At 39.7% G+C, this 72,089-nt stretch overlaps 7 protein-coding genes across 14 annotated transcripts; all 7 read left to right on the top strand.

The window, feature by feature from the left end:
• The first annotated feature begins 2,550 nt into the window (after positions 1-2,550).
• LOC134017016 (olfactory receptor 2K2-like) lies at positions 2,551-3,492 on the top strand. The gene has a single exon (XM_062456262.1). The coding sequence runs from the start codon at positions 2,551-2,553 to the stop codon at positions 3,490-3,492; it is 942 nt and encodes a 313-aa protein (XP_062312246.1).
• Positions 3,493-6,989: 3,497 nt separating this feature from the next.
• LOC134017015 (olfactory receptor 10J4-like) lies at positions 6,990-7,922 on the top strand. Its single transcript, XM_062456261.1, has one exon. The coding sequence runs from the start codon at positions 6,990-6,992 to the stop codon at positions 7,920-7,922; it is 933 nt and encodes a 310-aa protein (XP_062312245.1).
• An 8,314-nt stretch (positions 7,923-16,236) lies between these two features.
• LOC134016918 (olfactory receptor 10J5-like) lies at positions 16,237-17,172 on the top strand. Its single transcript, XM_062456162.1, has one exon. It carries the CDS (start codon positions 16,237-16,239, stop codon positions 17,170-17,172), a length of 936 nt encoding a protein of 311 aa, XP_062312146.1.
• A 2,896-nt stretch (positions 17,173-20,068) lies between these two features.
• Positions 20,069-21,041, top strand: LOC134016917 (olfactory receptor 10H28-like). The gene is made up of 2 exons (XM_062456161.1): positions 20,069-20,636; positions 20,670-21,041. The coding sequence occupies exons 1-2, from the start codon at positions 20,069-20,071 to the stop codon at positions 21,005-21,007; spliced, it is 906 nt and encodes a 301-aa protein (XP_062312145.1). The 3' UTR covers positions 21,008-21,041.
• Positions 21,042-30,062: 9,021 nt separating this feature from the next.
• On the top strand, positions 30,063-30,998 carry LOC134016916 (olfactory receptor 10J5-like). The gene has a single exon (XM_062456160.1). The coding sequence runs from the start codon at positions 30,063-30,065 to the stop codon at positions 30,996-30,998; it is 936 nt and encodes a 311-aa protein (XP_062312144.1).
• A 2,728-nt stretch (positions 30,999-33,726) lies between these two features.
• Positions 33,727-34,699, top strand: LOC134016915 (olfactory receptor 10H28-like). The gene is made up of 2 exons (XM_062456159.1): positions 33,727-34,294; positions 34,328-34,699. The coding sequence occupies exons 1-2, from the start codon at positions 33,727-33,729 to the stop codon at positions 34,663-34,665; spliced, it is 906 nt and encodes a 301-aa protein (XP_062312143.1). The 3' UTR covers positions 34,666-34,699.
• Positions 34,700-36,890: 2,191 nt separating this feature from the next.
• On the top strand, positions 36,891-57,133 carry LOC134017749 (aerolysin-like protein). 8 transcript variants are annotated; one of them, XM_062457730.1, is made up of 13 exons: positions 36,899-37,045; positions 37,209-37,305; positions 37,451-37,583; positions 38,280-38,357; positions 38,603-38,716; positions 38,847-38,954; positions 39,095-39,395; positions 39,559-39,586; positions 39,742-40,005; positions 41,449-41,610; positions 51,620-51,892; positions 52,019-52,115; positions 54,681-57,133. In XM_062457730.1, the coding sequence occupies exons 3-13, from the start codon at positions 37,531-37,533 to the stop codon at positions 55,645-55,647; spliced, it is 2,445 nt and encodes an 814-aa protein (XP_062313714.1). In that variant the 5' UTR covers positions 36,899-37,045; positions 37,209-37,305; positions 37,451-37,530; the 3' UTR covers positions 55,648-57,133. The 8 variants fall into 8 exon arrangements, with proteins under 8 accessions (XP_062313713.1, XP_062313717.1, XP_062313714.1 ...); XM_062457731.1 differs by having other exon boundaries at positions 37,209-37,308; XM_062457729.1 differs by lacking the exon at positions 37,209-37,305 and having other exon boundaries at positions 36,891-37,045.
• The last annotated feature ends 14,956 nt before the right edge of the window (positions 57,134-72,089 follow it).

Below are 72,089 nucleotides of genomic sequence, written 5' to 3'. Positions count from 1 at the left end.
GAACGAGTACTTATGTCCTTTCGATTTCTTTCAGGGTGAGTCGTTGTTGCCCATAACACACTAGCATTCTGCTAATGAATGCTGATTGGTTAGCGAAGGACTGATTACGACCAGAGATCCCACTTGATGGCATTCGAAGTGTGTGTATGTGAACATTTCGGCGTGGTCTTTAAAACATTAGCAAACCAAAACTCTTTCTAGCATGTGTATTGACAAGGAGATCCTAACCTGTCAGCTGTGTTGTCGATGCCTCGAGAGAGAAAATGAAGTGACCAGAGCTTGCCGTAAAGCAGTATCTCTGGCCGTACGATGTGTATGACGTCATTGACATTTTAATAGGCTTTTTAGAACAAAAAAGCGACTTTAAAAAAATCTTACAGCCATCAGTGTGTATTTTCTTTGCCTCCCCTTTCGAATGCAACCTTCAAATTACTAGACAAAGTAAATCAAATTATATCCTGAGAAAAGTGGATTTTGAGGGGTATAGCTCCATAGACCTCTATTCATTATGCACTCGCCGGTGAGCGCCCTCATATGGAACCAGAGTGGAACTGCAACCAGTTCAGAAGCCGGAGGTTTCCCGAGAAACGTTCTCCCCTTATTTGCCATTCTCTGATCATACTTACAGCTTGCACTTGTCATGAGCATAAGGTTGAAACAACACATCTTCTCAGCAACAGCTTCTTAGCAAATCCTGCTTTAAATTGTCCAAGGTTTTCAAAACTGTCTTTGGTGAAATGGTTCGAGCAAATGAATAATTGAGTGTCGAACTTCACAGGGATCTTCTCATAGACAAACATCAGCCATGCCCGTCGAGTGTTTGGTTACTTGGGAAGACTATGAAAAGTGTCAGCATTCCCTGTACAGCCCTGCATTTACGACCGTAGTCCATTTTCAATTTCCTTGAAAAACTTACAAACTTTCGTCTTTGTAATTCCCGTGGAAGTACACAGAGCAGCGCGCAGCTAAACTATTGTCTGAGATCTATATCCCTTGCCCCTTGGTCTTGACCAAGCCCCCACCCCTCGCTCCTCGGCTAGAGGCAAAGGCCCCGGTACATGTTGGTGAATTTCCGATTAGGTACCCGGCTCCCACAATAACCCACAATATTGTTATGGCTATGCAACGTTATGTCAGTTAACACCACAATGATGGTATTAGCGATAACAGTAAGCTAGTAATAATATAGCAACACTCATCATCATCATAATAGAAACATATATATATATTTAACTTAGCTTGCTTTGGCGAGCTAGAGCAACAACAGAGCCAGGTATTAAACTTTACAGTTTATTTAGTCATACTAAAAACAGGAAGCAAAAATAACAATTTATGTTGTGAGTTCCATCCAGGGACAGACTGGGAGTAAAAAAAGGCCCTGGACTTTGATCCAGACCGGCCCACCAGAACCGGCCCCTGTATACACCACCACAGCTGCCCTGCTAATGCATGCACATTATGTGTTTGATGTGATGCTAGTTAGGGAGTTCCACACTTAATGAAAACATTTTTTTGAATGGGGTCACCATATTTAAAGTCAAGTTATATGTCTGGTCTTGACAGATATATAATATAGTCGTACAGTCTGACAACTGATATCCTACAGTGTGACATGGCCTACAATGGGGATCATGTTCGTACAGTCTGACAAACAACAGTTGCAAAGGATTATAAAAAATTGCACTATTAGTTGAGATGTTATTGTTGAACCATGCCAGTAAACTGACCAAACTCAAGGTTACATTAGCTCAGGTGCTTCGCTAGACCCCCTCTGGGGCAGTTTAACCGAAAACACAAACTGATGCGTGCCCGCAGAATTCAATATCCATGTGCTCTTCTGTGCTCGCCATAATAGCCACTGCAGCGCACACACAGAAGTCCAGATGTCGGCAAATCAGAATTGAGGTAGGCTAAGAAAACATTATGAAACTAAAGAAAGTTTAAATACAATAGGCCAACTGATCATCTTATTTTGACTCAAACATAATAATAACATGAGTCCAACGTATTATATGACATAAAAAAATTATGTTTGATGTCCCTACCAAAGCTGATATAAAACCTATGTCCCTGAACTGTACGTATAATGAGTAGGGGCCTGTTCCCCCGTAGAGCTTTCTGTCTAGCAACACGTCTGCATTAGCTCCATCCAACAGGAACAGCAGAGTACAAACACATCTTCTTCAGGCTATGTCATGCTAAACAGCTCATTGAATTTAATAATCTAAATGGAAATCACTGATTGGACACCTTCAATCCCAGAACAACCTGCTCATATGTTTATACGATGAGAAAGAGACACTGACCTTCACAAGGGGGAGAACATTTGATGAAACTACACAGCAGACTTAATATGCACTATACTGTATGGACACTATAGTGTATTTCTAGAAAACTGTTCAGTTTAATTTAGCTTGTAATATCTTATTTAGTCATATTATTCCGTGTAAATAAGAATATCAAGGTTTGTAATAGTGACAGAAACAAAAAGGTATATTTTATTTTACTTTTAGTAAAAACAAAAAAAATTCAGTTTGGTGTTCCCTTGGAATGGAAAATGTGACATCTCTAAAAGAATTTACTCTGTCTGGGTTCAATGAGATATTGGATTACAAACTAACGTTCTTCTGTCTCACTTTACTGTTTTACTGTGTTATTTGTATAGTAAATTTTGCTCTCATTGTGACCATTATCATGAATAGAAACCTCCATGAGCCAATGTATATATTCCTGTGTAGTTTGTGCGTAAATGGACTTTTTGGAACTGCAGGATTTTACCCCAAATTCCTTTTCGATCTATTGTCTCATCACCAGGTCATCTCTTATACAGGATGCATGATTCAAGTTTTTGTAATATACTCCGCTGTGTGCATTGATATTTGTATGTTAGCAGTGATGGCATATGACAGGTATGTAGCAATCTGTAGACCCCTGGAGTATCACTCTGTTATGACCAGGCAGAGGGTCGCTCAGTTACTCACCTTGTCCTGGCTTGTTCCTTTAGGTCTTGTATCTACTGTTATTATATTTAGTTCCCAGTTGAAGTTGTGTGGCTCAAACATACAGAAACTGTATTGTGCTACTTGGTTGGTTGTTAAGCTGTCCTGTTCTCCGACCAGTTGGATGACTTCAGCCATACCAACCAACGTAGCTGCATATGTGCTAATATTATTCTATATTTTTCTTGGTATTTTCATTGTTTGCACTTATGTACAGTTGATCAGATCATGTTTGGTGTCCTTGGAGAACAGAGGAAAGTTCATAAGAACTTGTGTTCCACATTTAATGGCATTATTCAACGTGGTCATTGCTGCTCTGTTTGATGTCATGTATATGCGATATGGCTCCTCAGATTTACCACAAAGTCTTCAGAATTTCTTGTCTACAGAAATGATTATAGTTCCTCCAATAGTAAACCCTGTCATGTATGGTATTACACTGACTCAAATTCGTAACAAAATACTTTTATCATGTTTGAAAAAGAAAAGATAGATTTGTTAATGGCATCAAAATATAAGGTTCGGTAAATATGAAGAAACTGGATTCAACACTCGGAAGCATGTCATAGAACAAACACTGCGAAGTTGTAGCATTGATGTTGGGGTTGACTTTTGTATGAAATCCATAATTTTGACATTCAAATGTGCTTTGCTTCACATTAAAAAACAGGACGCTTATCACAGGTAAGCACTGCTTACCGCATAAAGTAAAGTTAGCACTTATAAGATTATAAATATTCTTATAAGAAAACGAAGAGGTTTTAAGACAACAATGTTGAACGTTATTCTATCATGATTCATTACACAGCCTTGCTTGAGTTGAAATGTGCTTACATTATGGAGGTCTGTTCCCTTAATTATGTTGAAAACACGTGACAGAGGAAGATATGATGGATGGAAAAGAGAATTGTGTCATTTGTGTCATTGCATTTTAATGTAACCCTGCAAGTCTGAAACATGAAAATTCCCAAATTCATAGCCTTACTTTATATTTGTCATTACAATAGTACCTGTACTCAAAGGCAATTTTACTGCGGGTGCAGGGGGTGCATTTGCACTCCCGACTGTTGGGATGAAATGTTTTTCATTTTTAGAGTAATGTAAAAAAAAAAGTCATTAAGAGTAAGTCATCTCAGAGTTGTATTTTCTATCATGGTTTGTTGTACTCTAATGATTAATTTTAAATTTTAAGACCCAGTATTAATTTTGAGCATGTTTTTGTCAGCAAATACAATTTATTCACTACCCTTTGCACCCCCAGTTTTAAAACCTAGAATCACCTCTGCCTGTACTTACTCTTCTAAGTGGTCTGAATTTGCATGACTTCAAACAAAACAAAAAATTATTTACATGATGGTTTGTCTTTTGCCAACTCTTGTGCTTTTTGATAAACTTACAGATAGCAAAACAAACAAAAGAGTCCCCAAATCTTTTTGTTCTGTGGGTGGAAACTCAATACCTTCTTCCTGAAGGCAAGAGCGCAAACTCCCCCTTCAGGTGATGGTCAGTACAAGCCAATATGGCCTGGGTCTTCCTTACAACCTGCCTAACATAAAGCTCAGAGAGTTAAACTTGGTTTACCCCAATGACTTTACTGTCCACTCTGACAAGCCGATCAAGCCTGTTCAGATTCAGATTCCCAAACCACACCACAAAAGGTCAGCACCGACTCAATAAAAGTTCTATAAATCATTTTGGTGCACACCTTAAAAGAGTTAATTTTTCTCAGGAAATAGAGACGTTGCTGTACGTTTTTAGAGATGGCATCTGTGTTGGTCTTAAGTTACAGCCTGTTATCAAGCACAGTACCCACATATTTATAATTCTCAACAAAATCAATCTCAATCCCCTCAATAGTTTTGAATCTAGGAATGGGCACACAACCTTGTGGTGAGGCAATGAATGAATGGAGCTTGTCTGAGAGGATGCCAGTAACTCTCACACACTGTAATCTTTATGTCATAACGTCTAAGATCCATCCAATAATATTAATATCGAGATTGAAGTCAGAGAGAAGTTTCTCTACTAGCAAGTGTGGTTTAATAGTGTTAAAAGCAGAAGAAAAATCAATGAACAGAAGTCTGGCATGAGTTAGTGGGCCCTCAAGGTGATGATACAAGCTGTTCAGCAGCATCAGAGAGGCATCTTCAACACCCCTACCAGCTCTGTAAGCAAACTGCAGAGGATCCAGAGAACCCTGGGTCTGCTGCCTAACAGCCCGTCCCACCACTTTCTCTAAAACCTTCATAAGTAATGATGTAAGTGCTACCGGTCTAAAATCATTTAAGGACTTAGGGTTTTGTACACTTAGCGACAGGGACAATAATTTAATGTTTCCAGAATCTTTTGTAACTCCTGAGATTTCATAAAAATAACCTGAAAAACATTGCAGAGCTGATCAGCACAAGTCTTTAGTACTTTGCCACTTATCAGGGCCTGGACTCTTCCTACTGTTGGTGTGCCTAAACAGTTTCGCAACAAAGTCAACATCAATGGTCAATGTTTGACTCGACTTAGTATTGCACCTCATCTCGTCTATCTGTTTATTAAAATCTTGTTTATCAAACTTTAAATAAAAATCATTCAAACTATCAGCTAATTGACTGTCAGAATTAAAACCCTCCAGACTGACTGCCTTATTACCCCCTCATATGACATCCAGTCATCTTTTTCATGCCATTCCAAGCTTTTCTTAGATTATTACTTCTAAATTCTGTCTTTATGTTGTCTCTGTAGTTAAACTTGAAACTTGCTTTCTTAATTTCAGCCCGTAGCTCTTTTCTCAACTCTCTAACCTTGGCTATAACTCCTCTATTACTTAAATGCAGCTCTCCTTTGATTTAAAAGACTCTTCAAGTCTTTTGAAACCCAGGGTTTATTATTTGGGAATATTCTAACTTCCTTGGTAGGGATCACAGAGTCCGTACAGAATGTAATATAGCTACAGATCACACCAGTAAGTTAATTTATGTCATCAGAGGAGTCCAGGAACACTGACTAAAGACCACCAACGCGCCAAAGCCATAACATTAGCACTGCTCCAATTTGTCACATGCTTTCCAAAATCATAATAACTATTTCTTTCATACCTACGCAATTTACTAATTCAGCTAATGTTTTGTACTGTATATACTTGAACTTCCGTTCCGTTGAGAACAATACAGTGGACATTTCAACACTGTTTTGGCCTCATGTTCAATGTTGGATAACAGTACTGAAGGAGGAAGACCTATATGAAGCACTCTAGAATAAAACAATGAAACAGATTAACTACTTATTAACCATTTTCCCCTGCAAGTCTTTTATACAACCTGAGAGTGTCATATGTCTCTTTTGCACTTTCATCAATAAACATACATTGTGACAAATAAGAAGAGAATGAACAAAAAGGGATTTGTGAGCAATTTATAACCTTCCTACAATACATGTGTGTGCAATATGTGTGAATTGTTATGAAACCAGATTTTCTGCTATTTTCTTTATTTTCAAAGTATTTTCTGATCTAACTGTTATAACATTTACACTTTTACAAAGGAAGTGTATTGAGCAAGGCCTCCTAGATAATGAAGAATACAAATAAAACACAGCTTTAAAATAGACAATTGAAGGATCATTATCTGATGTGTTCTGTATTGGTATAGTAACTATCTGGATAAACATAGTATTTGACCGTTGGAAGGAGATACTAATTCAGATTCACAATAAAACCCCATAGTAATCCAACCATCTTCTATTGATGAGCACTATATTCCATCTGGGATATATTCCACCTCGCCCACTAGATGAACTACATAAAAAGACGTGCCAAGCGTGAGTACACTAGCACTAACACTAGTAGTAGTCATCTGAACGTGAATCATCTAAAGTGGTAAGCTCATTCATTCATTGTTCATTTTCCAAACACAATATTTTGTGGTCCTCACTTTTTTTTTTTACAGCATCATCACCAGTTTTTCTCACCAAGGTTTTCCTCTACTAAACATCAATGACATGGAGAATGGAACTTCTCCATTTTATTTCAACTTCATCATGTTTGAGGACCAAGGACTCTACAGATATCTTTACTTTTGTATGTGCTTGCCTTTGTACATTGCTATAATCACATCAAATATTATTATAATAATTGTAGTTTCTCTTGAGGAAACATTGCATAAACCCATGTATTTTTTAATTTCATGTCTCTCAATCAATTCTCTTTATGGTTCTGTTGCTTTCTTCCCAAGATTCATGATGGATCTTCTTTCTGACATTCATCTAATTTCCCGTCCTGCTTGTTTCACGCAAATATTTGTCATTTACACGTATGCATCATATGAATTTAGCATTCTGGGGATCATGGCTTATGACAGATATGTTGCAATATGTCAACCGTTACATTACCATAACAATGTCACTTTAAAGATCCGTCAGTTAATAGCCTTTGCCTGGATCTATCCTTTGTTCACTCTAGGATTAATTGTGTACCTTTCTGTCAAGCTACCATTGTGTGACAACAGAATAGCAAGAGTGTTTTGCTCTAATTGGGCTGTGGTTCGATTGTCATGTGTGGACACAAGACTGAACAATGCTATAGGAATGTTAGTGACTATTATTTCAATATTTCTACCATTGGTCTTTGTTTTGTATACTTACTTAAGAATTCTATTAGTTTGTCGGAAAAGTTCCACAGAGTATAGAGGAAAAGCATTACAAACCTGTTTACCTCACATTGTTACATTTGTTAACTATTCAATCACCACATTCTGTGAAATTACTCTGAGTCGTTATGAACCTAATGAACTGAATCCTTTCATAATTGTAATTTTGTCATTGGAGTTTGTAGTTATTCCTCCCATTTTGAATCCTCTTATTTATGGTTTGAAGTTGCCAGAAATTAGAAAACAAATTTTTCAATTGTTGTCATTTCAGAAAATGGTCTCTTAAATATAATATATAATAATATATATTAATATATATATATATAATATAATATGTTATACTTTATAACTGCATTTCCATTACTTTCAATTATTTAGTTACATGAAGTTCAATTATCTTTTCAAAATATGTTCCTTTAAATGAAAGATGTTTGTTGCATATCTTAACTGTCTGTTAAGACACAGACAAAGCAAAGCAGAACCTAAATTAGATTCCTGTCTCCTTCTTGTTTGGATGGCTTTCATTTCCAGATCTGATTATATAACTCAGGAAAGGATTCATTAAGGATACATTAAGTAAGATGGTGAAAGGAACAAGAGATGTAATTTTACAGCACAGGTTTAACGTGATAAATTATCTTTGCTATTACGTAAGATTAGGTTTAATCTTGGGTATTATTCTAGTATTAAGACCAAACCTAACATTTGTATAGCGAATAAAAGGGGCTGTTTTCCAGTACATTGCAGATAGCGTGGTCTTAAGTATCTTAATAGTAACAGGTTTACACAGTATGGATTGTGTGCTGGTTACTGTTACCGTCGTCATGACCATCTTCAACAAAAATACTCCATGACCATGTGCATCTTTCTTTGTAAATTGTGTATTACTGGACTTTGGGACTGTTAGTTCTACTGTCACATTCGCCTGCTATCTCTTCTGCACTTTCTGTGTCAGCCTGTCGTAATAAACTCTTCTGTGTGCACTGACAATTATTTGTTATCAGTGACGGCATATGACAGGCATGTGGCAATATGTAAACCACTCGTAAATCACTCTGTTATGACTAAACAGTGGATGGCACAGTAGGTCTGTTTTTCCTGGATTACTATTTTTAATGTTATATATCAGAATATATTTATTATTAGCGAAATGTACAATCTGCACAAAAATTGGCCTAGGTTATACAGCAAAAAATAGCAGAGTAAAGTCAAAGTAAAGACAATGTGGAATAAATAACAATTAAGTAACAACAATAAAATAGGAACGCATATGATAAGTTAACAAATCATGATTCACTGCTTGACATTGCACAGTCCTGGCATGACGACAGGTCCAAAGTAAGGGGTAATATTGTCATGGTCTTAAGGGGAAAAATAATTCAGAAGTGAGTCGCGTGTCAAGGGTTTGCCACTATCCTACTAGCCCACTTCCTGGTTCTAGCATCATGCAGAACACCATAGGCTCATGTTCTAGGCCTGTGAGCCGGATCGCTGTTGACACAATACATTCCAGTCTGTGTTTTGAGTGGGCAGAGGATGTAGAGGACATAACTCAGGCACTGAGTTATGTCTCAGCCCAGCCCCACAAAACAGGTACACTACCTACGGCATAACATGCTAACTCGGCATAGTGATATTGTCCTACAGCATAACATGCTAACTCAGTATTGTAATGCTGTAGTACATTTACATTTATGCATTTATCAGACGCTTTTATCCAAAGCGACTTCCAAGAAAGAGTTTTACAAAAGTGCATAGGTCACTGATCATAACAACGAGATAGCCCCAAACATTGCAGGTAGCCAAACATGAAGCATACATTGTGAAACCAAATAAGTCCCAAAGGGAAGAACAATAAGAGCATGTAGTTAGACAAGTTACAATTAAACAGCAAGAACCTCAAAAAGTGCAAGAGTGTACCTGTGAAAAAAAAGAAAAAGCAAGCAACAATAATATATTTCACAGCGAGTACAATAATTTTAAGACAGTTTCAACAACAAGAGCAACAAGTCTCTCAATAAGAGTCATTGTGAATGTGTTCCTGGAGGAAACTAACATACAGCATAACATGTTGCAGAACTGTTTGTGTAAATGTTTGGCGTTGTAACATCATGTTTTTTAAAACGTTTTTTTGTTATTCTACTTGTTTACCAGACAGTCCTGGGACTTCAGATGCAAAGCATCACACAAATCTCCCTGTTCTCCTTTTGTTGTTTATGCAAGGACATTACTTGAAATCTGAGAAGTAGACTTTCCGCCGTCTTGTACAAACAATATTGTATGAGACAAAACAATATTTGTTTCATAAGGTTGTATTACTTATTGCATTTCCATATCATATCACTATGTTGTCACATTTGGTATAAAACGTTTATGTATATTTTCCCTTGTAAATAAGGGAAAGCTAAAATAAAGTATCTCTAAATTTGTGTCCATATTACAATTTATGCGTTGGCCAATCCAACTGTATTACATCCTCTCCATCCATAAGGTACAGATGAATATGTTGTTAAATAAAGAACTTTCTTATGCCCAATTTACTTGCTATAATACCGTCTTAGGATACACAACCATCACCTTCTAAGCTCTTATAGAACGTACAGTACTGTGCAAAAGTCTTCCACACAAGATTTTTTACATTAAACATTTTTTTTAATATATATTTTGCCTTCTGTATTTGTGTGGCAGTATAAAAGTGCTTTATTGAGAAACTTTTGTTTAGTTTTTTCATTTAGTTATTTTCTTAGAGCATTTTCGCGTAACTTTTTGTTCCTTCATTTGTGCCTTAGGTTTGGTTGGGCTGAAAATGACCCGGGTGTTGTTCTATGCGCCCTTATGCACCCTGTGAAATAATCCTGGAATAAAGCGAGAGGTTTTCTCCCTTTTATGGTATACTCATGAATATATAGATGAGCTGATTTACATGATTTACATTTACAATAACACCGGTTATTTATTTGAATGAAACACAGTCAGGAAAATGAAATAACGTTAGCCCCATTGCCAATAAACTAAATCATCACACATTCTACCTATGCTAGATATCGGGGACTTTAGCATTGCTAATAACTGTTTGCGACAAAATCATACCAGAGCCCTTCTACGGAGAGCCTGTCCACTCCCTATTAAGCCCCATTGTACCGAATTTGGTTGCAGTTCCACCAGAGTTCCACTGTGGGTGATTGCAGGCAGGTGAAAAATGAATGGGAGTCTATGGAGCTAGACAGATAAATGTGTCTCTTTCGTCTGATTGTCTATGACTATGAAAAGTGTCAGCATTCCCTGTACAGCCCTGCATTTACGACCGTAGTCCATTTTCAATTTCCTTGAAAAACTTACAAACTTTCGTCTTTGTAATTCCTGTGGAAGTACACAGAGCAGCGCGCAGCTAAACTATTGTCTGAGATCTATATCCCTTGCCCCTTGGTCTTGACCAAGCCCCCACCCCTCGCTCCTCGGCTAGAGGCAAAGGCCCCGGTACATGTTGGTGAATTTCCAATTAGGTACCCGGCTCCCACAATAACCCACAATATTGTTATGGCTATGCAACGTTATGTCAGTTAACACCACAATGATGGTATTAGCGATAACAGTAAGCTAGTAATAATATAGCAACACTCATCATCATCATAATAGAAACATATATATATATATTTAACTTAGCTTGCTTTGGCGAGCTAGAGCAACAACAGAGCCAGGTATTAAACTTTACAGTTTATTTAATTTGACACGATAGGCCTACTAGGCAGTCATACTAAAAACAGGAAGCAAAAATAACAATTTATGTTGTGAATTCCATCCAGGGACAGACTGGGAGAAAAAAAAGGCCCTGGACTTTGATCCAGACCGGCCCACCAGAACCGGCCCCTGTATACACCACCACAGCTGCCCTGCTAATGCATGCACATTATGTGTTTGATGTGATGCTAGTTAGGGAGTTCCACACTTAATGAAATTTTTTTTTTGAATGGGGTCACCATCTTTAAAGAGCTCATTGGCTTGGTCAAGTTATATGTCTGGTCTTGACAGATATATAATATAGTCGTACAGTCTGACAACTGATATCCTACAGTGTGACATGGCCTACAATGGGGATCATGTTCGTACAGTCTGACAAACAACAGTTGCAAAGGATTATAAAAAATTGCACAATGTGCACCCAACATATTATGTTAATGTCGTACACTAATTATGATTCATGACTATGCACTATTAGTTGAGATGTTATTGTTGAACCATGCCAGTAAACTGACCAAACTCAAGGTTACATTAGCTCAGGTGCTTCGCTAGACCCCCTACTGGGGCAGTTTAACCGAAAACACAAACTGATGCGTGCCCGCAGACAGTGGCGGCGCCAGATAATTTTTCATGCAGGTGCTGAGGGGGTGCTAGATCATTGACAGGGGGAGCTGCGCAATTATATATATATTATATATTATATAAATACTATCAGGGCCAGAGTGGGACCCATTTTCAGCCCGCGAGTGTAATGGCCAAAACCAGCCCATCCCCACCAGGGGCCGAGGCATACGTTTAACATTCGGGGCATAACCCAAATTTAGGACCTAGTCAAGGTTTTGATGTGAGCTGAAATCGGAACTTCACATTAATGCGAGCACGCAAAAGATATTTTGCATTAATTTCAGTGCAAAATAGGTTTTTGAGCTTTATGTAATATAAACATTAAGTTGGACTCTTTGTTATATTTTCTCGAAATTACAACCCAAATTTTTACCTGAAAGATTTGGGGCTTTTGAGAAAACATATTTTTCCCACACTTGCAGGAACCTAGATTTCTGAAGTGACAGATCTTTCTTTTTTTACCTGTCTTTTTCAGTTCCTCCTGGCATCTTTTTCCCATCCATTTTATTATTTTGACATCATCTTAATCTTGCAAACTCCCTCCACAACAATAAATGAAGGTTTAGGGTCTTGGTACACGCACCTGTGTTTGAGAAAGAGAGCATGCGCGACAACTGAAAACGGCACTTTTTAATGCACGGTCTGATCATGCGTTTATTTAGATTAAAACCTAGTGTAGCCTATTAGCTTACTTATCAGTCACACAGTAACAAACTTAACACAAATAGTTTTATTCGGTGTGTGAAAAAACAAAGACAAAGCAGGCGATCTGCTGGCACAATTTATGAGCGGCAGAGCGGGCAGACCGGGAATTCTCCCGATTTTCCCGATGGCCACTCCTGGTCTGAATACTATTACTAAATGAGCAATATTTTAGGGGGTGCTATCGGGGTGCTTTTGTCTTTCTTGGGGTGCTGAAGCACCTGCTAGCCCCTCCCTAGCGCCGCCCATGCATACACCTCAAACTAGCTGACGTTATTGCTAATGTTAGCACACTCAAATATGTTTTAACTTAGGTGCAAGCTAAATTGAGATGTTACTGTTAAACATTATCTATGCATTTTACAAGTAACTGACGCCAGCTAGCTGTTACTTTACATTCTATGATGCTTTTATATTCGATTTATCGAATAGTTTTTAAATGAGTGATAAAGGTGGAGAGCTCCTTGGCTAAACCAGGCTAAGAAACGCAAGGTAGCTACGTGGGGCTGAAAAATTAAGAGACAAAAAGACATCACCTTCTCTAGACAAGATTTTACCAATTGAAAAACGGCTTGTAAAATGGGGGGGGGGGGGGGGGGGGGGCCTTGAGCCTTGTTGCCCAGGGCACAGAAAATTGTTAATCCGGCCCTGCGCGGCACAGACCCGCAGTAGCGGACTGGCCATCGGGAGCACCGGGAGAAAAATAACGATGGAAAACCAGGCTAAGAAACGTAAGGGTGGGGCTGACAAAAATACATCACCTTCACTGGACAAGGTTTTACCAACTGAAAAACAGCTATGTTTTTTTACACAAAGCTCCAAAAATATTTTGCGCTCAAATAAAGGCCAAAACATTTGCGCGCTCGCATTAACTATTGAACTCCCGAACTAGCATCACATCAAACTCAGAATGTGCATGCATTAGTAGGTTAGCTGTGGTGGCGTATACGGGGGCCGGTTCTGGCGGGCCGGTCTGGATCAGAAAAGTTTGAGAACCCCTGATGTAGCTAGAACACTTGTATTAGAGACAGTTGTACTACCAACGCACACCTAATTGATAGCCAATGAGAAAGGGAGTTGCCGCACTCACAGACAAACAAAGAATAGACAAGGTCAGCGGTAGTAAATGAAACCTGCGTTTTTAGCTGCATGATTCATTTGTCACAATGCCAGCAACGAAGTTGTCTATGGCTGCACTGCAGCTACAATTCACGAAATCTCTCTTACTAATTAAACGCCGCCCTCGAATAAACGCTGCACCAAAAATTAACCTTATTTAATAAATGCTGCGGCGTTTAATCGAAGAAATACGGTATATATTTAACTTAACTTGCTCTGGCGAGGATGCACCAGGACAGAGCCAAGTATTAAAGTTTACAGTTTATTTAATCTGACACAATACTAGGTAGTCATACTAAAAACAGGAAGCAAAAAGAACAACATATGTTGTGAGTGCCATCTACAATAGGCCTATATAAATAAAATAAAAACAAGTCAAAGGAATACTTTACAGTAGGCATACTGCTAGTATTGCTTGTCATAAAGTTCACATCATGTATCTGCTTCTTGATCGGACTTGCCAGTTCTGCCATTCTGCCAGTTTTCTGATTCCACTGCAATGCCTTAGCTCACAACTGGTTGTGGCAAAGTATGACGTGTATAGCTGGTTGCAAGTAGTGATGGGTCGTTCGCGAACGATCCGGCTCTAAGAGCCGGCTCTTGAAGGTGAACGTCGGGAGCTGGCTCGCATATCTGAAGAGCCGACTCTATTTTTAATAGATTAATACAGCCTATAAAAACTAAATGATTATGAAATAATGAATTTTAATTGTATTTAAAATAATTGACTAATTCGAAGAACAACAAAAAAATACTTGTAGGCTTAAAGGCGCACACGATCATCCTCACATTCTGTTCCTGTCAATCCTGCATGAGGGAGGGCCGAGCCAACTCACACACAGTCAGAGAGTAGTCAAAACTCGGAGGAGAGCCATGACAAATCAATGCATTTTTAAAGATATGTGTTTACGGTCGAGTATGATTTCATTTAATAATTTAATTCAAATTGTTTTCACACCTATCATAGTCAAATTCATAGTTAAAACATGTATTTTTTAAAGAGCCGTTCGGGAGCCAAAAGAGCCGGCTCTTTTTAGTGAGCTGAGCCATACGAGCCGGCTCATGAAAAAGAGCCGGAATGCCCATCACTACTTGCAAGCGTGCACGAGCCTCAATGCTCGGAGCATGGCGAGCCACTGTTCTGCGCATGATCGGACAACTTTGTCTCACTGCGCCACTGAGCACTTTCCATAGAAATAAATGGGGCCACCAAGAGCTCATTGGCTTGGTCAAGTTATACGTTTATGGTCTTGACTGTCGTACAGTCTGACAACTGAGATCCTACAGTGTGACATGGCTTACAGCCGGGATCATGTTCCTACAGTCTGACAAGCAACAGTTGCAAAGGACTGTTACAAATTGCACAGTGTGCACCCAACATACTTTTATGTTGTAGTTTAATTATGACTTATGACGCATTATTGTAGTTGAGATGTTATTGTTGAACCATGCCTGCCATAAAAAACGGTTGACTTGAGTGTTCTAGATCCATCCACCTTGTGCTTCTGTGGCAGGGAGTAAACTTTCTAATTTGACTGACCGAACTCAAAGTTACATTAGCTCAGGTGTGTCGCTAGACCCTTTTTAATGGTGCAGATTAACCCAAAACAACACACGCAAAATTCCATTTCCGTGCGCTCTTCTGTGCTTGCCATAATAGCCACTGCAGCGCGCACACAAAAGTCCAGGTGTCGGCACGCAAGTCAGAATCGAGGTAGGCTAAGAAAACCTAAGAAGGTTTCTAAACAATAGTGATTATATTATTAATAGCCATTAATAGTTATTACTATTAATGATTATTAATAGTAATAATCATCTTATTTTGACTCAAACATAAAAATGACATGAGTATTAACATGAGCATCCAATGTATTATGTTACATTAAAAAAAAAATCTTTTTGATGTCCCTACCAAAGCTGATATAAAACATATGTCCCTGAACTGTAAGTATAATGAGTAGGGGCCTGTTCCCCCGTAGAGCTTTCTGTCTAGCAACGCGTCTGCATTAACTCCATCCAACAGGGACAGCAGAGTACAAACACATCTTATTCAGGCTATGTCATGCTAAACAGCTCATTGAACTTAATAATCTAAATGGAAATCACTGATTGGACACCTTCAATCCCAGAACAACCCGCTCATATGTTTATACGATGAGAAAGAGACACTGGCCTTCACAAGGGGGAGAACATTTGATGAAACTACACAGCAGACTTAATATGCACTATACTGTATGGACACTATAGTGTATTTCTAGAAAACTGTTCAGTTTAATTTAGCTTGGGATATCTTATTTAGTCATATTATTTAGTGTAAATAAGACTATCAAGGTTTGTAACAGTGACAGAGATGCCAAGGTATATTTTATTTTACTTTTAGTAAAAACTAAAAACATTCAGTTTGGTGCTCCCTTGTAATGGAAAATGTGACATCTGTAATAGAGTTTACTCTATCTGGGTTCAGTGAGATATTGGATTACAAACTAACGTTCTTCTGTCTCACTTTACTGTTTTACTGTGTTATTATTATGGTAAATGTTGTTGTCATTGTTATTATTACCATGGATAGAAACCTCCATGAGCCAATGTATATTTTCCTGTGTAGTTTGTGTGTAAATGGACTTTTTGGAACTGCAGGATTTTACCCCAAATTTCTTTTGGATCTATTGTCTCATCACCAGGTCATCTCTTATACAGGATGCATAATTCAAATTTTTGTAATATACTCTTCTCTGTGCATTGACATTTGTCTGTTATCAGTGATGGCATATGACAGGTATGTAGCGATCTGTAGACCACTGGAGTATCACTCTGTTATGACCAGGCAGAGGGTCGCTCAGTTAGTCTCCTTCTCTTGGCTTGCTCCTTTAGGTCTTATATCTGCTGGTTTAATATCTTCTTTCAGATTGAGGTTGTGTGGCTCACACATACAGAAACTGTATTGTGCTACTTGGTTGGTTGTTAAGCTGTCCTGTGCTCCGACCAGTTGGATGACTTCAGCCATACCAACCAACGTAGTTGCATATGTGACCATATTATTCTATATTTTTCTTGGTATTTTCATTGTTTGCACTTATGTACAGTTGATCAGATCATGTTTGGTGTCCTTGGAGAACAGAGGAAAGTTCATAAGAACTTGTATTCCACATTTAATGGCATTATTCAATGTCGTCATTGCTGCTCTATTTGATGTCATGTTTATGCGATATGGCTCCTCAGATTTACCACAAAGTCTTCAGAATTTCTTGTCTACAGAAATGATTATAGTTCCTCCAATAGTAAACCCTGTCATGTATGGTATTACACTGACTAAAATTCGTAACAAAATACTTCCATCATGTTTGAAAAGGTAAAGACAGATTTGTTAATGGCATCAAAATATAAGGTTAGGTAAATATGAAGAAACTGGATTCAACACTCGGAAGTATGTCATAGAACAAACATTGCAAAGTTGTAGCATTGATGTTGGGGTTGACTGTTGTATGAAATCCATAATTTTGACGTTCAATTGTGCTTTGCCTCACATAAAAAAACAGGACGCTAAACACAGTTAAGCACTGCTTACCGCATAAAGTAAAGTCAGCACTTATAAGATTATAAATATTCTTATAAGAAAACGAAGAGGTTTTAAGACAACAACGTTGAATGTTATTCTATCATGATTTATTACACAGCCTTGCTCGAGTTGAAATGTGCTTACATCATGGAGGTCTGTTCCCTTAATTATGTTGAAAACACGTGACAGAGGAAGATATGATGGATGGAAAAGAGAATTGTGTCATTTGTCATTGCATTTTAATGTAACCCTGCAAGTCTGAAACATGAACATTCCCAAATTCATAGCCTTACTTTATATTTGTCATTAATATCAATGTCATAGTACCTGTACTCATAGGCGATTTTACCACGGGTGCAGGCCAGGGGATGAATTTGCATCCTCTACTGTTGGGATGAAAAAAATTACTTTTTCAAATTAATGTTAAAAAACGTGTTTTTAGAACATTTTAAAGTCATGTCAGAGTTGTATGTTCTATCATGGTTTGTTGTACTCTAATGATTATTTAAATTTTTAAGATCTAGTATTAATTTTGAGCATGTTTTTGTAAGCAAAAAAATGTATTCACTACCTTTTGCACACCCAATTTTAAAACCTAGAATCGCCTGTCTGTACTTACTCCACGAAGTGGTCTGAGTTTGCAGGATTTAATCCAACAACATTTTCTTTACATGATGGTTTGTCTTTTTCCAACTCTTTTTGATAAACTGACTATTTCTCCTTGTTTGCCAGATGTTCCTGAGACTTCAGATGCAAAGTATCCCACAAATATAAGTAAGGGATTATGCCCAACAAGGTGTTCATTATCAGGAAAGGACAACGGGGAGGCCAGAATGGTTGCCTCCTGGAGTTCAGTATTTCCTGATAATCGACACCTTGAAGGGCAGTATCCCTCTTATACCATGATCACTTGACAAAGAAAGAAAAAAGTACTAACATTCATTTGTATTTTCATGTGTTGTGCAATAGACATCTAAAGCTTTTCACAAGCCATAAAGCCAGCGTACATTTTTCTAGTCCGCTCTGCTAATGTAACCTTTTGGCTCAGCTATGAGCCAGAAAGCTAACATTATGCTAGCAAGATTGAAAAGCAAAAACATTACGTATGGTTGACAAACGGTAAATATAATTTGACAGTCGGTTTATCAATACTAGCTAGCAATCCTCTATACTTGGTATGAATGTGTGACCTTTGGGAGATTGTGTCTGAATATGTACTTGCGGTGGGAAATGAGGGACGCAACACTGTGGCTGAACACAAAGGCCTCAAGAGAGGCAGGTTTATTGGAAGAGCTCAGGCGGTCAGGCGTTGCGCTGCAGGGGGACAAGGGTTTACCAACGGTCCTTGGCAGTCGAGTCTCATCGGTAGAATACTATGAAAACAATAAATTAGTTAAAAATGAATGTGTGTAATGGTTCGCTTCTTATGCTCTAGGGATCTGGAATGGGACTTCAGTGACAACCGGTAGACTTCACAATATTAAGTACCATGAATTTATTACGTACAGCTAAAAAACAGCAGCAGATCGTAGGTCTAGTGTCCCAATACAGCATATGCTCCGTAAGCCAGTTCACATACACCACGGTGAAATAAGCACTGCAAAACACCCGTTTTACGTGTTAACACGACACTAGGTTAACACACGCACACAACACAGGCACACGCACTGCAAACGGTAGTGAGGTTACACGGCAAGCAAAGATAAGTATAGCTAACAACAGGTACAACACTGCTTAAGACACTGACCATATATCTACGATTAAAACAAGGCGATTCTAGGTTTAGGTCACACATTCAAAGTTTAAAAGGTACAAATAAGACAAGGATCACAACTTCACCAGTCCACATTAATCGCTCCCCTGTTCGCTCAACTCTACGATACCACAAGCAACCCCCGTCTGCTCTGCCAACATGCCCCTTTTGAGGGGTGTCTTGGCATTTATTGTCTTATGAGAAGCAGCTGGGGGCACGGCCGCAAAGTCCCGAAAGCTGGCGCCCCCTACTGGAGAAACTGGAGGCTCGGCAGCATGCATTACATGTGTCCTTATTGCATTATGAACAACCTTAAAGGACAAACTACTGGGGTGTTGATCAGTAGGCAGCTCTGTACAGGACAGAGTCAAGGTATTCTAGAATCTAGATAAATCACCTGGCTCTTCTGTTCCAGGGATTAAACAATTACTTCTATTTCTTTCTGTTACTTTTCAGTATTCAAAAAGGGACATCTAAACATGTTGTCGAATACAGAAGTAGTCAATATGTCCAGCAGTTACATGCTTAGAAAATGTGTAACATACATGACCATTTAGCATCAGTGTCATATTCTACTCTTTCGTCACATATTGTCTTTAGTCCACATTGATGATCTACAATATCAACTATTCTTTACCTCATGCTACAAGCTCACTGAGTTTAGGAGATGACGTCAGGTCAGATCACTGATTGGACACCTTGAATCCCAGAACAACATGTTCATGTGTGTATATGATTATAAATAAACAGGCTGTCAGCAAGGAGGGAGAGCAAGGGCTGGTCTTCCAAAGTACAGACTTCACATTAACAGCACAGTTATTGTGTTATTTCACAGTTATTGTGTTAGGTTCAAGTTGCTTGTAATGAGTCTTGTTATTTAATTTATATGTACGTATATCAAGCAGAGAAAATGGTAGGTTTGGTTTAGTCTTCCCTTAGAATGGAAAATGTGTCATCTGTCACAGAGTTTACTCTATCTGGGTTAAATGAGATATTGTACTACAAGGTAACATTGTTCTGTCTCACTTTACTGTTTTACTGTGTTATTATTATCGTAAATATGACTCTTATTGTTACCATTATCATGTATAAAAACCTCCATGAGCCAATGTACATCTTTATATGTAATTTGTGCATCAATGGACTGTTTGGTACTGCAGGCTTCTATCCCAAATTCCTTGTGGATCTATTGTCTCATCATCATGGTATCTCTTACATAGGATGCGTGTTTCAAGGTTTTGTAATGTATTCTTTTGTGTTCATTGACATTTGTCTGTTATCAGTGATGGCATATGACAGGTATGTGGCCATCTGCAGACCACTGAAGTATCACTCTGTTATGACCAGGCAGAGGGTCGCTCAGTTAGTCTCCTTCTCCTGGCTTGCTCCTTTAGGTCTTATGTCTACTTATATAATATTCACTTTCCAGCTGAAGTTGTGTGGGTCCCACATACAGAAACTTTACTGTGCTGGTTGGCTTATTCTTAAACTCTCTTGTGCTGCAACCAGTTGGGTGACATCAACCACGCCGATCAATGTAGTTGCTAATGTGACAATAATGTTTTATGTTATTCTCGGTATTTTCATTGTTTGTTCTTATGTGCAGTTAATCCGATCATGTTTAAAGTCCTTAGACAACAGAGGAAAGTTCCTGAGGACCTGTGTTCCACATTTACTGGCGTTATGTAATATCACAATTGCAGTTTTATTTGATGTTATGTATATGCGCTTTGGCTTATTGAGTTTTCCACAAAGTCTTCAGAACTTCATGTCTATAGACATGGTTATTGTTCCTCCATTATTCAACCCCCTCATTTATGGTCTCACACTCACTCAAATCCGTAACAGAGTACTGTATCCATTCCGGAAAAGGAAATGACATCGGAAGTTTATTGTAATCGCGCAGGGGGTAGAAAAAGGGTCAAATGTATTACAAAAAACGAAATCATACTGTAGTCCACTTTATTCTGAGCAAACACAGAAAAATTGCGGCACTGACTCTTGGGTTGAACGTATACTGTCTGTAAGGCTTCTTTTCACTCTTAGATGTTATTTGCCTCACATGAAAAGCATGACACTTGGAATAAAAGATTGGGTTTTAGCAGTCAGGATATCTTCACAACAATATAGAAGTATCATGCAAATAACCCAATTGTGAATGCTCTGGCATCAAGCTTTGCAAGTTAACTGAAATGTGAATGCTGTAAGACTTAGTCCTCCTATGAATGCTGAAAAGTAGGGGTATGATTTGTAGCTTTTACATGGTGTTTTTCATGTTGCTTTGCAAAAATCCAACAATGTAATTCCTCAGTTCATTGCCTTTAACTTGGTCCATCATATGTTGTTTACTGGAAAAAGATTTGTATCAAGCTCTGTGTTTACATGTGTGACTAAGTTACAGTAGAACCTGACCCTATCCTGCCACCTAGTGGGTGGCTGCAGGATTGGATCCTACAATTACACATGTTGGAGGACAGTTTGTGTCTAGCCTTTTTACCCTTGTGATTTATTTATTTTTTTGAAAATATTCTATTTGTTTGCACAACTTTCTTGAGAAGTGAGGCAAACCGTGGCATGTAAATTTGTTTATCATGTTGTTCATAACCTGAAATAAAATTAGAAGTAAATACTTCATTTGTTTTCTCAACATTCTTAAACATTATGATATAAATATTTATTTGTGTAATAGGAGTACTAGTGTAAGGTGCATTAAGGACATTAGTGGAACTGAAGTCAGTGTCAGTCACACATTACCTAGTCCATATAATTCCTAGTCCATATAGTACTGACGATATGACTATAAGAGTCACTCTGGGAACAGGAAGGTCATTCATTCCTTAATGAAACATTTCCACGATCCTTGTGGAGATGTGGTCCTGTTTGTGGGTGGGAGTGTCATCACCCAGGCCCGTTTGCCTACCAGCTTGTGGGCTTGTGTTTTGGTTCATCGTTATCCATGTCTAAGGCCAAACATTAAGCAGACCCTGAAAACAAGCTGCACCAAAGATAAACGCAAAACATGCTGCTTACTAAACCTTTCCTTAAGACAAGTACAATAGGTTGTAAATAAATACATCAATGCACATTTATTACATGTAACGTTTATGTAAACATAGCAAGCACCTCTTAGGCAGAACTGTACATGCAAGCGCTGTATGGTGAATCAGACCTACAATCATGACAACTGACTAAATGCCTAGATGTTTGTGGTGGTAAGACAATTTAACAGAGAACAAATATAATACATTTTAATTGTTTGAAGGTAGGAAACAACAGACATGCATTAATGTACTTGAGCATTGGCAATTAGTTTAAAATAATGAGAAATTGCTTATTTTTTAAGTGACTAGAATAGATGATGATGATGTGGATGAGTACTTCAGAGATGACAGAGAATTTCAATTGTGACCTGAGAAATATAGGTCCTGAGAAGAACTGTCATCACCAGCTGTATCACGGGCACTATCTATAATTCCAGAGATCTGTGTCACCGACATCATTGCGGGCACTGTGCCCTATCTTTAATTCCAGGAATCTTTGTGTGTGTGTGTGTGTTTGTATGTGCCACCAATTTTTTCACGGGCACTGTGCACTCTCTATAGTTCAAGTCATCTGTATTTGTGTGTTTCTCTGACATCTTAGGCACCAACTGCATCACGGGCACTGTGCACTAGTGAGTTTAAACAATAGGTTTGGAGGTGATAATAATGGTCCAGCTGCAACCGACACAAGCACACCTCACAATTTCCCCAGAAATTGTACCCTCTCTAGTTTATATTTGGTTTGCAACAGTGACGTTAAGAAGTCAAGCCTGCCACTGGTGTCTTGATGAAAAAAAAGAAAAAAAACTATTTCTCAATACAAATGTCTCTGGTGGCAGTTATTTTTTTAATAAGGAAAATATTACACTGAAATAGCCTAAAATAATATATGTGTAAAATGTTTTCTACGGTGACACTGACATTAACTGGACGAACACGTTCCATGGCCAGCATTTTAATTCTTCCATTTTATAATGATTTTGAATCCTTCCATGCTTATGTTATCGTAGGCTACTAGGGGCGTTCCTGAGGACGTGTTGGCCCAAAAACGAAAGTAAAACCACATTTAATCAAGTAGTGCGTGTAGGACGAGGTTAGAAACGTAAACAAAGAAACTTACTAAACCTAATTTTAATATACTAATCCAACGAATCAAAGTATTTGAGACCCCTTTTGATAAAGCAATTTGAATTAAGGACGATTCCGTTCATCAAGCAGGTAAAAGTTGTGTTTTAGGCCTATTGAAAGCCGATCCCTTAGATTTTTCTTCAACGTGCGTACGCATTACAATTACGAAATTGAATTGTGCCTTAAGTGTTTAGTCATATGTTAAATGTAATGTAATTTGACATTAAGTGTGGTTATATTGCATGTCGTGGAGGTTGTGATGAAACAGTTTACATCTGCTACTGCTGCTAGTCGTTATTGTATCAACCAAATACTTTTCGAGACGATGCAGGCCAAGATGGAGAAAGACAACAAGGTGGTGAGACATGAGATTAATTTAGTGTACATATACAATTTGACATTGTCTGTTAATGAGAATAAGGATCTTTTTTTGTTGCAGTTTATAACCCGGTTTAAGAAATGTAATATATTTGCATTATTTATTATAATCTCCAATGTAGGACCATGTAGGTCGTGCTGGTGTCTGAGGGTGAAAGGAGTTTCCAGGAGTACAGGAGGGGGAAGAAACCCCCAGAGCAGCATGGAGGAAGCAACAGGTTCTCCTCAGGAGGAGGTGATCTCTCAGTTAAAGAGGTGAGACTGAGTGGATGTACTGGAGGGGACAATTACATAAAGCCTGTCACCTGACCAAAACACGGTCAAGGTATAACGACATCGACTTGTGGAGCAAGTAAAATCAACATGGATTTATTACATTTTGAGTGTTGGAACGATTTTAGTTTACTTCAAAATTATGTAAAACTAATGACATGGTAAATTTGTCACATAAATAAAATGTTCAGATACATTTACATTTAGCAGACGCTCTTATCCAGAGCGACTTACAGTAAGTGCAGGGACATTCTCCCCGAGGCAAGTAGGGTGAAGTGCCTTTCCCAAGGACACAACGTCATTTTGCACGGCCGGGAATCGAACCAACAACCTTCTGATTAATTGCCCGACTCCCTAACCGCTCAGCCATCTGACCCCCCAGATGATAATGTTTTTGTGTGTTTGTGTTCTAGAAAGCCAACCAAGCTGTACATTATTTGCTGTATGTTTAATTACAGACAAAAGATCTACACAAAAAGGGAGATTGTTCAAAGAGTTTACAGTACCATCAACCCAGAACGTTAACAACTTTGATTTAGAACCTCATTTGCACCTGAGTTAGTGTCTTGTGATTCTCATTATTTGTTAATGTTGTCATTATAATGCCAAGTCACCAGAGCCTGATAATGGTCCTCTGAAGACTCACCTTTGTGTACTTTTTATCTTCAAACATGATAGTGTGTCTGTTGAGGATTCAGAGTCACCATCAGCCAGCGACAAGCCTACAAATAAGGAACATCAACTTATGACACACAGGTGAAGTCTACCATCTTTATTAGGCAGTTTGTTGTACAACTGTACAACTTTATATTAATGTTGTTGTGTAGTAGTAAGCCCTTAAGGGTTTGTGTTAAGATGAAATCTTTTCACAGTTTTTCTATTTTGTCTTAAAATGTTGACATGAGTTGAAAGTTCTTGTTGCTTTTTTTGTAGTCACCCCTTTAGGATGGATAAGCAAAACATTAATTATTTTGTAAAGTTGTTTTGCTGAATTGTTGTAGGGTGAATGAGGAGAGATCAGTATCGCCAACCCCCAGTTATCTGTCTATGGAGAGTGAACAGTCAATGTCTGTCCTTATGAATCGCAAAGAGCAGGACATGCCTGATGAGAAGGAGTAAGTTGTTTTAATTATGGCAATAGTATTGATTTTGACATCAACATAAATAAAACCAAAAAAAACATTTAACCTCACTATTAATTCATGCATTCATTTATGTCACTGAATATATGACTATTCCCTACAGGGTTCAGACTGACAGAGCAGGATCACCAACCCCCAGTCATGTATCCATGAAGAGTGACCGTTCTATGGATATACCCATCAGCTTCAGGGTTGGAGGTTCAACAATCATGTGAGATCATACTACTTAAGCAATGTCACACATGAGGGAGTGCATTATAACTGAATATCAACACGGCTGATCTAAAACAATACACTGGCTTTCACATGTGTAGGTGATTGTTTTGTTTGCTTTCTTAATGTTCAATCCAGAGAGGGTCTTTGTGATCCTTGTTTTGATGATGAAAAAAAGCTTAGAGCCGTGAAGACCTGTCTCACCTGCAGCAGCTCCTACTGTGACAAGCACGTCAGGGAGGCACTACACAGACGCAAAGTTTCAGACACACACTCTGGTAGATGTGGACCCAGCCAAACAGCAGAGACTCTGCCAGGATCATCACAAGCCTCTGGAGGTGTTCTGCTGGACTGATAACATGCTGATCTGCAGTCAGTGTTCTGTAACACAGCACAGAGGACATTACATCTTTGTAAAGGCTGAACAAGCTGCAGGAAAGGTAGTTACTTAAGTTGATACTGTGATTAATAACTTGTGAAATGTTGAATATGTTTTATGGATATTTCATTTCACACCATAAAACAACATTTATGTTCATAAATTGAACAACAATTTTTGTTTTAAATTGAATTACTTAATAAAAAACTGTACTTTATTAACAGGAACGTCAAAGGCTAGATACAGTTAATCGTAAGTGTGTGTTATGAATATCCAAAATTAGATTATTTTTCAACTATATTGGCAATATAGTTCCTTTGATAAACTGAGCCTTTATCTTTTGCATTATTTAAGAAAGCTTGTGTTCATGTTAGTTTATTCATCTTTTTCATTCTGCACTTCATCAGTGTTCCCTCCTGGAGAGATCAGCTTCCTGTCAGTGAAGCCAGACTCTGTGACTCTGACCTGGGGACCTCCTGAGGGTCTGGAAGGACCCAGGAAGTTTATAGTGACCTGGGAGGGTGATGGAGAACCAGATAACCTGATCATAAAAGACATGTACAGAGTACAAATCACTGGGCTTCAACCTGGTCAACATTATGATTTCAAGGTGGCAACAATGGGAGCCGAAGGAAGCCAAAGCAGTTCTATTTCAAAAACTGTAATAACAGGTAAAATTATTTTATTACGGCTAGAATCAGCTAGATCCATGAATAATGTATAATCTGGACTCAACTGTGAACAGAATGGCAGACTACTAGTAGGTTAGCTACAGTAAACAAAGTCTCAGGACACATACATATTTTTAATGTGTTTATTACATTGTGCTCTATAATCTGGCAAGGAGTATTAAATCCCACTTGCATCATCAACCTATTGCAATACCGTATTTTTCGGAAAACAAGCTTCATTTTCTATAAACCGCACCCCACCAGAATGGGAGCTTTGTGTTTTTAAATCGGATTATAACCCGCCCTGGAATATATGTCGCATTTGAGGGAACAATGATACCAAGCACTGCACTATAGGGGATTTTACAGCATGCCGTAACACACTTCGGTTGTGGATAGTATGTCCATGCGTTGCAAAATCCATTGTTATGTCTACAAAATTATTTTAGATATACAGTAATCCCTCGTTTATCGCGGGGGTTACGTTCCGAAAATGACCCGCGATAAGTGAAATCCGCGAAATAGAAAACTTTTTTTTTTTACAATTAGCAACTATTACATGTATACAAATACAGTGACTCACGTGTAGGCCGTTTCGTCGACATTATGGGTTTAGGAGATGTTCGAAATTACAAGATAATTTGGCCAACTTAATGTAAATTTGCCAAGCTGTTTTATGTACGTACACATAACTGCACGAGACGATGATATGATATGATACGATGATAGCACAATTCGTAGCATGTTTTGATACAAGAAGCGGGAGTGAGTTTTTAGCGAATCAGAATGCAGAGCACAATGCACCAAAAAAAAAAAAAAATGCATTATGAAAATCCGCGAAATAGCGAATCCGCGATAAGTGAACCGCGAAGTGGCGAGGGATCACTGTAGTATAAGTTTAGCTAGCTTGCAAATCCTGAGGATAGCCTACCGAAGTTGAATTAGCCAATGTCGTTAGCGATGCTAGCTAACGTTGGTTTGCTAGCTGTACAGTATATAACATTTCACTGGGTCTTGCAGCTGTTTGATTTACTGAAATTATTGTAAAATGTTATGTTTTACTAGCCTTTTGCCTACTTTAGCAAGTTATTGTATTTCCAAGCCCTGATAGTGTAACTGAGACGACACAGTAAATAATTCCTCTTTCAAGTAATAAGCCCCCGTTCAAGTGTTGAGCATTAAATTAGCTGCACGGTCTGTAGAGATCTTAGGACAAAGCCACTTTTTTGTTCTAAAACCGGGCTATACGCCGCTTCGAAATATAAGCCGTAGAACCACAAGAAAACTGTAAAATCGGGGTACAAGCCGCGGTTTTATTTCCGAAAAATACGATAGTTTGATGGTTTCCCTCTCTTAAGAAAAAAGTTTAAAGAAAGGAAATCCTACAGAGAAAAATATATCATCATCCCATAATTATTTAATGTTGTCATTTTTCTCAAAGCGGTCCCAAGGCCCAGCTACCTGGAAGTATTAGAGAGCCTGGACAGGTCTCTGTCTGTAGAATGGGGCAGAACAAATGGACTGCAGCTCTCTCATCGCTACTTAATAACCTACAGGAGCCCTGGATCAGAACCGCTGGCAGTACACACTGAACACACAACAGGTCCACTCCACTTCTCCAGAACCCTGACTGACCTGCAGCCTTGTACTCAGTACAAGCACATTTCTTTGTAGCACCAGAGTTACATACACCTTACATGTATTTGGGTGTGCTTTGCCTTCGGCAAGGGCACAACCTTTGTTCTCTCACATATATATTATTCTCACAATGGCTCTTTATTCGTTTTGTTTCAACGATGAGGCTGCCTCTTGCAGGGGAAATGAGAAGACATCTATTTCATTCTACACTTCACTCGTATTTTCAGTTGTAAATGAGCAGCAAAAAAAAATGCTTTTAAATCTATGTCATCTTTATAAATAATAAGTATGCATTTTTATATAAAATATACAGAAATATCAGTTGTAAAAATGTCATTCAAAAACGGACCCCTGTGCAACCGACGCAAGCAAGCACACCCTACAATTTCCCCAGAAATTGTACCCTCTCTAGTTTACATCTGAGATACCAAAATTCTACATGAATTGTAAATTAGGGTTTTTGAAACAGGTCAATTGTAGATATAACCTTATAGTTCTAAAAACTAACAGCCGCCTTGGAATTATAAGGTTCTATCTTAAAAAACTGAAAAAGGAACAATGATTATCAAATAAGTTTAACAATTTTATATTTATACATACTGTTGGGATGTTCAATTTATATAATAAAAAGTGTATTTTTATTGGTTAATATGTTAAATCTTCATGCATTCATGCACTTACAGCTATAACACTATTTTTCCAGTGCGTCATTTTTCCTTTCATCTTTCTTATTCAAGATAATAGTAATTTAATAATGTTAAATGTAAATGAATGATTTAAAAAATACATAGTCTGATGAAGGTCAGGTCCTTCAGTTTATCAAAGTATTTTCAGTAGAAAACCAAAATGAGTTGAAAGAATATTTAAAATCAGTCTTTATTTTTTTAGTTTATCAAATCATTTTCAAACAATTTAAATGTAAAATTCATCATACATCACACATGGCAATACTGACACTCATTCAGATAAAACTAATCAGAAATGTTTTGCTTATGAACAAGGTATTTCAAACTCAAGACTGGTTACTTAAAATCGAACTTATTTGAGATGCTGCTCCTAGCAATGAAAATAATTTAATGCAATAACAATATACATAGTATCTCTTACTATACACATACATCACATACTTACATCACATACTATTCACTTTATAATCAACACACAGCTCATGTTGGCAACATTAAGGCCTATTGAACAAATATTTCTTCAACATATCAATGAATTTCCAACCCATGACATCCATACATCTATACATACAAACATCCGTACATCTATACATACATCCATACATACATCTATACATACATACATACATTTAGCTAATTTCTTCATTATTGTATGGTAATACTCTTTATCTGCAAGTGGCATGAAGTGGAATGTCTGTTGCCCCCAACTCCTCATCCACAGTCCCACCCAGAATGTCTGTTGCCCCCAACTCCTCATCCACAGTCCCACCCAGAATGTCTGTTGCCCCCAACTCCTCATCCACAGTCCCACCCAGAATGTCTGTTTCTGGCAACTCCTCCTCCTCCACAGTCCCAGGCTCAGCATCTTGGTCAACATCACCAGTCTGTGGGAAAATTACTGATATTATACCATTGCTGTAATCATATAGCACAATAGAAAATAGATGAGAATCAAGGATAAAATTAAAATAAAAAAATAATTTTTTTTAATCAAAATTAAAAATTAAATGTATTCTTATTTTATTGTATTATATTTGTACTTGTATTGAACTTAATAATCTAAATGGAAATCACTGATTGGACACCTTCAATCCCAGAACAACCTGCTCATGTGTTTATACGATGAGAAAGAGACACTGGCCTTCACAAGGGGGAGAACATTTGATGGAACTACACAGCAGACTTAATATGCACTATACTGTATGGACACTATAGTGTATTTCTAGAAAACTGTTCAGTTTAATTTAGCTTGTAATATCTTATTTAGTAATATTATTTAGTGTAAATAAGACTATCAAGGTTTGTAACAGTGACAGAGATGCCAAGGTATATTTTATTTTACTTTTAGTAAAAACTAAAAAAATTCAGTTTGGTGTTCCCTTGTAATGGAAAATGTGACATCTCTAATAGAGTTTACTCTATCTGGGTTCAGTGAGATATTGGATTACAAACTAACGTTTTTCTGTCTCACTTTACTGTTTTACTGTGTTATTATTATGGTAAATGTTGTTGTCATTGTTATTATTACCATGGATAGAAACCTCCATGAGCCAATGTATATTTTCCTGTGTAGTTTGTGTGTAAATGGACTTTTTGGAACTGCAGGATTTTACCCCAAATTTCTTTTGGATTTATTGTCTCATCACCAGGTCATCTCTTATACAGGATGCATAATTCAAATTTTTGTAATATACTCTTCTCTGTGCATTGACATTTGTCTGTTATTAGTGATGGCATATGACAGGTATGTAGCGATCTGTAGACCACTGGAGTATCACTCTGTTATGACCAGGCAGAGGGTCGCTCAGTTAGTCTCCTTCTCTTGGCTTGCTCCTTTAGGTCTTATATCTGCTGGTTTAATATCTTCTTTCAGATTGAGGTTGTGTGGCTCACACATACAGAAACTATATTGTGCTACTTGGTTGGTTGTTAAGTTGTCCTGTGCTCCGACCAGTCGGATGACTTCAGCCATACCAACCAACGTAGTTGCATATGTGACCATATTATTCTATATTTTTCTTGGTATTTTCATTGTTTGCACTTATGTACAGTTGATCAGATCATGTTTGGTGTCCTTGGAGAACAGAGGAAAGTTCATAAGAACTTGTATTCCACATTTAATGGCATTATTCAATGTTGTCATTGCTGCTCTATTTGATGTCATGTTTATGCGATATGGCTCCTCAGATTTACCACAAAGTCTTCAGAATTTCTTGTCTACAGAAATGATTATAGTTCCTCCAATAGCAAACCCTGTCATGTATGGTATTACACTGACTAAAATTCGTAACAAAATACTTCCATCATGTTTGAAAAGGTAAAGACAGATTTGTTAATGGCATCAAAATATAAGGTTAGGTAAATATGAAGAAACTGGATTCAACACTCGGAAGTATGTCATAGAACAAACACTGCAAAGTTGTAGCATTGATGTTGGGGTTGACTGTTGTATGAAATCCATAATTTTGACGTTCAATTGTGCTTTGCCTCACATAAAAAAAACAGGACGCTAAACACAGTTAAGCACTGCTTACCGCATAAAGTAAAGTCAGCACTTATAAGATTATACATATTCTTATAAGAAAACGAAGAGGTTTTAAGACAACAATGTTGAATGTTATTCTATCATGATTTATTACACAGCCTTGCTCGAGTTGAAATGTGCTTACATCATGGAGGTCTGTTCCCTTAATTATATTGAAAACACGTGACAGAGGAAGATATGATGGATGGAAAAGAGAATTGTGTCATTTGTGTCATTGCATTTTAATGTAACCCTGCAAGTCTGAAACATGAACATTCCCAAATTCATAGCCTTTATATTTGTCATTAATATCAATGTCATAGTACCTGTACTCATACTGTACTTAAATTTTTAAGATCTAGTATTAATTTTGAGCATGTTTTTGTAAGCAAAAAAATGTATTCACTACCTTTTGCACCCCCAATTTTAAAACCTAGAATCGCCTGTCTGTACTTACTCCACGAAGTGGTCTGAGTTTGCAGGATTTAATCCAACAACATTTTCTTTACATGATGGTTTGTCTTTTTCCAACTCTTTTTGATAAACTGACTTTATTTCTCCTTGCTTGCCAGATGTTCCTGAGACTTCAGATGCAAAGTATCCCACAAATATAAGTAAGGGATTATGCCCAACAAGGTGTTCATTATCAGGAAAGGACAACGGGGAGGCCAGAATGGTTGCCTCCTGGAGTTCATTATTTCCTGATAATCGACACCTTGAAGGGCAGTATCCCTCTTATACCATGATCACTTGACAAAGAAAGAAAAAAGTACTAACATTCATTTATATTTTCATGTGTTGTGCAATAGACATCTAAAGCTTTTCACAAGCCATAAAGCCAGCGTAGATTTTTCTAGTCCGCTCTGCTAATGTAACCTTTTGGCTCAGCTATGAGCCAGAAAGCTAACATTATGCTAGCAAGATTGAAAAGCAAAAACATTACGTATGGTTGACAAACGGCAAAATATAATTTGACAGTCGGTTTATCAATACTAGCTAGCAATCTATACTTAGTATGAATGTGTGACCTTTGGGAGATTGTGTCTGAATATGTACTTGCGGTGGGAAATGAGGGACGCAACACTGTGGCTGAACACAACGGCCTCAAGAGAGGCAGGTTTATTGGAAGAGCTCAGGCGGTCAGGCGTTGCGCTGCAGGGGGACAAGGGTTTACCAACGGTCCTTGGCAGTCGAGTCTCATCGGTAGAATACTATGAAAACAATAAATTAGTTAAAAATGAATGTGTGTAATGGTTCGCTTCTTATGCTCTAGGGATCTGGAATGGGACTTCAGTGACAACCGGTAGACTTCACAATATTAAGTACCATGAATTTATTACGTACAGCTAAAAAACAGCAGCAGATCGTAGGTCTAGTGTCCCAATACAGCATATGCTCCGTAAGCCAGTTCACATACACCACGGTGAAATAAGCACTGCAAAACACCCGTTTTAAGTGTTAACACGACACTAGGTTAACACACGCACACAACACAGGCACACGCACTGCAAACGGTAGTGAGGTTACACGGCAAGCAAAGATAAGTATAGATAACAGGTACAACACTGCTTAAGACACTGACCATATATCTACGATTAAAACAAGGCGATTCTAGGTTTAGGTCACACATTCAAAGTTTAAAAGGTACAAATAAGACAAGGATCACAACTTCACCAGTCCACATTAATCGCTCCCCTGTTCGCTCAACTCTACGATACCACAAGCAACCCCCGTCTGCTCTGCCAACATGTCCCTTTTGAGGGGTGTCTCCTTAATTGGCATTTATTGTCTTATGAGAAGCAGCTGGGGGCACGGCCGCAAATGTCCCGAAAGCTGGCGCCCCCTACTGGAGAAACTGGAGGCTCGGCAGCATGCATTACATGTGTCCTTATTGCATTATGAACAAGCTTAAAGGACAAACTACTGGGGTGTTGATCAGTAGGCAGCTCTGTACAGGACAGAGTCAAGGTATTCTAGAATCTAGATAAATCACCTGGCTCTTCTGTTCCAGGGATTAAACAATTACTTCTATTTCTTTCTGTTACTTTTCAGTATTCAAAAAGGGACATCTAAACATGTTGTCGAATACAGAAGTAGTCAATATGTCCAGCAGTTACATGCTTAGAAAATGTGTAACATACATGACCATTTAGCATCAGTGTCATATTCTACTCTTTCATCACATATTGTCTTTAGTCCACATTGATGATCTACAATATCAACTATTCTTTACCTCATGCTACAAGCTCACTGAGTTTAGGAGATGACGTCAGGTCAGATCACTGATTGGATACATTGAATCCCAGAACAACATGTTCATGTGTGTATATGATTATAAATAAACAGGCTGTCAGCAAGGAGGGAAAGCAAGGGCTGTACAGACTTCACATTAACAGCACAGTTATTGTGTTATTTCACAGTTATTGTGTTAGGTTCAAGTTGCTTGTAATGAGTCTTGTTATTTAATTTATATGTACGTATATCAAGCAGAGAAAATGGTAGGTTTGGTTTAGTCTTCCCTTAGAATGGAAAATGTGTCATCTGTCACAGAGTTTACTCTATCTGGGTTAAATGAGATATTGTACTACAAGGTAACATTGTTCTGTCTCACTTTACTGTTTTACTGTGTTATTATTATCGTAAATATGACTCTTATTGTTACCATTATCATGTATAAAAACCTCCATGAGCCAATGTACATCTTTATATGTAATTTGTGCATCAATGGACTGTTTGGTACTGCAGGCTTCTATCCCAAATTCCTTGTGGATCTATTGTCTCATCATCATGGTATCTCTTACATAGGATGCGTGTTTCAAGGTTTTGTAATGTATTCTTTTGTGTTCATTGACATTTGTCTGTTATCAGTGATGGCATATGACAGGTATGTGGCCATCTGCAGACCACTGAAGTATCACTCTGTTATGACCAGGCAGAGGGTCGCTCAGTTAGTCTCCTTCTCCTGGCTTGCTCCTTTAGGTCTTATGTCTACTTATATAATATTCACTTTCCAGCTGAAGTTGTGTGGGTCCCACATACAGAAACTTTACTGTGCTGGTTGGCTTATTCTTAAACTCTCTTGTGCTGCAACCAGTTGGGTGACATCAACCACGCCGATCAATGTAGTTGCTAATGTGACAATAATGTTTTATGTTATTCTCGGTATTTTCATTGTTTGTTCTTATGTGCAGTTAATCCGATCATGTTTAAAGTCCTTAGACAACAGAGGAAAGTTCCTGAGGACCTGTGTTCCACATTTACTGGCGTTATGTAATATCACAATTGCAGTTTTATTTGATGTTATGTATATGCGCTTTGGCTTATTGAGTTTTCCACAAAGTCTTCAGAACTTCATGTCTATAGACATGGTTATTGTTCCTCCATTATTCAACCCCCTCATTTATGGTCTCACACTCACTCAAATCCGTAACAGAGTACTGTATCCATTCCGGAAAAGGAAATGACATCGGAAGTTTATTGTAATCGCGCAGGGGGTAGAAAAAGGGTCAAATGTATTACAAAAAACGAAATCATACTGTAGTCCACTTTATTCTGAGCAAACACAGAAAAATTGCGGCACTGACTCTTGGGTTGAACGTATACTGTCTGTAAGGCTTCTTTTCACTCTTAGATGTTATTTGCCTCACATGAAAAGCATGACACTTGGAATAAAAGATTGGGTTTTAGCAGTCAGGATATCTTCACAACAATATAGAAGTATCATGCAAATAACCCAATTGTGAATGCTCTGGCATCAAGCTTTGCAAGTTAACTGAAATGTGAATGCTGTAAGACTTAGTCCTCCTATGAATGCTGAAAAGTAGGGGTATGATTTGTAGCTTTTACATGGTGTTTTTCATGTTGCTTTGCAAAAATCCAACAATGTAATTCCTCAGTTCATTGCCTTTAACTTGGTCCATCATATGTTGTTTACTGGAAAAAGATTTGTATCAAGCTCTGTGTTTACATGTGTGACTAAGTTACAGTAGAACCTGACCCTATCCTGCCACCTAGTGGGTGGCTGCAGGATTGGATCCTACAATTACACATGTTGGAGGACAGTTTGTGTCTAGCCTTTTTACCCTTGTGATTTATTTATTTTTTTGAAAATATTCTATTTGTTTGCACAACTTTCTTGAGAAGTGAGGCAAACCGTGGCATGTAAATTTGTTTATCATGTTGTTCATAACCTGAAATAAAATTAGAAGTAAATACTTCATTTGTTTTCTCAACATTCTTAAACATTATGATATAAATATTTATTTGTGTAATAGGAGTACTAGTGTAAGGTGCATTAAGGACATTAGTGGAACTGAAGTCAGTGTCAGTCACACATTACCTAGTCCATATAATTCCTAGTCCATATAGTACTGACGATATGACTATAAGAGTCACTCTGGGAACAGGAAGGTCATTCATTCCTTAATGAAACATTTCCACGATCCTTGTGGAGATGTGGTCCTGTTTGTGGGTGGGAGTGTCATCACCCAGGCCCGTTTGCCTACCAGCTTGTGGGCTTGTGTTTTGGTTCATCGTTATCCATGTCTAAGGCCAAACATTAAGCAGACCCTGAAAACAAGCTGCACCAAAGATAAACGCAAAACATGCTGCTTACTAAACCTTTCCTTAAGACAAGTACAATAGGTTGTAAATAAATACATCAATGCACATTTATTACATGTAACGTTTATGTAAACATAGCAAGCACCTCTTAGGCAGAACTGTACATGCAAGCGCTGTATGGTGAATCAGACCTACAATCATGACAACTGACTAAATGTCTAGATGTTTGTGGTGGTAAGACAATTTAACAGAGAACAAATATAATACATTTTAATTGTTTGAAGGTAGGAAACAACAGACATGCATTAATGTACTTGAGCATTGGCAATTAGTTTAAAATAATGAGAAATTGCTTATTTTTTAAGTGACTAGAATAGATGATGATGATGTGGATGAGTACTTCAGAGATGACAGAGAATTTCAATTGTGACCTGAGAAATATAGGTCCTGAGAAGAACTGTCATCACCAGCTGTATCACGGGCACTATCTATAATTCCAGAGATCTGTGTCACCGACATCATTGCGGGCACTGTGCCCTATCTTTAATTCCAGGAATCTTTGTGTGTGTGTGTGTGTTTGTATGTGCCACCAATTTTTTCACGGGCACTGTGCACTCTCTATAGTTCAAGTCATCTGTATTTGTGTGTTTCTCTGACATCTTAGGCACCAACTGCATCACGGGCACTGTGCACTAGTGAGTTTAAACAATAGGTTTGGAGGTGATAATAATGGTCCAGCTGCAACCGACACAAGCACACCTCACAATTTCCCCAGAAATTGTACCCTCTCTAGTTTATATTTGGTTTGCAACAGTGACGTTAAGAAGTCAAGCCTGCCACTGGTGTCTTGATGAAAAAAAAGAAAAAAAACTATTTCTCAATACAAATGTCTCTGGTGGCAGTTATTTTTTTAATAAGGAAAATATTACACTGAAATAGCCTAAAATAATATATGTGTAAAATGTTTTCTACGGTGACACTGACACTAACTGGACGAACACGTTCCATGGCCAGCATTTTCATTCTTCCATTTTATAATGATTTTGAATCCTTCCATGCTTATGTTATCGTAGGCTACTAGGGGCGTTCCTGAGGACTTGTTGGCCCAAAAACGAAAGTAAAACCACATTTAATCAAGTAGTGCGTGTAGGACGAGGTTAGAAACGTAAACAAAGAAACTTACTAAACCTAATTTTAATATACTAATCCAACGAATCAAAGTATTTGAGACCCCTTTTGATAAAGCAATTTGAATGAAGGACGATTCCGTTCATCAAGCAGGTAAAAGTTGTGTTTTAGGCCTATTGAAAGCGGATCCCTTAGATTTTTCTTCAACGTGCGTACGCATTACAATTACGAAATTGAATTGTGCCTTAAGTGTTTAGTCATATGTTAAATGTAATGTAATTTGACATTAAGTGTGGTTATATTGCATGTCGTGGAGGTTGTGATGAAACAGTTTACATCCTGCTGCTAGTCGTTATTGTATCAACCAAATACTTTTCGAGACGATGCAGGCCAAGATGGAGAAAGACAACAAGGTGGTGAGACATGAGATTAATTTAGTGTACATATACAATTTGACATTGTCTGTTAATGAGAATAAGAATCTTTTTTTGTTGCAGTTTATAACCCGGTTTAAGAAATGTAATATATTTGCATTATTTATTATAATCTCCAATGTAGGACCATGTAGGTCGTGCTGGTGTCTGAGGGTGAAAGGAGTTTCCAGGAGTACAGGAGGGGGGAGAAACCCCCAGAGCAGCATGGAGGAAGCAACAGGTTCTCCTCAGGAGGAGGTGATCTCTCAGTTAAAGAGGTGAGACTGAGTGGATGTACTGGAGGGGACAATTACATAAAGCCTGTCACCTGACCAAAACACGGTCAAGGTATAACGACATCGACTTGTGGAGCAAGTAAAATCAACATGGATTTATTACATTTTGAGTGTTGGAACGATTTTAGTTTACTTCAAAATTATGTAAAACTAATGACATGGTAAATTTGTCACATAAATAAAATGTTCAGATACATTTACATTTAGCAGACGCTCTTATCCAGAGCGACTTACAGTAAGTGCAGGGACATTCTCCCCGAGGCAAGTAGGGTGAAGTGCCTTTCCCAAGGACACAACGTCATTTTGCACGGCCGGGAATCGAACCAACAACCTTCTGATTAATTGCCCGACTCCCTAACCGCTCAGCCATCTGACCCCCCAGATGATAATGTTTTTGTGTGTTTGTGTTCTAGAAAGCCAACCAAGCTGTACATTATTTGTTGTATGTTTAATTACAGACAAAAGATCTACACAAAAAGGGAGATTGTTCAAAGAGTTTACAGTACCATCAACCCAGAACGTTAACAACTTTGATTTAGAACCTCATTTGCACCTGAGTTAGTGTCTTTTGATTCTCATTATTTGTTAATGTTGTCATTATAATGCCAAGTCACCAGAGCCTGATAATGGTCCTCTGAAGACTCACCTTTGTGTACTTTTTATCTTCAAACATGATAGTGTGTCTGTTGAGGATTCAGAGTCACCATCAGCCAGCGACAAGCCTACAAATAAGGAACATCAACTTATGACACACAGGTGAAGTCTACCATCTTTACTAGGCAGTTTGTTGTACAACTGTACAACTTTATATTAATGTTGTTGTATAGTAGTAAGCCCTTAAGGGTTTGTGTTAAGATGAAATCTTCTCACAGTTTTTCTATTTTGTCTTAAAATGTTGACATGAGTTGAAAGTTCTTGTTGCTTTTTTTGTAGTCACCCCTTTAGGATGGATAAGCAAAACATTAATTATTTTGTAAAGTTGTTTTGCTGAATTGTTGTAGGGTGAATGAGGAGAGATCAGTATCGCCAACCCCCAGTTATCTGTCTATGGAGAGTGAACAGTCAATGTCTGTCCTTATGAATCGCAAAGAGCAGGACATGCCTGATGAGAAGGAGTAAGTTGTTTTAATTATGGCAATAGTATTGATTTTGACATCAACATAAATAAAACCAAAAAAAACATTTAACCTCACTATTAATTCATGCATTCATTTATGTCACTGAATATATGACTATTCCCTACAGGGTTCAGACTGACAGAGCAGGATCACCAACCCCCAGTCATGTATCCATGAAGAGTGACCGTTCTATGGATATACCCATCAGCTTCAGGGTTGGAGGTTCAACAATCATGTGAGATCATACTACTTAAGCAATGTCACACATGAGGGAGTGCATTATTACTGAATATCAACACGGCTGATCTAAAACAATACACTGGCTTTCACATGTGTAGGTGATTGTTTTGTTTGCTTTCTTAATGTTCAATCCAGAGAGGGTCTTTGTGATCCTTGTTTTGATGATGAAAAAAAGCTTAGAGCCGTGAAGACCTGTCTCACCTGCAGCAGCTCCTACTGTGACAAGCACGTCAGGAGGCACTACACAGACGCAAAGTTTCAGACACACACTCTGGTGGATGTGGACCCAGCCAAACAGCAGAGACTCTGCCAGGATCATCACAAGCCTCTGGAGGTGTTCTGCTGGACTGATAACATGCTGATCTGCAGTCAGTGTTCTGTAACACAGCACAGAGGACATTACATCTTTGTAAAGGCTGAACAAGCTGCAGGAAAGGTAGTTACTTAAGTTGATACTGTGATTAATAACTTGTGAAATGTTGAATATGTTTTATGGATATTTCATTTCACACCATAAAACAACATTTATGTTCATAAATTGAACAACAATTTTTGTTTTAAATTGAATTACTTAATAAAAAACTGTACTTTATTAACAGGAACGTCAAAGGCTAGATACAGTTAATCGTAAGTGTGTGTTATGAATATCCAAAATTAGATTATTTTTCAACTATATTGGCAATATAGTTCCTTTGATAAACTGAGCCTTTATCTTTTGCATTATTTAAGAAAGCTTGTGTTCATGTTAGTTTATTCATCTTTTTCATTCTGCACTTCATCAGTGTTCCCTCCTGGAGAGATCAGCTTCCTGTCAGTGAAGCCAGACTCTGTGACTCTGACCTGGGGACCTCCTGAGGGTCTGGAAGGACCCAGGAAGTTTATAGTGACCTGGGAGGGTGATGGAGAACCAGATAACCTGATCATAAAAGACATGTACAGAGTACAAATCATTGGGCTTCAACCTGGTCAACATTATGATTTCAAGGTGGCAACAATGGGAGCCGAAGGAAGCCAAAGCAGTTCTATTTCAAAAACTGTAATAACAGGTAAAATTATTTTATTACGGCTAGAATCAGCTAGATCCATGAATAATGTATAATCTGGACTCAACTGTGAACAGAATGGCAGACTACTAGTAGGTTAGCTACAGTAAACAAAGTCTCAGGACACATACATATTTTTTATGTGTTTATTACATTGTGCTCTATAATCTGGCAAGGAGTATTAAATCCCACTTGCATCATCAACCTATTGCAATACCGTATTTTTTCGGAAAACAAGCTTCATTTTCTATAAACCGCACCCCACCAGAATGGGAGCTTTGTGTTTTTAAATCGGATTATAACCCGCCCTGGAATATATGTCGCATTTGAGGGAACAATGATACCAAGCACTGCACTATAGGGGATTTTACAGCATGCCGTAACACACTTCGGTTGTGGATAGTATGTCCATGCGTTGCAAAATCCATTGTTATGTCTACAAAATTATTTTAGATATACAGTAATCCCTCGTTTATCGCGGGGGTTACGTTCCGAAAATGACCCGCGATAAGTGAAATCCGCGAAATAGAAAACTTTTTTATTTTTACAATTAGCAACTATTACATGTATACAAATACAGTGACTCACGTGTAGGCCGTTTCGTCGACATTATGGGTTTAGGAGATGTTCGAAATTACAAGATAATTTGGCCAACTTAATGTAAATTTGCCAAGCTGTTTTATGTACGTACACATAACTGCACGAGACGATGATATGATATGATACGATGATAGCACAATTCGTAGCATGTTTTGATACAAGAAGCGGGAGTGAGTTTTCAGCGAATCAGAATGCAGAGCACAATGCACCAAAAAAAAAAAAAAATGCATTATGAAAATCCGCGAAATAGCGAATCCGCGATAAGTGAACCGCGAAGTGGCGAGGGATCACTGTAGTATAAGTTTAGCTAGCTTGCAAATCCTGAGGATAGCCTACCGAAGTTGAATTAGCCAATGTCGTTAGCGATGCTAGCTAACGTTGGTTTGCTAGCTGTACAGTATATAACATTTCACTGGGTCTTGCAGCTGTTTGATTTACTGAAATTATTGTAAAATGTTATGTTTTACTAGCCTTTTGCCTACTTTAGCAAGTTATTGTATTTCCAAGCCCTGATAGTGTAACTGAGACGACACAGTAAATAATTCCTCTTTCAAGTAATAAGCCCCCGTTCAAGTGTTGAGCATTAAATTAGCTGCACGGTCTGTAGAGATCTTAGGACAAAGCCACTTTTTTGTTCTAAAACCGGGCTATACGCCGCTTCGAAATATAAGCCGTAGAACCACAAGAAAACTGTAAAATCGGGGTACAAGCCGCGGTTTTATTTCCGAAAAATACGATAGTTTGATGGTTTCCCTCTCTTAAGAAAAAAGTTTAAAGAAAGGAAATCCTACAGAGAAAAATATATCATCATCCCATAATTATTTAATGTTGTCATTTTTCTCAAAGCGGTCCCAAGGCCCAGCTACCTGGAAGTATTAGAGAGCCTGGACAGGTCTCTGTCTGTAGAATGGGGCAGAACAAATGGACTGCAGCTCTCTCATCGCTACTTAATAACCTACAGGAGCCCTGGATCAGAACCGCTGGCAGTACACACTGAACACACAACAGGTCCACTCCACTTCTCCAGAACCCTGACTGACCTGCAGCCTTGTACTCAGTACAAGCACATTTCTTTGTAGCACCAGAGTTACATACACCTTACATGTATTTGGGTGTGCTTTGCCTTCGGCAAGGGCACAACCTTTGTTCTCTCACATATATATTATTCTCACAATGGCTCTTTATTCGTTTTGTTTCAACGATGAGGCTGCCTCTTGCAGGGGAAATGAGAAGACATCTATTTCATTCTACACTTCACTCGTATTTTCAGTTGTAAATGAGCAGCAAAAAAAAATGCTTTTAAATCTATGTCATCTTTATAAATAATAAGTATGCATTTTTATATAAAATATACAGAAATATCAGTTGTAAAAATGTCATTCAAAAACGGACCCCTGTGCAACCGACGCAAGCAAGCACACCCTACAATTTCCCCAGAAATTGTACCCTCTCTAGTTTACATCTGAGATACCAAAATTCTACATGAATTGTAAATTAGGGTTTTTGAAACAGGTCAATTGTAGATATAACCTTATAGTTCTAAAAACTAACAGCCGCCTTGGAATTATAAGGTTCTATCTTAAAAAACTGAAAAAGGAACAATGATTATCAAATAAGTTTAACAATTTTATATTTATACATACTGTTGGGATGTTCAATTTATATAATAAAAAGTGTATTTTTATTGGTTAATATGTTAAATCTTCATGCATTCATGCACTTACAGCTATAACACTATTTTTCCAGTGCGTCATTTTTCCTTTCATCTTTCTTATTCAAGATAATAGTAATTTAATAATGTTAAATGTAAATGAATGATTTAAAAAATACATAGTCTGATGAAGGTCAGGTCCTTCAGTTTATCAAAGTATTTTCAGTAGAAAACCAAAATGAGTTGAAAGAATATTTAAAATCAGTCTTTATTTTTTTAGTTTATCAAATCATTTTCAAACAATTTAAATGTAAAATTCATCATACATCACACATGGCAATACTGACACTCATTCAGATAAAACTAATCAGAAATGTTTTGCTTATGAACAAGGTATTTCAAACTCAAGACTGGTTACTTAAAATCGAACTTATTTGAGATGCTGCTCCTAGCAATGAAAATAATTTAATGCAATAACAATATACATAGTATCTCTTACTATACACATACATCACATACTTACATCACATACTATTCACTTTATAATCAACACACAGCTCATGTTGGCAACATTAAGGCCTATTGAACAAATATTTCTTCAACATATCAATGAATTTCCAACCCATGACATCCATACATCTATACATACAAACATCCGTACATCTATACATACATCCATACATACATCTATACATACATACATACATTTAGCTAATTTCTTCATTATTGTATGGTAATACTCTTTATCTGCAAGTGGCATGAAGTGGAATGTCTGTTGCCCCCAACTCCTCATCCACAGTCCCACCCAGAATGTCTGTTGCCCCCAACTCCTCATCCACAGTCCCACCCAGAATGTCTGTTTCTGGCAACTCCTCCTCCACAGTCCCAGGCTCAGCATCTTGGTCAACATCACCAGTCTGTGGGAAAATTACTGATATTATACCATTGCTGTAATCATATAGCACAATAGAAAATAGATGAGAATCAAGGATAAAATTAAAATCAAAAAATCAAAAATTTTAATCAAAATTAAAAATTAAATGTATTCTTATTTTATTGTATTGTATTTGTACTTGTATTATTTACAGTGCTGTACAGTATTTCCTGTATACTAAAACTCTTCAAATTCTTCATATTTTTTTATCCCTCGTTTTTAAAAACCGCCTTTATGGCGTCTTGTAGAGATGTTGATGATTCTTGCAGATAAAGCGGTATATCATCTGCATAAAGGCTGTTCTTGTGAGGAGTGTTGAAGGTTTGGATTCCCTTGATGTTGTTATTTTGACATATTGCAGCAGCGAGAGGTTCAATGAACAGGACAAAAAGGGATAAAGAGAGTGGGCATCCTTTCCTGATTCCCTGTGCCGTGTGAAACTGTGATGATAATCCGTTGGAAGCAACTCGTGCCATTGGTGAGCTGTACAGTATTCCTAGCCACTGAATAAACATTTATCTGAAATCCAATTTGTGTAGTGTTAAAAATTGAATATCAGTTGTTTGATTTTTACAGATTTCTTTTTGTGTGGTAAATACGATATAATTACTATTTGCTGTTTCCCAGAGTAGTGTGGATAAGACTCTAGGGAATTGTTTATTTTCATGAGGGATGCCCACTCTTTTGTGAATAATGTGTTGACATCAGGATCTTTAAGCACAGAAGTGTCTCATCATCAAGCATGCTGTGGCACTGGAGATCCAATATTGTCTTTTGCATTACTTTGTTTATGTTGGCAATGTTACTGATTTGGGCAGAGAAAGTTTTAACTTTTATTTGACATGTTTTCTTCCTGAAGCATTTCGATTGGTGAATGGGAGAATTTGAGACTGGATTTCAGTTCTATGAGGTCTGCGTAATTATTCCAATAATGAGAGATTGTTGTTGATAGACGAGTAAACTGACCTCGATTGTGGTATTTTTGTCCTCAGTCTCGATTGACTTGTCTTCTCAGTTGCTTTTTGCTGTGTTCGAAAGGTAGTTGTTGATGAAGGTTTACAATTGTTGGACAGTTGAAGAGGTATGTAATCCGATGTTGGCAATAATGGGAGTAATATATGCAGGCAAAAGGTTTGGTTGTGATGTTTCTGCTTGATGAAATGTCTTATCCGGTTTTCTCACGTCATGTACCCAGAACTGCATCATCAATGTAGAGTGTCTGTGAAGGAAAAATTCTAGTGGCACTGTGTATATTTGAATAGTCAAGGGATGGCGGTTACAATACATTTATTTTGCTTGTACAAATCATGAATTAACAAAGTACTTTGTGATCAGTCATAACGAAGGAGGTGCTAGCCACAGGTCGTTCGCAAGAGTGATGAAGAACAACTCCAAAACCCTGCCTTATATAAACTTTAGATCAAATGGTTCCTCTGAACTCTGTTGATTGGTCAACACTGCTCAGTGACAGTTTGACTTTATACCAAGTGTCCCACAGTTCTTAGATGTGGCATCTCTCCCCAAACCAGTAGATAGTAAAACCACAGGAGTTCACCAGTCAAATGGTCAACTGTCCTTTGTATGGGCAACTTCAAACAAGTATTTGATTAACCCCACCCAATGCAACAGGAAGGGTCAGAGCAGCTTGATCAGTTAAACTGCTCCCTCAGATCACAATAACAATACAGTTGAATCCACATTGTCTCCAGACCAGCTGTCTCATCCTCCCCAGGTGTCATAAACTGCAAATGGCATCTCTACCAAATGGGGTTATTTCAACATTAACCAACTATAGACTTCCATTAAATCACATTCCTCATATATAAAACATACACATTATAACTGTATTCCAAATTTCCACGACAATTCCACTCTTTTTTTTTTTTTTTACAATAGCATAAACTCAAACAGTTAATCAAGAAAAATAAAATTCAAACATTAACATAAGAAATGCTAGTCCCAAGACAAAACCCCTCGTAGCCCGTACACCACAAAGTCCAGGTTGTCGGAACTGATGCCATGGTCGTGCATCCGTAGTGACCATCTTCAGTTGGCTTGTAGACAAACTTCTTTCAGTCAGTGTAGTCGAGTCGAACCGATTGCAAACGACGATCAAATTGCTCAGGGCAACTTTCAACGACACTGCACTTTGCGTACAGCTCGGAAATTTCCTTGGTACTACGCAGAACGCGTATCCTCTGCTTCCGTCTCCAGACAAGGTGCACGCAATGGTTAGCGTGTATCCACGTTGCTCTTCCTTCCGATCCTAACCGCCGGATTAGTCGTTAGGAGAATCTGGTATGACCCCGTCCACCTTGGGTTTTACCAGGCGTTTCAGGTCCTTCACCACGATCCAGTCCTCTGGTATCAAATCATGCAGCGGTCCAGTCATAGGAATAGCCTCCTTCACCTGCCTGTGAATCTCACACAAAATAGACTCCAAAAAGGTTGCACAGTGATAAACAAGCACATTCTCACAGAGGTCAGTTAAAGGTAACTGACTTCTTGTCGTCTGACTTAGTCTTCAAAGTTCTGTTCTCTCATTCAACTGAAGTGATTAACACAATGTTGAATCCTATCAACACCAAAATAACTTCCATAAACAAGTGTGACCCATTATCATTACATATCCTCAAAGAAAAATCCCATCGAAGAATAATCTAAATTAACAAAACTTGACCACTGAGCCCCTGAGAAGTCTAAAACTTATTCCCATCCAACAACCATCAAAACAGTATCACTTCTCCAAAAATTGAACTCTCAACTATCAATACTCAAATAGTTTCTCTAACCTTAACTGTGAAGCTTATCGTGTTTAAATTCCTTTTCTCATAATACTCGTCCCACATATGAAGAACTAACAAAATGACTATGCATCCATTACGAATCCTCTTGTATGCTAAAATAATGCATTCTTCTTGATATCACACAAACTGTAGAGGCATGATCTTTCCATGTGTTAACTGAGCAAAATCTCAAAATAAATGTTTTATGCCGACCATACAACCTCCATTTTTATTCTCATATCCTTCCTTTTTCCAAAACGCATTTTCTTGTGGGTAAGTCCAAGTTCGAATCTCCATTCCACCATTCCTTTCTCCATCTGTCCGCTGTATTCTGTAATTCTTATCAAATATACTCAAACAAAACAAAATTCTCACTCTGGGTTAAATACAGTCCAATATTTTCAACTCAGCAATATCATATCAAACCCTCACAATCCTATCACAAATCCAAACTACTGAAGCTAAATTCATAAAACCATAAAACCCCCATAGTCACTCTCTGTTTGGATCAGTCAGTCATCAGTCAGTCATAAATTCCTAAACGTCATCTCTTCCTCTCTAAGAAGCCTGCGCTTCCCTTAAAGAATCTGTAACAAATGTTGTATCAAGTTCACACAACAATTTTCCTCAAAAGAGTCCTGTAAGCCCAAATTTGTCAAGTTAGGCTCATCCGGACATAGCAACATCATCTCATCACTTCCTGTAAACATGTCAACATCAAAAACATATTCTAGTTAGTTCATCAATGCATTCACGCAATCTAGAAACTGCTCCAGCTAGTATCAACACTAGCATTTTCCCTGTGGAACAATCATAATTGTTAGAGTGAATTCCACATTTGCATACAGCAAGTTGTGTCCCAGATCAAACTAAGAAACTTCCTGTTTCCATACCTTTCCCAAAATCATATGTAACACCAATGATGTATTTAACTATCAGTAAATATTTTAACTCTTTTCCCTTTTATGAATTAACAAGCTTACACTGAAGCAACCAACTTTAGAACCAATTTGTATAAAATAAAACTATTTTAGAAAACAACCAAATTACGAATAACCTCAACTTTTAGTCTCTTATTATCTTTTCTTCAAAAACCTTTAGGAACCGTTCAAATGAATACCTTTACATTTCAGATTCCCTTTAAAAATATATTTTTTCTGTATTTAAATTCACCAAATCAAATCTCTCTTTTTCCAAAACATGTAGAAAACTATCATCACTACCCTAAACCAGAATTTAATCTGTATGATTCCAAAATGAAACATGGACCATAAAATGTTCTTAATGTAACCATTAGCCAAACTTATACCCCATCTATATTTCTATATAGGTTAGATAGGTAGAACTTCATAACTTGCTTTGGCTGCAGTCCAGAACAAGCTACTTCGTTCCAACCATCACACCACAATTTATCAGACTTAATGAGTCTTCCCAAATTATTTCAAAACCAAGTTATAATAACCCTCTTTATGAACCAATAGCATAATGAAACAACCTCATCACAGCCTAACTGTTTATCCCAAAACATTGTACCATACCCTGATAAAACTCACAAAGAAAACTTAAAATCAAATTACAGTCAAACTCCAAACAAAAGTACATTGTAATCATTTTCTCTTATTTCACAACCACATTGCATCTAATACCTTTATCAAAACTCTTAAAAACCTCTAGATTTTACTATTTTGATTTAAAACGTCTGCCCATATACCTCTTCAAAGCATATGCATAGTTCCCTTTTCAGAACATCAAAATGTTTAAACCAATTCACAATTTAACATAAACCCGTAAAACCAAACCTTATTCTTTAACTCCTCAAAAGTTTCATCAAAGCATGTAATGTATACACCTTTGAATATTCCTATATTTACCAGCTATCTCAATTACTCTTTGTTAGTAAATCAACTCAAACTAGAGAGGGTACAATTTCTGGGGAAATTGTAGGGTGTGCTTGCTTGCGTCGGTTGCACAGGGGTCCGTTTTTGAATGACATTTTTAAAACTGATATTTCTGTAGGCTATATTTTATATAAAAATGCATACTTATTATTTATAAAGATTACATAGATTTAAAAGCATTTTTTTTTGCTGCTCATTTACAACTGAAAATACGAGTGAAGTGTAGAATGAAATAGATCTTCTAATTTCCCCTGCAAAAGGCATCCTCATCGTTGAATCAAAACGAATACATTTGGCAGACCGGTGTAAAAATTGACCTAATCTCTATGACGTAAACGTCCTTTTAAGTTTTTCCCTTCTTGTGATATTTTAAGGCATTTAGCCTACTCATATTGCATTCATTCATGAATAAAGAACCCCCTTTGAAGATTATTCTACGACGTTACCGGCAGTAGAAGATGGAATCACGATTCAAACAGTACCATCTGCTAACTGAAAATATGCCCCCCAAAACGTAAATAAGCTTGACATTTATTTAGTGGAAAATCGCTCATTCATAAAAAGCTCACTGGTAGCGATCATTGTCAGAAACAACGCAAAATGCGATATAGCCCTGTGTGGAGAAGCTGCCCCGGTAAATTGTACTACTACGGCACAGTACTAGACTACTGCTGTGTTCGTCTTGGTAGCGATTGCGTTGGTTGAATTGGATTTAACGTTCCGTTGTACGGTTTAAGCTGAAATTAATTATTTTCATGAACAGATTGACAACGTTTAGGCTGTGGCAATGAAGTTCAGGTTAGTAGTTATATAGACTTTTGATTTAAGTAAGGGGAGTGCCGAACATGTTCTGTCGCCGTTTGACTTCCTAAACAGCTGTGTAGTGTAGATGTTTTTGTAGTGTGTCTCACGTAAGCTACAGCGTTGCAGTGAGCTACACTGGTTTGAAACCACAGGTAATGGTAATTTCACCAACAAATCGTTTACTAATGTCAGAATAAATCCTACAACGAAAATGTATATGTGAGGAATGTTTATTTTAACGATTGAAAACAGATAACGCTACATCATAGACCACTGTAGTATGTGTTGCCCGGGCAACACAGGCTAATGTCATGATGCTAATACTTCAGTGAAATAGTAGACTACTGTTTCCGAAAGTAGATGTACTTCCTTAATAATATCAGCTTATACTGTACATTACACATGACAATTGTGTGTCATATCACAAAGTAAAATGAGTAAATAGTTATCACCCTGGCCTCTTTGCTTGTGGCGTTTCTGCAGCTGCCTTGCAGTAAAGCTATAGTTAGCCTAGCTATCCCCCAAGTTAACAGATGCAAAACGAATGTTCTGCTACAGGTAGTCACGCGTGTTTTCGTGACGTTAGTGACGTTAGTAACGTCAGTGACTGTGGCTAGCAAATTAGCCACCGTTAGCTTCACTTTTCACCACAAAAACTTAACTTCAGCCTAAACCATGCAACGGAACGTAAATTCCAATAGAAGCAACTCAATCGCTACCAAGACGAAACTTTTGACACCTACTTTGTCTATGTAGGCCAAATATTGACTGAGTTTTAGGGGGGCAAAAAGAATAATAATATTAATATATATGTGAGAGAACAAAGGTTGTGCCCTTGCCGAAGGCAAAGCACACCCAATAATAATATATATGTGAGAGAACAAAGGTTGTGCTCTCGCCGAAGGCTTGAGCACACCCAATTACTCCTTTTCGTTTCTAAAAACAATTAAATTCCGACTTCACAACTTTCAATGAAAATAACTGCACAATCATAAATTACAAATATTCAAACCGAAAAATAATTAAAATTTCGAAAAATAATTACAAATGATTTTTGTAATTTTTATATAGCTTGAATAATAGACACCATTAGTTACTCATACTTCTTTTAACCTCAAAAAAACATAACTTGCAATTAAAACAAAAAATGAACACGCGTGTTGCAAACTTAAAACCTCTACTTTGAAATTTCACAGGCCTATACTTCCTAACTTTTTTTTTTCTTAAACACTCAGCTGACTAGTATACTTTTCTCTCGGGACTTAGAATCACGTTTAGGCCTTAAATAAATAAGAACTGTTATGACCACCAAAGCCAATACAATTTCTCAAACTATCACTAACCCAACATATTCTAATCCTAGGGTCTCAACAGACACATATTACATGTGAATTATCACCCTTTTGTGCGCTCGTCAGCACACTTTCCCTGCATGCTTTTTTACGACTTTCACGTTAAGGATAAGTTCTCCGGCCTTACCCTATTAATTTCGTACGACTTGCACGTACAGGACACCGCTCTCCTCCGGTCTCTGCCCAATTACTAACTAAACCGAATTATTGACCATAGTCTAAACAACACACATTTAGACAACTCAAATTACACAGAAGCCAAAAAAGAATATTTACCGGTTCTTTCAGGATCCCACGTCAGCAAAAGCGCAACCAGCCAAGCACCCCCCCCCGAATCGGTCCCGCTTTCTCTGTAAATTTTGGAGGTAAAGGCGGCTATGCCGGATTGATCAGATCACCTTTTCTAAGGGAGTACTTGTCCGCGATACGCTGAGCAGACAAGGATCTCCCCACAGGCCACCAAGATGTGAAGGAAACATTCTAGTGGCACTGTGTAGATTTGAATAGTCAAGGGATGGCAGTTACAATAAATTTATTTTGCTTGTACAAATCATGAATTAACAAAGTACTTTGTGATCAGTCATAATGAAGGAGGTGCTAGCCACAGGTCGTTCGCAAGAGTGATGAAGAACAACCCCAAAACCCTGCCTTATATAAACTTTAGATCAAATGGTTCCTCTGAACTCTGTTGATTGGTCAACACTGCTCAGTGACAGTTTAACTTTATACCAAGTGTCCCACAGTTCTTAGATGTGGCATCTCTCCCCAAACCAGTAGATAGTAAAACCACAGGAGTTCACCAGTCAAATGGTCAACTGTCCTTTGTGTGGGCAACTTCAAACAAGTATTTGATTAACCCCACCCAATGCAACAGGAAGGGTCAGAGCAGCTTGATCAGTTAAACTGCTCCCTCAGATCACAATAACAATACAGTTGAATCCACATTGTCTCCAGACCAGCTGTCTCATCCTCCCCAGGTGTCATAAACTGCAAATGGCATCTCTACCAAATGGAGTTATTTCAACATTAACCAACTATAGACTTCCATTAAATCACATTCCTCATATATAAAACATACACATTATAACTGTATTCCAAATTTCCACGACAGTGTCTTTAATGTAATTAAGTATGTGAATGTCTATGTATAATGCAATTACCTGAAATAAATGGAATTCCATATCCTGACGCAATGTAGAATTCCATCAGTTTGACACCTGCCTCAATGTTTGGAGTCAGTAAAAAAAAGTAGCAGAGAAGAGAATGTGTCAGTTAGCTTTGCCACTACGATGATGGGTCATTCTGACCCATCAGTCATTGTGACCCACCGTCATATTGCGACAACTTTACCGCATACAAAAACAAAGTGAAGCATTTTCTTTTATCCATTGGGCTGTCTCAGACCCCCCACATAGTGAAGGTTAAAAGAAAATTTGTTTTTGTATTGGTTAAAATTGTCGCAACACAACGATGGTTCGTTGTGAACCTTTGGGTCATGTGACCCGAAGGCAGCACAAGGGTTAAACAACAAGTGTTTACTGCAAATCAAAATGTTTCTATCAAATCTCTAAAATACCCCCCTTTCACTTAAGGAGTTCCATCACCAACTGACCTGACCACAGAGCAGTTACAGCCCTCCTCTGTGACCCTGTGTTGGACCAAGCCTGAAGGAATGGAGACAATCCCACATCACTTCCTCATAACCTACAGCAGCCCAGGAACAGAGTCCCAGCCAACACAGACTGGAGACTGCTGCACAACACTGACTGACCTGCTACCTGGTACTCACTACACTGTTGGAGTCTGTACTGTGCTGGATCAAGGAGGACAACTGAGTAAACCTGCCTCTACAACCATCATCACTGGTGAGACACTTGTACATGTCAATTCAAGCTTTTGTCACCAGAACATTGTCTGCACGTAAATGTTGTCAAGGGACTCTTGAAACTGTATTTTATTACAATGTTCATGATCTTTTATCCCTTCTCCAGACGGGTGGCCTATGGGAAATTGTGGCCCCACTGCAAGAACAGAGCACCCCCACCCTACCTCCCCCACGCTACCACCAGCCAGAGGAATTCAACATCAGTAATTACACAGAATATTTGTTTTTTTGTATCGATTCAGCAACATTTGGTATATTACCATAGTATACCCTATAGCTATATAATTTTAAGCTAGACATGCTCCACTACCTCTCCATTGATATGGATGGGGATGTGTGTGATGGTCCTAGCTTGTCTGAAGTCCACAATGATCTCTTTTGTCTTCTTGGTGTTGAGTGTCAAGTTGTTGTTGTTGGTGCCACTTAACCAGGTGCTGGATCTCCTCCGTGTAGACGGTCTTGTTGTCTCTGATCAGGCCTACCACTGTGGTGTCATCTGCAAACGTAATAATGCTGTTGGACCCCAAAACAGGAGTCGTGTTTATAGACATAAGAGTTTTGCACTACATACACGTGAAAAGTGTCAAAATGTTTGTCTCATTCCCGAATGTATTGCTTTTACTTCCTCAAAGGTTTGGCTGCATGGTTTATGACAAATTTTAGTTTTGGGGGCAAAAAGTGCTGCTAACGATAGCTAACTAGCTAGCCACAGTCACAAACATTGCTAATGTCACAATGTCAAACCCCTGCGTGCGTTTACCTACAGTACAAGTCTCTTTTCAGTAGCTAGATAGCTTCTTCTAGCTAACTAAAACTACAAAAAGACTTCAAGATTCAGGTGTTAGGTGGCTGAGCGGTTAGGGAGTCGGGCTAGTAATCTGTAGGTTACCGGTTCGGTTCCCGGCTGTGCAAAATGACGTTGTGTCCTTGGGCAAGGCACTTCACCCTACTTGCCTCGGGGGAATGTCCCTGTACTTATTGTAAGTCGCTCTGGATAAGAGCATCTGCTAAATGTAAAATGTAGAAACGCAACAGGCACAGACGAGGGTGCCAATGATATATTGGGGTCTAACTGCATTCTTTTCCCAATAAATATGCAACACTACCCCATCAGGAAAAACGGACCCACTGAACTGTGTGAAAGTGTGTGTGTGTGTCATTGACACAGGTAGGAGTCTCTGTAGACTGTGTGCACACCTCTCTGTGCATCTTGTTTCTGTCTTATTTTTTCTCCTTTTTTTTTGGTGATATTCCTACACAGAGGAAAAATACAAAAACTCGACAACATATGATAATACACTAGATATTTCTGTAAATTCATAGAGTTTTGTCAGATGACGACATTCCTGTGGGGAGTGGGTGCCACGGAGAGGAGGAAACCAAATAATCGATTCCACTTAAACTCCACCTTACCTAACTGTTATATAAATCTGTTATTTATAGAAATGTGTTCCCTGTTATATATTTTGTTACATATGCAGGTGATGGACCTTTGTTTTTATTCACACAGTTCAGACAGGAGGTAGGCTATGGTATATATGTAGAAAAATACATTAATTTATTTAACATAGATCATAAATGTCGTAGGCACACAAGCTAAATAGCTAGACTAAAGCAATGCCTTGCACCAGCATCCCTCGATATCAAAGGCGAATTACAACTGACTGCACCCGCGTGCACTGTCGTCACGCTTTCAACGTCCATACTTATCAGGTATATTAACAGCCCTCCCGGGCCGTGACACACCAGCCCACCTTGCATTCACCTCTCCCAATTGCCCTCCCCGTGCCTTCTATCAAGTGGCCGGATATCACCTGCTCAGGTAGTGCACCCTATTTCAGTGTCCCACCTGACACACCCGGCTTGGGATTGGTTCCACTAGGCTACATTTTGGATGCAGTGTCTGAACTGTCACACTCATGTCATTGGTGTTCACTTGAGGAAAGGCTTTTCTCCATACCGTGTCGATTTTTTAGAATGCATAAACAAATGGGTTAAAAACCCTCATATTATCCTTTACATTAGATGTTCTCTCATAGACGTTTATAGCAGGCAATAATAGGCGTGACTGCGGCCACAGGAAAGTCAAGGTGAATTACCGCACACAGAAACGGTGAGGCAGATTCCCAAGACAGCAACAGGCTTAGACGGTTAACATTTTGAGAGGAGACTAGTGATAATGAGTTAGACACATTAGACACATAGAACATTCAAACGGATAAAAATTAATGCACTTTTTTTAATTGGCCTAAAAACTTACGCCTTTGATTGCTTTTGTTATCTGCAAGACTGTGCATGTCTATGGACTCCTCGCATTATTTGATGGTGTATTTTTGTAGAAATGTTGTTTATATATAATAAATTGAATGAAATTAAATTAATTCTGGCATACCCATAGGTTTTTGTGAAATGCTGCCTGCTGGAAATGCAAGCCACAGAAAATGGCTAAAAATAAAATAAAAAAAGATTATAGGAAGGCTGGCCAAATTATCCCAGTACCCTTCAACAAACAACAGTATCAAGAACAACAACCTTTACATGTTTCAAAATGTGGTTGTCAGAAAACCCAATAACCCTTTATATTAGCCCTCAGTGTATGCCAAAGTACATTTTGCATAGCTGGAGCTTTTATTGGCAGGTTTTTGGCACAGGTGAAACCATTTTAACATGTAGAGAAAAATGCTGGATGTCCTTTTTGGATAAAATATTTATTTGACTTCCTAATATTTATTAATCTATCCAATTTCTTTTCTTTTCATTTCTTTTAGGTTTGCATCGACAGCAAGAATGTCATACCTTTCACCGATGCTTACAATTGGTGGACAAGGAGGTTCTCCCTTTGACTTCAATGGTATTGACAGTGGAGCCACGCTGGAAAAGATCTGGGTGTGGGTAGGAGGCTGGCAGGTGAAGGCTCTGAAGGTTTGGCTTACTGATGGTCGAAGCCAAGAATTTGGAGAACCTGCAGGAAAGTTTTCTGAATTTCAGTTTGAAGATGGAGAGCATTTTACCAAGCTTTCACTGTGGGGAAATGGTGCTGGGACACGTTTGGGTGCCATGAAGTTCCAAACAAATCACTCACGGGAGTTCTTTGCTTACATGACAGACTGGGAGCTGAAAACTGAGTACCCTGTTGATGTCGGCTCCGGGATCTGCGTTGGAGTCTCTGGAAAGGCTGGTTCAGACATGGATTGCTTAGGTTTCCAATTCATTAATACCATCAAGTCTACAGTATTGACGGATGTCTATTACCCCACACTTCAAGGTGTAATACCCCAGGTGGCTACTGAGCTAATTAAGTCTGTGACCTACAAAAACAACTTTACTGTCCCTCAAGAATACAAAATTGAAACGTCTAAAACGATCACCAAAAAGTCATTGTGGTCTGTAACTAACAAGTTTGAAACAAACTTCAACTGTTTGGTGAAAGCAGGAATCCCAGAGGTAGCAGAAGTATCTGCTGGATATGGCTTCACTTTGGGGACAGAAAGTCCACATGGCTTAGAGGAAGAGAGATCCCATACTGAGTGTCTGTCCTTTCCGATTGATGTTCCTGCAGGGAAGACCGTACATGTTGACATCACTATTGGTAGAGTTACAGTTGATCTCCCCTTCACTGCCACAGTGGAAATTACCTGTCTCAATAATAGTGTTCTGAGGTTTAAGATCAGTGGAACCTACAAGGGCCTCACTTACACAGACGCAAAAGTAGTAGTAGTTACTACTAGTGCTTAAACTGTTGCGTAGGCTGAAGCTCTCAAAATAATTAAGTTAGAAATTCACAAAGAGAACTTATGTGATGGCCATTTGATATTTTGTTGTGTAACTCATTGTGAAAGAAATTTTGGGCCTATGTACAATGAATGTGTTTTAGGAGAAGTTTACAGTTGGTTAAGAAGCTTGATACAATGAATGTTGATTCAACTCCATTTGGTAGAGATGCCATTTGCAGTTTTATGACACCTAACTAGGAGACGTGAAGTCTAAGAGACGGGAAGTCTGGGTGACCTGAGAGAGTTCTTGTCACCTGGGGGGAAGAGACAGTTGGTCTGAAGACAATGTGGATTCAACTGTATTGTTCTAAGGATTTAACCAATGACAGAAGAGATTTGGTATAGCTGCATGTCTGTAGGATGGACCAATGACTTTTGAGAACTGTCGTATCTATAAAATGGTCTGTTGAAGAATGTTCTGGGGGGTTAAGGGTCATCAGCTGGGTAGTGCTGGTGGGCTGGATTCTCCCGGTTCCATTCTAGAATGCTAGATGGAGCTGTATAGAATTGTCTTTGTGTTATTGTCTTATGTTTGTGTGTCGATGATGTTATGTTGATAACGTTATTATGTTCAAATCTACGTCAAATAAACATTAACTCTGTACTTCACCCGACTTCAGCTTAAACAATTGATTCTCCCAAAAACTTCCATGACACTCATAAGAATACTTTTTATGTCAGATTTAGTGCTCTGAGGAGAAATCAATGTCTTCAAAGAAAGCATAGTTAAAACCGATGTGTTTAACTTCTGAAAAAGACCACAGGACTACATTTCCTCAATTTATGTTCTGTGTTTTGAACATGATATTATTTATAATGCTAGTAAGAGTGTTGTTATGATTTGCAGAACTAAAGAGGATAAATGTCTAAACATTTCTGTTTTTAAATTGAAAATTATCTTAATTTTTGAGTGAAGGTGAAATATATTGAAAACATTTTGATGACAGATGAGGACATTGAAAGGCAACGTCCCATGATGTGTACACAGGATAACATACTTTCACACAAGTTTAGTGCATGTACAGATGGGGTGAAGGTCTTTTGCACACCACTCTACATAGCACATTTGTGGTCAAACTATAGGATAGCAAGCTTACAGAGACTTCAAGTAGCTTATAATGATGCAATGAGAGTGTTATTAAAGAAATCCAGATGGCATAGTGCGAGTGAAATGTTTTTGGCTGCAGTCAATACTTTGCATGCTGTTTTAATCAATGTTATGTATACGTTTATTTGTTGACTCAACAATTCAGAAAATGAAATTGTGGGCTTATCGAATATAAGGATCAGTATTATACACTACCAATCAAGCTGTGGAAAATCTGTTACCGTTGCGTCTTTGTAACACACTGATCTGTATGGATTATTATTTATTTTTTGTCAATGTAATGAATTGTCTTGTATCTTAACTGGACCCTGAGTCTGTAATAAAAGTTTTGAATGGGAAACTATTTGATTACGTTTGACAACGGTGACTTTTGGGAATGTTACAGTTTGAAATGACAACATGTAAGTCTGCTGTTGCAGGAGAACTTCTGAGGAGGTATACAAGTCTGTATATAATGTATAATATAATGTATACAAGCCTGTTCATTGTTGCTTCATGAGAGACAACTACAAACTTGGTAGCAAGTGTCTCTTCTATGATTGCAATCATTAAAGTACTCGAAGCTTAGTCAAATTTATCTCGTTAAATTTTTGCATGAGTTCTCCGACTTCTCAGTCTCTAGGCAGGATTTAAAAACCTGTGAAGTGGTTGCCTGTGGAGAAAGAGGCATCCAATTCCTTGTGCTATGATGGTATTGAATACACAGTGGTGTAGTATAGCTTTTATGTAGTGAGTATACTGTGAATTTTAGGGCCTAGTCTAGGTTTGATGTCAGATCAGATAGGGACTTTCACAGGTAATGCGAATTTGAATCTTTTAGCATTAATTTGAGCGCAAAATAGTTTGGTGAGCTTTATGTAATATGAACTATTAGTTGGACTAATAGTATTTTTACTATTATATTTTTATATTTGCCGAAAATGACAACCCAAATTTTTACCAAAAAGATTCAGGGCTTTTGAGAAAACATTCGGCTTTGCAACACAAATGGGGTGAAATGAATGAAGGTGTGGAAGTTCTGTCACAAAACGATATTGTTACGTATCCTCACACTTTTATAAGTATTCTTTTTCTCAGAACAATTTTATGTGAGCCTTCTGTTCTTCACTCAAAATTGTCCTTCTCAACGTTTAACAAAAAGGAAAGAAAAAGGTGCAGGGGGTCTCTTATCTTTTTTTTGCTGTATATGGCTCATTAGACTTACAAGTAACCACAATTTCTTGTCTTTAGAACTGGTTATCTTTCCGCCATTATTCAACATCCTCATTTATGGTCTCACACTCACAATCGGCACACATGGCGATAGAGAGGTGGCATTGACCTCGACAAGGAACTCTGAACAAACTCAGTGAGTAGGGGACACGAGCAGACCTGCTCAGCTGCTCTAAATCATGCACCCTGTATAGACTAGAGACCCGCGCTGGCACTCGAAACTATTCACCTTAAGGCCTCAAAGACTTGACTAAACAAATAGTTTTCCTCAAGAAATCATGGTTGAGACTTGAGCTCAAATACTTTAATATAGTGACTGAATGTAAGCAGTACCATAGACCTGGTATATACTGTATCAAGCACAGCATGTTCACTGTAAATTTACAGTGTTGTTGACGGTATGCATGTGTGTGTGAATGTGTGTGGTGGGGTGTAGTGTGTGAATGTGTGTGGTGGGGTGTAGTGTGTGAATGTGTGTGGTGGGGTGTAGTGTGTGAATGTGTGTGGTGGGGTGTAGTGTGTGAATGTGTGGCCACCTGTCTAAACCTGGCTGGTTTTGAAAATGTCTCTCTCCCCCCGCCAACCCCCAGTCTGAACCAGCCTATTCCGTAGTGCAGTAGTGTTGATCGTAAACAGCCCATATGGTACCTAGTCCATACAATACTTAACTACACAGTACCTACCAAGTCCAAGTCCATCAATGCTTAACCCTCACAATACCTTCTTTGTCCACACATTACCTAGTCCATATAATTCCTAGTCCATACAGTACTTAACGTATTTTTCGGAAAATAAGCCGCATCGTGTATAAGTTGCACCCCCCCAGAATGAGCACTTTGTGTTTGTAAATCGGAGTATAAACCGCACTAGAATATAAGCCGCACTTTGAAAGCAAACAACGTTACTGTTGCGCGGGCTAGCGTTGAGCGGACCAACGCTCACAATTGATTATTTGGCCAGACACACCATCACAGCTGACAGCTTGGATGGCCATCTAACTAGACAACATTCCCAATCAAGGTGAACACTCAAATTATCTAAACTACAGACCATAGCATTACACATATAAAAACAGAACGAACACAACAAAAGAACTCCAAACAGTCAATAGTCAATATACTACCTAGTCCATATAGAACCTAGTCCATACAATAACTAAGTCATTTAAAACCTACTTGACAACATGAGTGAAGATAGTTCCACGCCCAGTAACGTACTGTATGCTTCTAGTCCTTGAACCCTCAATGTCTTTATGAGTCACTCTGGGAACAGGAAGGTCATTCATTCCTTAATGAAACATTTCCACGATCCTTGTGGAGATGTGGTCCTGTTTGTGGGTGGGAGTGTCATCACCCAGGCCCGTTTGCCCACCAGCTTGTTGCCAGTGTTTTGGTTCATCGTTATCCATGTCTAAGGACAAACATTAAGCAGACCCGGAAAACAAGCAGATAAAGGAACTCCAGTTCCCACGCTGCACCATCTTGCTGTTAGCAGTTGTAGCTCCGGGATAGAGACATCAATATGTCCATGTCTGTTCTCACAGTACACCCCAGACTTGGTCAACACCATGGCTTTTGACTTTGTCCACTGGCTGCTGTTTTCCTTCATAGATGCCACTTTATTTAATTAATGTCCAAGTTCAATTCTACATTGTTTGTTGTGATGTGAGGAGGGGCAGAAGCGCAACCTGTTCCCTCTCTGGTCAGGAGGAAGGAAATCCGTCCTGTGAAATCTACTTCTAATATACCTCTAATCTACCACCCCTACCTGTAATATACCTCTAATCTACCCCTAATCTCCCTCTAATCTACCTCCCCCTATCTCTAACGAGTAGGCTGAGTGAACACAGACAAATTTCCGAACTTTTTCCACATTCTATTGCTTCTAGAAGGGCTTGAATCACTCACACTGAGGTTGGTTTTGCAGTCAGAAGTGTTGATAAAAACTGCTGATAGGCCTCCCCTGTGTGTTTGCAGCCAAACCCATCTGTACTGGACACGACCTGCAGCACCCCTCGCCCGCCCTGAGTGATGGGAAGCCTGATTCTTTACAGTGACTCTCCAGTCAGTAAAAAGGTTGTTTAGTTTAAGTTACATTGTTTTCAAACTGCATGTAGCAACACTGGACTGTGGAATAGTGGAGTCAGGTGGCTGAGCGGTGAGGGAATCGGGCTAGTAATCCAAACGTTGCCAGTTAGATTCCCAGTCATGCCAACTGACGTTGTGTCCTTGGGCAAGGCACTTCACCCTACTTGCCTCGGGGGAATGTCCCTGTACTTACTGTAAGTCGCTCTGGATAAGAGCGTCTGCTAAATGACTAAATGTAATGTAAAATAGTAATCATGCAAGCCCTATTTATTCAGTCCTTCCATCTTTCTATTCATCCCCCTTTTTTGACTACAAACATGGATGAGTCCCCCATTTCAGGAAGCACCATGTTTTGTGTCAGAATAAAGTGTGTGCAAAGTCTACTAAAGTCAGATCACTGATTCTGCAAAATTGACTGGTCTACTAAAGTCAGGTTAATGTGTCTGGTGCGGTGTGAGGTTGGCAGAGAACGCCTTGTGAGAGTAGACCTAGAGATTCCCACACTCTGCAATTTGCAGATAGATTCACACCCAAGATTGAAACAATACACGTCTTGAAGACAGAAATATGTGGGCAAATCACATATAACTGCAGTCATAGAGCCCAGCTGTGGGCCTGTTTTTGGTCGAGTCACGCGTTTAGGCTGAATTAATCTGATTGGTCTAATTGGTGTTGGCCCACATTAGCACTGTGGCCTTGCAGGGGGAAGATTAACGAGGCAGTCAGGGAACCAGCATTCATTAATGAGATTTCAAAGCCTTTCAAGCTGTAATCAGTTCTGAGGAGAGTCTGGGAATCTTTGGGTTTACAGAGGAAAGCCCACAAAGTCTCCTTCTGTGTTGTTGCCAGTGGCCTGGTCAGGAGAGCTGCATTCAGAGTTTCTATGAATGAGGACAAAAGATCTGATTGAGAGAGTGAGTCTTCATAAAGAGAAGCCCCTACTATGAGCTGCCAGCTGGGGTCTGATGCTGTTGTCTTTATGTTTGTTGCATTATATTAACCTGCTCTTATGGTAACTTCAGTCAGCCTGCTAAAAATGGCAAGAAATGCCAGTCACAACTGAGGAATGCATGACAGGAAAGGCTCACTTCAGAAATGTGCCACAAGGGGGCAGTATCTAATAAATAATCATTCAATAACGGTCATTGATGCTGTTTAATACTGAAAGTGGAAAAAATCACACAGCCAGTTACAGTACCACTGTAATTATGTAATCATACTTTCATAGTGGGTTTATTTTCATTAGCCAAGATATATACTGTACACGTACACTCATAGGATCTCATCCCATCGCTCTCCATAGCTTTTGATCCAAGCTGGATCGCCAAGCACAGACCCTCTGTTCTACAATAACCCGACTTTGCTCCTGTTCTGAACATGGACCTATCCCCCCCCCCAACAACTTTAATGAGAGGGACCTATACAGACCCCCCCACCCCCACCCAAGAACCCACCCAACCACAACCCCCCCAGAACCACCTCGATCCCTTGGACCCTTCCCCTTTGCCATCCCCGAACCACCTAACCTACAGAAATTTGTGTCATTGTTCATGCATTATTGGACAGTTTATTTAAGAGAAGTGTGACAGGAAAGGAAGGGAGAGAGGGGAAGACATGCAGCACACAGCCAAGACCGGACTCGAACCCTGACGCATCAATTCTTTTTATTTAAAAATTAACTTTTTTTCTTCCTTTTTTTTTTTACAGTATTACACACTTTTGATGTGATTGTAGCATAAAATCATAGCATGTAACTTAACTGTCACAGCCAACAGCAGCGGTCAGCCATATCAACAGCAACCTGAGGCCAAGTCCAAGTGCACAGCCATGTCCTGGCCAGGGACACGGGCAGGAGAGACATATTTTCTGCATGTTTATTTGTATTCTGGTTATTTTGTGAGAAACCCATGTGAGGGAGGCACATGGAGAACATGCAAATTCCACACAGAAATGCTTTTTTCTGTGCAAGGTTACTGATCAGTAAGTCAGGCTATCTTGTAGTGAAGGGGTGGGGAGATGGAAATAGCAGGGGGTTCATAGTTGGTTGACATAGTTGGTTGACGTAGATGCTATTCAATACTTTTGGTAATTATTTGTACAAACAATGTTATGGATTTCAATTATGAATTAAATGTACTTTTATCGCAAAAGGTTCCGTTTGTAATTTTCAGTCTACCCACTCAGGCCTGGCTCCACTCGGGCAGAGTGGTGAAAGGTAATTCACTTTAAAAAAAAAGGTTATTAATTAGTGCTCTCTAATTAACTGTAGTATATTGATCAAAGTGTTACCAAATACATTTCATGTTGATTCTATGCACATTTGCACATTTACGCGTGGCATTCACCAGTTCTGGAGTCTTGGTGAATGTCAGAACCTGATTTATTGTCCTTAACTTCTTGTCTAACAATGTTGAATAGCCGGTTGGATTTCATCATGAATGAAAACGATGCCTCTCATATTCAAGACAAGATGCTTTTCTTCATCTGAACTTTTTACGCCTTTATCTGTGATTCCCAATCTCTCAAACAGAAAATCTTATTGTAGGCTAAATCATTTAAAATGTAAAAATTACCACCTCCGAATGTATCATTTTGAGTTGGTCTTCGCTGCAAATACTAGGCTAACTTCACCTGCCCTTCAACTCCGCCCTCGCCCTCTCTCCAGCCTCCGGGTCCTCCGCTATTTTAGCGCCCTGTCAGCCACGGGTAACCGGCAACATGGTTATACATTGAGGCTATAGGCGAAGAGATCTAGCCTACGCTGCTTTCTGCTACTAAACGTACTTTATCAACAATCTTCGTTGAAGGTTTACAGAGGTGAGTAATTTGTCATACACTGTTTCAATAAGTCAACATACGACGATTTGATTTAGCAAACTATCACACACTTTAAGAAGGAGTTTATATTTCTTGCTGAAGCGTGTCTAAATAAAACTGTATGCTATGCAAAGTCAGTGTTGCAGAGTAAGCAAAGGTTTCACTTTTCAGTCTTGGCACCGATTCTTATGTGTTTGCAGCCTATTGTGGGGCCGTTGTCCGACCAGTTCACAGCTGTTGAAGACATTTTTAATAACCTAACAAAGGCTATTGTTAGGCTCCATTTAACACATGGTTGAAACAGTCATGATCGATATATTCAGTTGCTGAACCGAGAAATTTGACAATACATTTAAAAATGAATCTTCTCGGCTACACTGCGCACAGCTGGTCAGGAATGTGTTTTGCGAAAGTGTGCAGTGCGCAGTTTTCTAAACGAAAAACAGTCAAGAAAGCTTAAAAAACATTTATCATCAGTTTGTCTTTAACATTTTTACATACAATGTAATCATGCAAGGAAAAGAAAACGATCAAACACGTAATTGTGCACCACTATATTTTGAATATAATAGACAGTGGTATGGACTCCCCGGTAGCTCTGGAAAGCAGACTGTTCCTCTGTGTGTGTCCTGCTGTCCGGAGACCTTAAACTGACCTCAGTCCCTAACTGTCACTCAAACAAACCCCAAGTGAACATCGATGGTTATGTTTTAGTCCTATGGCCATAGCGGGTCTATTTTTTGGTAAGTGCTGCATAAAACATACAGTACAATATCATTTATCTACAGTCAAAGTCCCAATGATAATTAACAAAGGAGAACAAATACGTAAAAATGAAAATAAAGGATGTCAGAACATGCATTGATTGTTTATTGTGAGTCATGTAAATATAATTCTCTGAATAGCTATTAGATGTTGAGCATTATTTAGGACTTTTGTGAACAAAGCCACATGTACCTCATGGAAGTATCACTCAACAGAGTCCATGTGGTCTGGACAGGTGGCTCCCAGCATGGTCCAGTACACCAACTGCCTCTACTCTGGGCTCTCACCAGCTAAACAAGCTAAAAACAGAACACAGGCGGCCCCCTTGCAACAAGTCAAGCCACCATTTAGTTTTTGTCAAAGTTGAGAGAGACAAAGATTTGGTATCTCGTCTACTATATGACCCCACAGTGTATGTTGTAGTTGCTGACAGTGCCATCAATCTCCCTGATTGGTACTTGGTAGTACTGTACCTAACCTATAAAGGCCTGTACCTACCATACTGGGTAGGTCTATACCTATTCTTAGCAAGGATGCAACTCTCAACACAGTGCACAGTACACCTGTACTTCAGGCCTTTCCTTCAGTCTGTCTATGAAGTCAGCCAAAATGGCTTGTACCTTTCACCTACCTTCTCCCAGCAACCGCACTCCTCTGTCACCTCAGCCCTCTTCTGTTCTCTTCATCTTTCTCTCTCTCCCTCTCCTTATTCTCTCTCTCTTCCCCTCTCTGTCGCCCTTCCTCCAACTCTCGCCCAATCTCCATCTCCCTCCCTGTCGGTCTGCCTCTCTTTGTCTCTCCCTCCCTGTCTCTTTACCCGTCCCAACCCCCTTCCCTCCATCCCACTCTCTCTCCCTCTTTACCCCCCTTGTCATTGCCCTCCTCCTTCATCACCGGCCCATCCATCTTGTCCCTCTCTCCTCTATCTCCAACCATCAGTGGTGCTCCAGGCTAGTGAGGAGTGAAACCAGGCCCCACCGCTGCCCTCCTCCCGGCTGCCAGGGTGGGGGTCTGGTCTGGGTCTGATGGACCAGCGATGGGCTGAGCCAGGGTGTGGAGTGACAGGACCGCCGTAGGACACAAGCCCGTCCTGTTCTGTCTGTAACAGTGCCTGTGTTCCTCCGATCCTACCGGCGGAGGCCACAGGGATCAGAAAGCTCAGTCACACCTTAAAGCAGTTGATCTCGTACATAGTTCCTTAAGCCTTTGTAAACGCTGGGTAAGGCCTAGAATGTGTGTTTAGGGCATACCTCACAGATCATTTGTAACAATTTCCCGGTATATCAATGGAGACACGTGGGATAGGCCTTCTAAAGTGTTTATGTAAGCTTCTTCATGACATTTTCATAATATTGCTAAAGCATGCGAGTCATATTCCGTTTACTGCTTAAGCAAAGTGCCGCCTTAACCCTTCTCGACCAGAGAACGTACCCTCTATCTGACTAGATGCAGTATGACACAGATAAGACCTTTAGTTTAGAAAACACTGGTGTTCTGGCACATCTCACAGGCCCATTTACAATTGTTTAATGTTTGACCGTGATTGAATTTATTGGGCGCTGGTCTTGGCAGGCAGTGAGGTCCAGCTTCCAGACCTGTAGAGAGAGAGTGAGCGAGGGCGACGTGGTGTAGACGGGCGCTGGGGGGGGGGGGGGGGTCAGTCCGTGGACAGATAAGATCACAGCAGATGGGCTTTTTATGATGTGTTTATGGCAGGAAAACCAAATATACTGAGATGTACATTGTCGCTGTTATTGTCTTTCAAAGCGATCGTGGCAAACTTTAGTTTTTAATGAGTATGATATTACCTGCACCTATAATATGAAACCACATTTACAAGTGGTTAAACGTTTTTAATAGGTGAATATTACAGATAACTGCTTTTTTTTAATTCTTCGCTAGACATATTTCTGTTTTTAAGAGACTTGTAATGTGCAACCGCCTCTCTGCACATGGACTTGAAATGTTGATGCATGTGTTTCCCTTTGTTAGTCAACAGTTTATTACAGCAAGTTCATCATTAAGCTATCCGGGCCTGATAGCTTGGTTGAGGTTGCTTTTGGTGTTTTTCCGTCGCTGTGGGTTAACTCACTTCATCAAGGTTGACGCAGCTCAAGGCAATTACCCAGGAATCTAAGCCCGGTCACATACTACCTATTAACTTTTTATCACTCTGCTGAAAAGAGGGGGCCTTGTTCATTGGCCTGCTTTGATTCAGCGGGTTCTTATCCATGTGGAGGGGGAGGAGAGGGGGAAGAGAGAGGGAAGAGAGAGGGAAGAGAGAGGGAAGAGGGTGTGGGGGGACCAAGAGATAGAGAAGAGAGAGGGTAAAGAACAAGAGAAAATAAAGGGAGCGGAAGAGGGGGAGGAATGAACAAGAGAGAAGACAGAGAGGGGGAGTGAGTGAGATGGAGAATAGTGAGAGATAAAGGGTGGAGAAGGAGAGACGGTTGGAGCTGAGTGAGAGGGTGATGGGTTAGATGACCAGATACATATTAAAGGATGGAAAAGGAGAGAGATAGCATAATAGCCCTGACAAAGATGTCCATGCCCACCATCCAACAGCATCTTTATGGGAATACTCAACCAATATTTACTTTGTGCACACACTGCTTTTGCAACAAATCAATATTTCCTGCCTAGATGTATGACCGAACATGCCATATACATAGCCTGGATGTAGGCTACAGTATATCAACATTGCTTTGTATATCATTTAAAGTAGCTGCCCACTCTGCCACTAACTCTCAGTAGAGGAGGCTGGAGACAGTAGAGGAGGCTGGAGACAGTAGAGGAGGCTGGAGAGGAGAGGCTGGAGACAGTAGAGGAGGCTGGAGACAGTAGAGGAGGCCGGAGACAGAGGAGGCTGGAGACAGTAGAAGACGCTTGAGAGGAGAGGCTGGAGACAGTAGAAGAGGCTGGAGACAGTAGAGGAGGCTGGAGACAGTAGAAGAGGCTGGAGACAGTAGAGGAGGCTGGAGACAGTAGAGGAGGCTGGAGAGGAGAGGCTGGAGACAATAGAGGAGGCTTGAGACAGTAGAGGAGGCTGGAGAGGAGAGGCTGGAGACAATAGAGGAGGCTTGAGACAGTAGAGGAGGCTGGAGACAATAGAGGAGGCTTGAGACAGTAGAGGAGGCTGGAGAGGAGAGGCTGGAGACAATAGAGGAGGCTTGAGACAGTAGAGGAGGCTGGAGACAATAGAGGAGGCTTGAGACAGTAGAGGAGGCTGGAGAGGAGAGGCTGGAGACAGTAGAGAAGGCTGGAGAGGAGAGTCTGGAGACCGTAGAGGAGGCTGGAGAGGAGAGGCTGGAGACCGTAGAGGAGGCCGGAGACAGTAGAGGAGGCCGGAGACAGTAGAGGAGGCCGGAGACAGTAGAGGAGGCCGGAGACAGTAGAGGAAGCTGGAGACAGTAGAGGAGGCTGGAGACAGTAGAGGAGGCTGGAGACAGTAGAGGAGGCTGGAGACAGTAGAGGAGGCCGGAGACAGTAGAGGAGGCCGGAGACAGTAGAGGAGGCCGGAGACAGTAGAGGAGGCTGGAGACAGTAGAGGAGGCTGGAGACAGTAGAGGAAGCTGGAGACAGTAGAGGAGGCCGGAGACAGTAGAGGAGGCTTGAGACAGTAGAGGAGGCTGGAGAGGAGAAGCTGGAGACAGTAGAGGAGGCTGGAGACAGTAGAGGGGGCTGGAGACAGAGGAGGCTGGAGACAGTAGAAGACACTTGAGAGGAGAGGCTGGAGACAGTAGAAGAGTCTGGAGACAGTAGAGGAGGCTGGAGACAGTAGAAGAGTCTGGAGACAGTAGAGGAGGCTGGAGACAGTAGAAGAGGCTGGAGAGGAGAGGCTGGAGACAGTAGAGGATACTTGAGACAGTAGAGGAGGCTGGAGAGGAGAGGCTGGAGACAGAGGAGGCTGGAGACAGTAGAAGACACTTGAGAGGAGAGGCTGGAGACAGTAGAAGAGGCTGGAGACAGTAGAGGAGGCTGGAGACAGTAGAAGAGGCTGGAGACAGTAGAGGAGGCTGGAGACAGTAGAGGAGGCTGGAGACAGTAGAGGAGGCCGGAGACAGTAGAGGAGGCCGGAGACAGTAGAGGAGGCCGGAGACAGTAGAGGAGGCTGGAGACAGTAGAGGAGGCTGGAGACAGTAGAGGAAGCTGGAGACAGTAGAGGAGGCCGGAGACAGTAGAGGAGGCTTGAGACAGTAGAGGAGGCTGGAGAGGAGAAGCTGGAGACAGTAGAGGAGGCTGGAGACAGTAGAGGGGGCTGGAGACAGAGGAGGCTGGAGACAGTAGAAGACACTTGAGAGGAGAGGCTGGAGACAGTAGAAGAGTCTGGAGACAGTAGAGGAGGCTGGAGACAGTAGAAGAGTCTGGAGACAGTAGAGGAGGCTGGAGACAGTAGAAGAGGCTGGAGAGGAGAGGCTGGAGACAGTAGAGGATACTTGAGACAGTAGAGGAGGCTGGAGAGGAGAGGCTGGAGACAGAGGAGGCTGGAGACAGTAGAAGACACTTGAGAGGAGAGGCTGGAGACAGTAGAAGAGGCTGGAGACAGTAGAGGAGGCTGGAGACAGTAGAAGAGGCTGGAGACAGTAGAGGAGGCTGGAGACAGTAGAAGAGGCTGGAGAGGAGAGGCTGGAGACAGTAGAGGATACTTGAGACAGTAGAGGAGGCTGGAGAGGAGAGGCTGGAGACAATAGAGGAGGCTTGAGACAGTAGAGGAGGCTGGAGAGGAGAGGCTGGAGACAATAGAGGAGGCTTGAGACAGTAGAGGAGGCTGGAGACAATAGAGGAGGCTTGAGACAGTAGAGGAGGCTGGAGATGAGAGGCTGGAGACAATAGAGGAGGCTTGAGACAGTAAAGGAGGCTGGAGACAATAGAGGAGGCTTGAGACAGTAGAGGAGGCTGGAGAGGAGAGGCTGGAGACAGTAGAGAAGGCTGGAGAGGAGAGTCTGGAGACCGTAGAGGAGGCTGGAGAGGAGAGGCTGGAGACAGTAGAGGAGGCTGGAGACAGTAGAGGAGGCCGGAGACAGTAGAGGAGGCTGGAGACAGTAGAGGAGGCCGGAGACAGTAGAGGAGGCCGGAGACAGTAGAGGAGGCCGGAGACAGTAGAGGAGGCTTGAGACAGTAGAGGAGGCTGGAGACAGTAGAGGAGGCTGGAGACAGTAGAGGAGGCCGGAGACAGTAGAGGAGGCTGGAGACAGTAGAGGAGGCTTGAGACAGTAGAGGAGGCTGGAGACAGTAGAAGAGGCGTTCAGATGAGTTAGGAGGAGATGAGCTCCACTCCCAGAACTCTGCACACAATTCCTACATGAGTGAATGTGAACATGCAGGAACATCCATTTGTCATAGTTAGGCTGCACACACACACGCACACACACACACACACACACACACACACACACACACACACACACACACACACACACACACACACACACACACACACACACACACACTCAAGCAGGTGTTTGTAATGGCAGTGACATCGTAGCCTTTGAGACAGGGTCTTAATTTAGTTCACTGAAACAGGTCAGCCCTCAGGATATGGAGGTTGTGCTGGACCTTCATCACAGCTGTCACCAGATTGTGATTACCTCATGTTGATGTCATTGAAGACAAGGAAACAGGTTGTCATTGTCGAGCTAGAGAGAGGGAGACTGACTGATGGATGTATCCTCACCAACCTGGGTTTGTCCTCTACTTTTACTTAAACACATTCTTCTGTAGCTCGTTGTGTGGTCGGGAGAAATCCCCACCCAAGTTAGCAGAGAACACGGTGTGTAGAGGAGCACAAAGTGGAAGGACATCAGCCATTTTTAACCAGCTGTTCCCGAACCAGTGCTCCATTACAGAGCAGGGGAGGGCCTGTGGTTAATTTGGGGTTAGTCCTTAGACTGAAGGAGCAGGTGACGACCATTGATCCCGAACAAGCAGGTCTGGTCCTCCTCGCTGATAAGACCTGGCTGAAGCCTGAGGCACCTGCCCAGGGCCTGTCACTGACCCTGGGGGAGGTGGTGTGGGGTGTGGGGCCACTCCCTTGTATTCAGGCCTGGGCTGCTACACTGACTGATAGGGATCTCCTACAGACATTAGCATATATCCATGTGTGTCTTCTCTGGTGACAAACCAATAGATCTATTGAGTTCAAGTTATCTTGAATCTATATGACAAATCAGATAAGACTGTTCTACACAGGGGAAGGGGCTATTAAACAAGCTAAAACCAAGGAGTGAAGTAAACGTCTGCTGTGTTTCTATAGTAGATAAATAAGTAGATTGTTGCACAGCTTGCTGCAGTCAAACACAGGTAGGTTCTGTGTTTAAACCAGGAGTGTGATATTCTGTTTTGGTTTCCAAGGTGATGATTCACTAATGGTAGTGTGTAATGGTAAACAGATCACCAACATCTTTATTGCGTTGCTAATATCAACAAAGAGGGTAGGAAATATGTTTGGCATAATGTTGGCAAGAAAACGATTTCTACCCATGTGGCAATTTCAGTTGCTCTCCATCTTTTTCCACACAAATGAAGTAACCATTCCCAAAACAACAGGCTTGTGCTTGTTCAAATTTAGGTTTCACTTTTTTTGTGTTACTAAGAGGTATCCATAGTTGACCTACATTTGGCAAAAGCCGTTATTACAAGCACCAGGTTCATAATTGGTTGCCAATGGCAACGCTGTTAAGTGGAGGTAGTAAATCAATAAAGTAACTTTGGAAACATCGAGAAACTAACCCTTGGTGGGGCAATGTAATTCAGCCTTAAAACACCCCTTAACCTGCAACTTGGTATGTTCCATCAAAGACACCGGGACAGACCACCAAACCTATGTAGGGGGGACATGAAGGACCAGTAGAGGAAAAGGCATTACTATGCTCCAACATGGCTTTGTAGAACTCTCCGGCGTATCTCTAGCCTGGCCCCCGGCCCAGGTGGGACAGCTCAAGGGTTTGATTTAATCTTTCCCCTGACAGGGGCATTCTGGGATAGGACCCAATCTCTCATCATCTCGGGGGATTAGATCGCTGAGGAGCAAGGTCGACAAAAGCACAGATCGAGGCCAATCACTGTGCCTGCTCAGGGTCTATTGATTCCACTGTACATCTGGAGCGGCCATTGTGTCTCGTTAATTAAATGTGATTGAAGAGCCAATGCCGGTAAGGACTTGCTGGAAACATAATGAGGATAATCAGCACCTTGAATGGTCAGATTATATAGCCTGTTAAACCAGGTTCTTTCTTGTGAAGAGAGGAGCTCATTCAACATTGTTGGTTCCAAGGGGCCAGAATAGATTGAGATTAAAACTCCTTTATTGGTGTGACTACAGAGCTTCTCAGTGAAAGGTCTTCAGTCATTTTGTAAACATTTTATTTAAACCAATTACTGCCAGTGATCCTGTGACAGACTGGTATGAGTAGCATCTATGCTACGTAGTTGTTCCAGTTAGAGGAATGACTAAATAAAACGAAATATGAGATCTCCAGCTTCTTTATTAAACCACTGTGGTACTTGAAGGAGTCCTACCTCATCTAAATCAAGGCCTTTCTTTATTTTCTATCAAATTCCTGGTACAAAAATGTAACAGGACGTTTTGGCTTCACTTTTCAGTTGGCTTGCAGGTTGATTATTTAAAAGACCTGCTTTGTTCTATGCATCGTCTACCAGCTGCTTAACACACACACAATTAGTTGCTCAACTTATGTTACAGTGTAACTGCCAATCAGTTAATACATAACTTTGCTAGATGCCAATATGTTGTTGTTGCTGTGTGTATGTGCGGTTGTTTGACCCAAGAACAGGATGATGGGAACCTGACCCCAGATTCCTCACGTCTATACGGGTGAACTCCCAATCACCTTTACGCTCTTCACACAGAATAGATCAGGCTTCATGGGATCAAATGGTTTCGATTTCGTCAGACTAAACGTTCATACGTTTACACCCGGTGATCCTTCGTGTAGCTTTGTCCCGACTGAGAGGTAACTGGTGGTACATGCACTGCTCCAACACACCTGAAGTGGGTGGAGTAGTGGGCCATTCGAAACCCATAGAAATCTAAGGAGGATAAGCCTTATCCTGGAAATGACACAGGTCAAGCTGTCAAAGCACAATAGGCCCCGCAGAGACAGAGTGGTGGCCTGACACAGCTCGAGCCTTTGTCCCTTCCAAGACATCAATGTTCCTGTGTGATATTCAAACCATTCAAACGGCAATGCACTTAATACAGGTGGGCTATCTATGTCTCGAGTGGCCGGCGTCACGTTCGGAAATGTCTTCGGCAGCATTGGACATTCTTGCCGTACCTCGAATCATATGTGCGCAATCAACCATGTCATTTATGTCTACATATTCACCATTGAGACAAATCCGCTCCCTTTTAAAGATCAAAACCAAAATTCTCCAAATCAGCCCTCCTGAAAC

The sequence above is a fragment of the Osmerus eperlanus genome, chromosome 3 (assembly GCF_963692335.1).
Source record: "Osmerus eperlanus chromosome 3, fOsmEpe2.1, whole genome shotgun sequence".
Classification (NCBI taxonomy): Eukaryota; Metazoa; Chordata; class Actinopteri; order Osmeriformes; family Osmeridae; genus Osmerus; species Osmerus eperlanus.
This window is presented reverse-complemented; position numbering and strand designations above follow the sequence as displayed.

Bases quoted from the DNA above. Each gene is read 5' to 3' on its own strand.
- LOC134017016 (XM_062456262.1), top strand. From the start codon at position 2,551: ATGGAAAATGTGACATCTCTAAAAGAATTTACTCTGTCTGGGTTCAAT.
- LOC134017015 (XM_062456261.1), top strand. From the start codon at position 6,990: ATGGAGAATGGAACTTCTCCATTTTATTTCAACTTCATCATGTTTGAG.
- LOC134016918 (XM_062456162.1), top strand. From the start codon at position 16,237: ATGGAAAATGTGACATCTGTAATAGAGTTTACTCTATCTGGGTTCAGT.
- LOC134016917 (XM_062456161.1), top strand. From the start codon at position 20,069: ATGGAAAATGTGTCATCTGTCACAGAGTTTACTCTATCTGGGTTAAAT. The intron at 20,637-20,669 runs GTTGGGTGACAT...CGATCAATGTAG, and splicing joins ACTCTCTTGTGCTGCAACCA to TTGCTAATGTGACAATAATG.
- LOC134016916 (XM_062456160.1), top strand. From the start codon at position 30,063: ATGGAAAATGTGACATCTCTAATAGAGTTTACTCTATCTGGGTTCAGT.
- LOC134016915 (XM_062456159.1), top strand. From the start codon at position 33,727: ATGGAAAATGTGTCATCTGTCACAGAGTTTACTCTATCTGGGTTAAAT. The intron at 34,295-34,327 runs GTTGGGTGACAT...CGATCAATGTAG, and splicing joins ACTCTCTTGTGCTGCAACCA to TTGCTAATGTGACAATAATG.
- LOC134017749 (XM_062457729.1), top strand. From the start codon at position 37,018: ATGAAGGACGATTCCGTTCATCAAGCAG. The intron at 38,717-38,846 runs GTAAGTTGTTTT...TATTCCCTACAG, and splicing joins GACATGCCTGATGAGAAGGA to GGTTCAGACTGACAGAGCAG. The intron at 52,116-54,680 runs GTAATTACACAG...CATTTCTTTTAG, and splicing joins GCCAGAGGAATTCAACATCA to GTTTGCATCGACAGCAAGAA.